The sequence below is a fragment of the Diospyros lotus genome, chromosome 6 (assembly GCF_014633365.1).
Source record: "Diospyros lotus cultivar Yz01 chromosome 6, ASM1463336v1, whole genome shotgun sequence".
In the NCBI taxonomy this organism is placed as follows: Eukaryota; Viridiplantae; Streptophyta; class Magnoliopsida; order Ericales; family Ebenaceae; genus Diospyros; species Diospyros lotus.
The window spans coordinates 20,893,735-20,964,955 of NC_068343.1; the positions used below are offsets into that span (position 1 = coordinate 20,893,735).

General features: G+C 36.4%; 1 protein-coding gene across 3 annotated transcripts; it reads right to left on the reverse strand.

Annotated features, from left to right (window-relative positions):
- Positions 1-11,238: 11,238 nt before the first annotated feature.
- Positions 11,239-29,233, reverse strand: LOC127804977 (protein HEAT INTOLERANT 4-like). 3 transcript variants are annotated; one of them, XM_052342114.1, is made up of 14 exons: positions 28,874-29,233; positions 28,350-28,388; positions 28,203-28,256; positions 27,962-28,025; positions 27,360-27,418; positions 22,754-22,878; positions 22,559-22,618; positions 19,041-19,099; positions 17,428-17,507; positions 17,151-17,189; positions 16,383-16,445; positions 16,267-16,284; positions 16,024-16,152; positions 11,239-11,709 (listed from the first exon to the last, which is right to left on the reverse strand). In XM_052342114.1, the coding sequence occupies exons 1-14, from the start codon at positions 29,057-29,059 to the stop codon at positions 11,662-11,664; spliced, it is 1,023 nt and encodes a 340-aa protein (XP_052198074.1). In that variant the 5' UTR covers positions 29,060-29,233; the 3' UTR covers positions 11,239-11,661. The 3 variants fall into 3 exon arrangements, with proteins under 3 accessions (XP_052198074.1, XP_052198073.1, XP_052198076.1); XM_052342113.1 differs by having other exon boundaries at positions 16,237-16,284; positions 28,874-29,232; XM_052342116.1 differs by lacking the exon at positions 28,203-28,256 and having other exon boundaries at positions 16,237-16,284.
- Between the last annotated feature and the right edge of the window lie 41,988 nt (positions 29,234-71,221).

Genomic DNA, 71,221 nt, shown 5'->3' on the forward strand with positions numbered 1-71,221 from the left:
GTTATAATACTAATTAGCTTTCATGATTAGCACATAAAAATAATATACCAAGGCTTAATGTCATTAGATGAGATGTAAATTCTAACTTATTGCTCAATTTTATCTACAGTCATACTTTTTGCTAAACTTTTATAAGTCACATTATAGTTAAGATTTTTTCACATAATTTTTTTACCTAAAACTCTTTTATCTCTATTTTAAAACTTAATTCATTTCTTCCATACTCTTTCTTACATAATTAAACCATATTAATCATGGATAGCACATCTTATTTTTATTATGAACCATTCTATCATGGGATAAGTAGGTAAGTTATATTCACCCACAGGGTATAGGTCGAACGGTTGGATGAGTAATATGTTGGTATCAAATTGATAAGTTACAAATTCGACCTCGTCCTGCGTAAGGATCAAAAGCCTAATTTATGATTTATCTTTCCTAACATAATCGAGAACATAAGTATCGAATGTGGCACAAAAGTGGTCATCCAAGTAAGTAAGTTATATTCTATCAAAGTGAATCTATTTAGTGGCAAAGTCTCATGGAAAGAAGGCTTAGGGCAAAGCTACATGTCCTAATATTATATTTTAAATTTTTTTTGCTATGTTCTATTCTTTGTTTTCTTTTATCAATTTATTTTTTTATTTTTTATCAATCATGTTAGTTTTTAGTATTTGAATTTGTTTAGATTTGCTATTATCTGGGATAGTGTTTATTAATCAAGATATAAGTCGAAAAAGTTAAGATATAAAAAGAATTATAAACTTTTGTCATTTATAATATGTTTGTTAAATTTATTTGGCGACTCTTAAAAAAGAAGTCACGTCACTTTTTATCAAACATTTTTCAGATATGTTTATCTCTTTCCCCTCTAGATAAATATATCTTGAACCTTACAAATAAGAAAAAATGACGCATATGACCTCTAATCATTCTAAAAAATTTAAAAACAGTTTGATAAAAATTTTAGAATACTTCCCAGCCTTATCTTAACCATTCTATATCTTGATTCGGAAAACATTCCAACATTATCTTAATACAATCTTATCTTATTCATTTTAACAAACGCCACCTCGGAAGTAGTTCTAGTTATAAGATGATGAGAGTTATTTTTCTACTTTCCTAAAAGATTCATATGCGATCCGGAGAAGAATAAATAACTATTATTTATTATATTTAAAAAAAAAAATTCTAAGTACTTTCTTACTCAAGAAGATTGTTGCGTTCTCTCTTTAACAAACCAAAATTTTTAGTCAAGATAAATTGGAAGGGAAAAAGATGACAAAAGTATTCTGCAAGATACAGAGAGATCGACTAGCCATTTCAGTCAAAGTGATGTTATGGGACAGCAAGTGGATCAGTCAAAGTGAATCCATTTAGTGACAAAGTCTCATGGAAAGAAGAAAGCTTAGGGTAGAATCAAACGTATTAATATTATGTTTAAAAATATTTTGTTATGTTACGTTTTCTTTTTCTATTTTCTTTCAATTATGTCAATTATTAATACTTGAATTTGTTTAGATCTACCATTACCAATCTCTAAGAAACAATTCCTAGTTTTAAGATCGTAATTGTTGTGTCATAAGGCAAAATTCCACTAAAAGTGCAAAAAAGTCTAAAAGTCTAAAATAACATTTTGGACAAAAATAATCTGTAAATTTCTCCTTAATTTGGGGGGAGTGAGGGGTCTAATACAACATACAAACTGAATAATTCCGATATCTGTAAATCCCCTCAAGGGTCTCATAAAAAGAATAAATATTATCCTTTAGGAATTCTAATAAAACTTTGGTACAAAATGGATAAACATTATCTATTAAAAATAATAATTCTAATAAAATATTAGAATATTGGAATAAACATCATCTATAAAAAATTCTCAAACCAAGGAGATTTAGGACTGTCCTATTCTTCTCTATAAATAAGCAGGCATTTATTCCAGAAAATGTACGTCTCTTATACTAGTGAAAACTTTACTCTATAATTTTTAACATCTTTAGTGTCTGATTTAAGCACTAAAGTATTTGTGGGGACTTCTACGTGCGCTCTAATTATTTTCTCCTTTACAATCTTGGGCAACATCAAGTCAAGATGACATCAGGTCTTGGGATGAAGGTCTCAAGACGATATCAAGTCTCAGGACAAAGGTCTCAAAACAACATCAAGTCTCAAGACAATATCAAATCTCAGGACAAAGGTCTCAAGATGACATCAGGTTTCAAGATGAAGGTCTTAGGACGACATCAGGTCTTGGGGTAAAGAAGGTCTTGGGCCGACGACAATCTTGAGCAACATTAGGTCTCTGGACGAGAGTCTTAGGATGAAGAAGGTCTCGGGTCGACAACAATCTCAGGCAACATCAGGTCTCAAGATGAAAGTCTCGGGACAAAAAAGGTCTCGGGTCAACCACAATATCAGGCAGTTTGAGGACAACGTTTCTACCCCATAAATTTATTATTGTGTTAAAGCGACAATAATTGGCACTGTACATCTGCAGGAAACGTCCAAAAAGCTTAAGAATACTACAATGGTTTTCACACAGTCTCAAGTTGCAGAAAATAGGTACAACGAGGAAAGTCCTAACGTTGACAACCTTCCTAACCTAAGACTATGAGAGATTGTTCCGATTGAAATTCTGGGAGTCTAGGATAATTCCTCATATTGTCCCACTTAGTAAGTACGAAGCACTTAAGCAATGCCATGAAAAAAGTACTAATGCCCTCCAAAAGATGGCCAAGTTTCTCCAAGGCATCTTGCCACAAACTACATTACCCTTCATACTGCAAAACTACATATCTCAACCTCAAGAAAAGAAAGCCCCGGCCCTAAGAGGTCTCAGGGAAGTTTGCGAGGAGAGAATCAAATGAGTTTCCAAGAGAACCCCCACCAAGAACCACTTCGAGAAATTACCCCCCATGAAGGCTCATGGAACCTTCTAAACCAGCTGCAAGGAGCGCCAGCCCAAAAAGAGAAAGTTCTTATACCCCATGGTGAAAAATATCACGAAGTAGTTGAAATTACAACCCCAATAGTAGCTTTTAAGCATCAAGCAAATCAATACAATCTTATTACCCGGGATGCTGAGGACATGAAAAGGATAGTGGAACAAATCCTAGAACAAAAAAAAAAAAAACTAGCGGTGATAGAAGAAGATTCAAAAGGAATGAAGACACTGTTCGCTCCAGAAATCATGGAAAAACCATTTCCTTTGAAATTCAAAATACCCCAAGTCAACTCCTACTCTGGCAAGATGGATCCTTATAACCATATGCAGAACTACGAATTTTCTATGATACTCCATGGTTGGGCAGATTCCATTATGTGTCGAGCCTTCTCATCAACCCTAACTAATCATGCTCGAGTATGGTCTAACAGTCTCAGTGAGGGATCCATCTTATCCTTCAAGCAACTACGAAAAGAATTCCTAAAGGCTTTCATCATAAACTGTTAGCGAAAGAAGGATCCCACATACTTACTTAGGATTCAACAAGGAAGCAAGGAAATATTAAAACAATACGTTGATTGGTTCAGGAATGCCACCCTAGAGAGTTGACACTTACATGTTGGCATAACAGTCACCATGATGCTCCAAGGCATTAAGTCCATACCACTACAAGAGTCACTGGCCTTAAAACATCTTACATCATTGGCCGACCTATTTTGTGTGCCAATGAATATATATTACAAGTTGAAGTAATGAGAGTGGTCACTGGCAGTGAAGAAAGAGATAAAAAGAAGGAAAGAAATCAAACCAAAAAAAGTGATGGCCTTTCGAAACTGCAGTACAAAAGTTACACTCAGCTTTCTAAACCTCAATCTCATATTTTGGCAACAATCCAAATATCCGATCTTTTGGAATTCCCAAAAAAACAAATCGGCCCATGGGAAAAGATAACACTTATTGCATATTCCACAAAACATATGGACACGACACAGATCGGTGTCAAAATTTGATGAATCAAATCGAGTCTCTAATAAGGAATTGAAGACTTCATAGGTATGTATGAATAGGTAAAAGAGATAGAAGAAACAATAGAAGATACAAAGAGGAGACAGAAAGGCAAGACAGGCCCATTAATGAAATGTGGTATGAAGTGAGAAGTAGAGATGAAACTCGGAATTCTCCACCAAAGAATGAGCTCACTAATCAAGCTATCTACGTAATATCTGGAAGAGAAACCATGGCAAGTCATACTTCGTCATCGAAAAAGGCTTACGCAAGACAAGCCTATCAAGCCAATTTTGGTTTGTCAATACAAGAAAAAAAGGGAGCCATCATCTTTACACCCGCAAATCAGGGGGAAGTTATAATGCCCTAAATGGCGGAGCCACATATGGTCAAGGGTGGGCCATTACCCACCCTGAATTTTTTATTTTTTTATTTTAATTAGTTAAAAATTAATTATTAAAAAAATAAATTTTAAAAATATATTAATAATTATTTAAAAGTCTCATAATAGACATATATATGATATAATAAAGGAAGCTTCTTAGAGAAGCTTTGAGTCTTTGACATTTAACAAAAGAGAAAAGGGAAAGGAACACGAGAAGCTTTTGAGAAAGAGAAAGTCAAACTGTCAGAGAGATGGGGTGGGGGTTTGACATTTGAAAAAGTTGTTGGCTATTGTAGTCCTTGCTTTTTCTTCATCCTCTTCATTTGTCTAAAATAACAGTAGCACCGAAATGCTCCAACTCGTCTTCTCATCAGTCGATGCTACTACAAAGGTTAGATAATAACTTATTATAAATAATATATATATATATATATATAGATTTTTGTATAGTCATCAAGCATTGATAAAATATGTTGTGTTGGACCAGCCTGCAAAATAGTATGTTTTTTTTTTTTTAAACACTATAAGAAAAGAAAAACTACTTAAAAATTTAAGCCAAAATTCAAAAGTCAACAGGTATGACTATAGCTTTGAGTTATATGGTCATTGTGTTTATGTGTGTTTTGCTTAAAACTCGTGAGGTGTGGTTCTAATAAGTTTTTTGTCTTTCAGACGATTCTCTAATTCAGCCATTTCGCATCACCAACCACCACTAGGTATGACTATAGTTGTTTATAGTCTATAGTCATATACACATAATTGTATGCATATAGAATGTTTAGTCGAACTCCTATTAACTTGTGTTTTTTTGTATTTATTGTTGCAAATTGTTCTTGAATCAATTATACTTGAGTCTTGAGTGTAAGAGCTACCATGGACCTCTTCAAACTCCTGTCCATTTTTCTTTGCTTACTCCTGTTTGATATAAATGAATTGTTAATTGGAATTGATTTTTGAAACTATGTTGATTTTTTATTCTTTATTTAAATTTAATATCAACAGTTATGGAGAAATATTTCAAAAGGACAGTTCTATTTTCTATTGAAGAGCAAAATGTTAATAGAAAGAAATCTAATGTTGTTTGGGATCAAAGTGAAATTGATGTTGTTCGACAAGAATGTGATATTTGTGTGGAAAGTAATATTGCTGAGATCAAAGTGAAATTAATGATGAAGGAGATATTCAAGTTGAAATGGATGTTTGGGATGAAGATATTCAAGATAATATTGATGTTACTCAACTTCTTATAGATCATGGACTACGAATTCCAATTATGAAATATGATGTTAATGCCCGAAATGAAATTTGAAGAGTATACATACAATTGGGTCTTTGTTAACCTTGTAAGCATAAATTTTCACAAACAAAAATTGAAAAACCATCATTGAGACGTTTCCAAGCTTCTTGGTTTAAATAATTTCTTTCTTAGTTAGAATATAGCATAAAGAAAGATGTAGCATTTTGCTTCTATTGTTATCTTTTCCAACCAAGTGTGGAATAAGGAGGTAGTGACACTTTTGTTGAGAAGGGGTTCTCAAATTGGAAAATGAAAGAAAAACTTCTGGAGCATGTCACAATAGTCCACACAATAAAGCTCGAATTAAGTTCGAAGCCTTTATGAATCAAGAGAAAAATATTCAGGCAATTTTCTTGAACCAATCATAACAAACACGAGATGACTACCGAATTTGTTTGGGTGCATCAATAGATTGTGTTCAATTTCTTTTATAATAGGGACTTGCATTTTGTAGACGTGATGAATATGAAGATTCAAATAATCAAGGGAATTTTCTCAAATTGATGCACTTTTTGACATGTCATAATGATAAGATTAAGGTTGTTACTTTCAAGAATGCTCATGAAAATCTCAAACTAACATCACCTGACATTCAAAAAGATATTGTAAGTGTTGCTGCTTTTGAAACAATAAATGTCATTATCAACTAGATTGGTCATGGGTTATTTTCTATTCTAGTTAATGAATCTCGTGACATCTCAGTTAAGGAACAAATGTCTATTGTTTTGTGTTATGTGAACAAGAAATGATGTGTTGTTGAACATTTTGTAGGTATCGAGCATGTTTCGAATACCACAACTCTCTCACTTAAAGATGTTATTGATCATTTATTTTCTAGACACAAATTGAGTATATCTAATTTTAGAGGTCAAGGTTATGATAGGACTAGCAATATACAATGTGAGTTTAATGGTCTCAAAACACTTATTTTAAAGGAGAACCCAAGTGTTTTTTATATTTATCGCTTTGCTCGCCAACTTTAATTAGCTCCTGTAACCGTGGCAAAAAAGTATGTAAAGATTGAAGCATTCTTTGATTTGGTTGATAAGCTTGTGAATGTTGTTAGAGGATCGGCTAAATGGTGTGATCTTCTTAGAGAAAAACAAAGACTCCAAATTCTTGAAGCACTCAATCATGGTGAAATATCAAGTCGACAAGGCCTTAATCAACAAACTACTCTTAAGTGTTTTGGTGATACACGTTGAGGCTCTCACTATAGTTCTTTATTGAATTTGATTCACATGTTTTCACCTACAATTGGTGTCCCTAAAATAATTGATAATGATGTTCCAAGTTCTAGAAAAAGAGGTGAAGCACGTAATTTGTTGAGCTTGATAATCACATTTGACTTTGCATTTAGTCCACATCTCATGAAAAAGATTTTAAGAATGTCAAATGAATTGTCAAAGGCACTACAAAAGAAAAATCAGGATATTGTTAATGCCATTAAATTGGTGAAAATTTGCAAAGAATAGCTTCAAGCAATGAGGGACAATGGATGAGATTCTTTTTTGGAAACAGTTTATTCTTTCAATCAAAAACACAGATTGATGTTCCTAACATGGATGATATATATATACTTCCAGGTCATTCCTGGTGTAACACTCCAGAAATGACAAATTTGCATCACTTGCGTCTAGATTTCTTTTTCTGCAATCATTGATATGCAACTTCAAGAGTTGAATGATCGTTTTTCTGAGATAAATAATGACTTGTGCCTTTGGGTAGCATGCTTGTGTCCACATGATTCATTCTTTGCTTTTAACAAGAATAAATTAATTCAACTTCGTGAGTATTATCCTAAAGATTTTTCACTAATTGATCTCTTGGCACTTGATGATATACTTGAAACATATGTTATAGATGTGTGTACTAACAAGAATTTTGAAGGACTACAGGGCCTTAGTGATCTTTCAAAAAAATTGGTAGCGATGAAGAAAAATGATGTGTATCCATTAGTTTACACCCTTGTGACACTAGCCTTAATTGTTCATGTTGCTACTACTATAGTAAAAAAAGTATTTTCTACCATAAAGTTTGTCAAGACCCGACTGCCCAATTGAATTGGAAATCAATAGTTGAATGACAATTTAATTGTGTATATATTGAAAAAAACATATTTAATGAAATTGATAATGATGTCATAATGCCACGTTATCAAAATATAAAAATGCATAAAAAATAATTGTAATAATTCATTGATATATTTTCTTTAGTATTATGTTATTTCAACTTTTTTTTTGCTATTTAATTTTTGCCCACCTAGGTAAAAACTTTTGGCTCCGCCACTATGCCCCATGATGATCATTTAGTTATTTCAGTAGTGATTGTTAAACACCTCGTCAGGAAAATACTAATAGACAATGGTAGTTCAATAAACTTGATATATTGGAATTGTTTCGAAAAAATGAATATTTCCATAGATCACCTAAAACCCATTCACTCCCATTTATTCAGTTTCACAAGAGAATTAATCCCTATAGCTAGAGAAATACAACTAGTTATCACCTTGGGTACACACGGATAAACAAAGACTTTTAAGATGCTCAAGGGTCACTTGCGTTGACGTATGAAGGACTCGCCTTGGGCACACATATGTAATAAAGACCATTAAAATGCTTAGGGGTCACAAGCGTTAAGAGACAAAGGACTTGCCTCATGCACACATGGATAAAAATAAGACCGTTAAGATGCTTGAAGGCCACTTGCGTCGACGGATGAAGGACTTGTCTCGGGCACACACAAGTAATGAAGACCATTAAGATGCTCGGGGATCACTTGTATTGATGAAAGAAGGACTCGCCTTGGGCACACGTGGATAAATAAGAATACCGTTAAGACACTCGAGGGTCACTTGCATCAACAGATGAAGGACTCACCTCAAGCACACGCGAAATAAAAAAGAGCATTAAGAAGCTTAAGGTCATTTGCGTCAACAAACAAATGACTTGCCTCGGGCACACACGAATAAAAAAAAATCATTAAGATACTCAAGAGTCACTTGCGTCAATAGATTAAAGACTCGTCTTAGGCACACGTGGATAAAATAAGACCTTTAAGATGCTCAGGGGTCACTTGTGTTGATGGATGAAGGACTAGCCTTGGGCACACCCAAATAAAAGAAGACCGTTAAGATGCTCAATGGTCGTCATTAAATGAAGGACTCACCTCGAGCACACGCAGATAAAAAAAAGATTGTTGAGATGCTTAGGGGTCACTTGCGTTGATGAACAAATAACTCGCCCCGAACACACCCAAATAATAAGAAGATTGTTTCGTCAAGCCAAAAAGAGATACTATGAGCATATACGTACAATGATGTTCAAACTTATGACAAGCTAATCCACACAAAGAACAAGGGAGCAGTGACACAATCTTAAAGCCCTATTTATAAACCAATCCACTTAAAGGATTGGGGAGCGATGACGTAATCTCCCTCGACATAAAGTCCTATCAGTAAACCAATCCATCCAAGGGAATGGGGAGCAATGAATGAATCTTCCTAAAGGCATGAACATCATCAATAAGACCCCATAACAAAACTAGTCCACTCAAATGATTAGGGAATGCCGAAGGAGTTTTCCAAATAATGTCCTTTGAAAACACCAGTTTTCCCTGAAAAGAGTTAGAGGTAATTTACATGAATGTGCAAGAAAAGAGAAGCAAGCAAAGCGAAGACATAACAATGTCATTGAACAACAAAGTTAGTACAAAAAGAAAGTCTTACTAAGAAAAAATCATTACACCAAAAGAAAAAGTGTTTGTACAATAGAAAACAAAATCGAAAGGAATAAGGATGGCTCAAGGGACAATTATATCATTGAAAAGACTTGCAATAGGGAGTGGAGAAAGAGTCAAAGATGCAGAAGAAGGAGTTGGGGCACTACTTACATCAATATCTAAACCCAAAAGGGTGTCAATTTGCTCATGAGCTCATGGCCTGCCTTCTATAGCTCCCAAAGGCCTATCAAATTCTCTTAAAGAATAAAGATTACTCGACGAAATACTTGAAGGAATACCTTATAGAGGATTAAAATGTTAAAGCAAATTAAAAACAACTCCACAAAAGAGCTATGGAGGCCAAGTTTCACGTCTAGGAGAGTTACGAACGAACTTTCGAAAAACTGCCAACAACAATGATGGATCAAGAAAAAGAAAGAAGGCCATAACACAGTCTACTTTTCCATTTGAGAAACTCAAATGAAAGTGTAGAGAGCAATTATTGTGTCATAGGTAAAAATCCAAAAAAACCTAAAAGCCCAAAATAACATTTTGGGCTAAAAAGGTGTAAATTTGGGAGATTCGCACACAATGCTCAAACTAGATAACTCCAATATTTGCAAATCCCCTCAAGAGGTCACATAAGAAGGATAGACATTGTCCTTTAGAATCCTAATAAAACATTGATATAAAAGGGATAAATACTACCTATTAAAAATCCTAATTCTAATAAGATATTAGAATATTGGAATAAATATCATCTATAAAAACTCCCAAAGCAAGGAGATTTAGAATTGCCACATTCTCCCCTATAAATAAAAAAACCTTCATTCCAAAAAACGTATGTCTCTAACACTGACGGAAACTCTACAATTTTTAACATCCTCAGTGTCTAATTTAAATATCAAAATGTTTACGTAAGGACTTTCTCACACCCTCTGATTGTTTTATCTCTTACAATCGTGGGTAGCATCAAGTCTCGAGATGAAGATCTTAGGGCGATAGCAAGTTTTGGAGTGAAGGTGTCAAGACAAAGGTTTTAATAAGACATCAAGTTTTAGGACGAAGGTTTTAAGACGACATCAAGTCTCAGGACATAGGTCTCGAGACGAAGACCTCAAGACGACATCAAGTCTCAATACATAAGTCTCAAGTCAACGACAATCTCAAGCAACATTAGATCTCGAGATGAAGATCTTGAGTCACCAACAATCTTGAACAACATCAGGTCTTGGGACGAACATCGCAAGACAAAGAAAGTCGAAAGTCTCAAGTTAACGACAATCTCACACAACTTGACGATGATATTTTTACCTTATAAATTTATTATTATATTTGAACAATAACTATAATTAATTATATTTTTTTTTGTAAGACTTATATGCAATTCAAAAATAAATAAACAACTATTATTTAATTCTTTTTTAAAAAAATTCTAAATACTTTCTTACAAAAAGAGATTATTAAATTCTCTTTTAAAAAGCCTAAATTTTCTAATGGAGAGATCAAAAGAGAAGAATATCAAAAGCATTCACAACTTTTTTTTTTTTCCAAGTACCCTATTTCGAGGCCTAAAACCAAATCTAGGGCTCAAAAACATGCCACATTCTAATTTCATAAATCTTACTTTTAATTTATATTGTCTAACAAAGTTACAAATTCATTTTAACATCTCCATCTCCCGTATACTTTGCATACATTGGCATACTTTATTGCCTAAAATTCCATGTTATACGACAAAAACAACTAGCAGGACTGTATCATAAAAATTCCTCTTGAGATTTAAGAAATTTTTTTAATCACATGAACCCTAGACGCACTTTTCTATTTTAATTATCTTGATCAACGGATAAGATCCTAGAAAGAAGAAAGAAATTCTCAAACAGATAAATTAAAATATGAGATGCACCATTTTATTCAATTGAAATGCCGGAATTACGTAAGGCCTGTTTTTCCCAAGGCAGAAAGAAGACTGACTACAAACGAGCGCAGGCGTTGCATCAACTAATACCGAGAATTTCCATCTAAGGAAGCCCATAAACAGTACCTGATCTGTGTGCCTCACAGCCTGCCTTGCTTCCTATGAACATAGCCGCCCATAGAAATAAGAAGACCTAGTTTTAGTTTTCCTGTCTCTCTTTTTTGCAAGATAACAAAACTACAAGATGGCATTCAAAAATAAGTCCGGCCAATTTCCATCGCCGAGCTAAATCTCTGATCTGAGGCCTAGCCAGCTTTCGACGAGCCCAAATGAGCATTTGAGCATGTCCTATAGCACAGCACAGGATACAACTTGTCCTAAGCCTCTGATCACAGAACTGTATGAGCCTTCCCGTAGTATCTGTTGATAAATGGAGACTGCAAAGCCAAATGCAGAAACAGAAAATTGGTCAAAAGATTAACTAGTTGTAAACCCCCACTCCAAATAAGAACGCCGAAAAAAAGATCATTTGTGCTAAGGCAAAAACACTTAGGATTCAGATCCCTACTCGGAGGGAACCCTATGTTTATAACATGCCAATATTTTTAAATCATGACATTTGAATAGAAGGAATAGGAACAAACACTTGGATCACAAATTCTTGCCCAGAAACAAAATCATTCTAACTGCTTTGCAGTAACACAGAATCTCATAGCTTATACCTAGGTGAATGATGTATTTAAAATAAAATATTTGAACTTACAAACACAAACAGTTGAAGCTTTGATGCAAACAATAGAAAGTAAATAAAGCAGGCCATGACAGATCATACACTCAATACCAAATATTGCACATAAACCTACTGGGGAAGCCAGTAGAGTTGTCTAACACCACAAGAGTATGGTTCCAATAGAAAATACCTAAAATGCGCAACTAAAAGAACACCTTACAGCTGAGATTTATCTACATATCTACTAAAAGCACCTCACCTTCAAAATGCATAATATATCATCATCAACTGCACCCTCATCCTAACTAAGTTTGGGTCGGTGGCAATGGCATTCATAATGTCAACTGAGTTCTAAAAATCATATTGACAATATAAATTCATGCAAAAGAAAAATGCATAATATATGATTCAACTTTTCCAGCCATTTTATGATCCAAACCTTTGCAGATGCACTTCTCAGTGTTGGCAAGACCTCTTCACAGATTGTTACAGTCAGATTTTCCTACTCACCCAAAGTAGGAATTGCACACCTTGCCTTCTCTAAATGCACAATTGATGTAACACTTCACTTTCTGGGCCTTTTATGTCAATCCTAACCCAGAAAACTATAATGATCGAACAAACAAGTTCTCTTAAAGTACAAAGCTAAACCAATCATCCAGTTTTTTGCTAGCTTCACCAAAAAAAAAATTACATTCATTACAAGAGTTCAATCAAACTCTGCCTATGAATTCAGTGATCTCAACTTTTCTGATGCTGAAGATGCTATTCCTATTAAAAGTTGGTTTGGTCCAACACCCAGATGAAGAAGAATGGTTGCATTAGGTTAGCCAATGTAAAAATCATCAGATCATTTAAGCATAGATTTTAGGCAATATTAGTGTTGAAGCATAACCCTCTTAGCAGTATGCTACATGGCTCATACTACAGCATCAATGCCTGAATGTGGGATGTAATTTAAGAGTTCCAAAATTTTCACATAGTGGGATAAAGGCTGAAAATGTTGTTGTTTAAATGCAAGTAAAGATGTTAAAATCTGAGAATTGGAACTCTCAACAGAAAAAATCTATCGAGGTGATGAATCTGATAATTAGGAAAAATAAATAAATATTGTTTGCTTCCAAGCAAAATGGGTTGGTAAGAAAACCAAAATACTTGTTGAGTCAGGATAAAAACTTTAGTACCTTGAGGACAGACCATACAAAAAACAGAGTGGGAATTATTGCGGAGAAAACTTTAAGGAATGTAGTGAATGTGAAGAGGTTGAGATAAAATGACCACTCTTCAAGTTGTTTCACAAGTAAAGACTCTGAATCTTGTCAATACTTATGAATCACATGTCAAATTGGAAGAAGAAATAAAGGTGAAATTTTGGAGGGATTTACAAGGGTTGTTCTAAGGAATGCCAACAGTAGAAAAAAATTATTATAGGAGGTGACTTAAATGGCAATGTAGGTAAAGGTGTGAATGGGTATGGTATGGAAATATGCATTGGAGGTTATGGTTTGGGAAAATGAAATAATGAGGACAAAGTTATTTTGGATCCCACTATAGAATATGATTTCATTATGGCTAATGTCCTACTCAAGACATGGGTACAAGTTTGGTCACATATAAAAATGATTGATCAACTCAAATAGATTTCTCTCTTATGAGAGAAAAGGATTACTTCCGTTGTAAAAACTGAAAAGTTATACCAAGAGGGAGCCTAACCACTCAATATAGGCTTATGATCATTAAAAAATGGCAAAAGGATACAAAAGTGAAGCCCAATAATGTAATAGTGGATGTGCCACCATACAAGCAAAGACAAAAATTAAAAATGAGATAATCCATAAAATGGGTGGAGTTTCACCTATTAAAGAGAAGATGTGTTTTACAAAATTAATATGATTTAGACATATAAGAAGGATAATTATCAATAGATAGAACGAAAAAAGTGTAGCCAAAAAATTAGAGGAAGGACAAAAAATCAATAAGAAACCTCTAGAAATGACATGTAACAACCGTAGAAGCCAGGGTCGAGGTACCACCCTAGGAACCACAAATTGTGGTTGAACATCCAAATTCACAAGTTGAAGACGACCTAGATCACTTTGGGTCAAGAATTGCATCACCAAAAATGGTGATCCAAGTTTTCAGATAGATTTTTGAAAGGTTTTAAACTTTTAACATGATTTGTCATCAAATAATCTCTTTTTTGTCAAAATGAAAGCATATTCACATATATTGGAGAGAGGCAAGCTTGTCAATGGTGGCCAAAGGTCCGTCAAATGTGTCATGCTGATAAACAAGTTGCACATGTCGGCACATAGGTCTTACCTCCTACCACCTGTTTTCACCAATTGCTGCCGGAGGCAGGCAAACCAACTCTGACAACTAGCCTATAATATCTTGATTCTTGCAGTTTTGTTTATTTTCAATGATTTTTAATTCATTTTCACTGTTCAGTGTTTACACGAGGAATGCTTCATTTCCTCATTCTATAACATTGTATAATATCTTGCAAGAAAATGGACCGTTTCACTGATCTTAAAACATCAACAAACATTTAATTTTTATTAAAAAAAATAAGATATATAATTTAGGTAGCATAATTCAAAACATACCACAACCCCATTTAGTATACCAACTAAGCCTGAACCCAACTACCACCTATTATACTAAGCAACATACACCATACTGAACCCCTATCATACCAAAATCTTGGCAACTATGATAATAACCTTGTAAAATTTATGGTCATGGATAGACATAATCATTTAGATAGAATCTATGTAGTTGATGGGATGATGATAATGATAACTACAAGAGGTCTATCTACCACAGCAGCAAGTTTTGCTAACCAGAAATTTCATATTTGAGTCAACCTCTACCCAGCTAGGGTTTTAGTGTTGAAGCCTTGAATTTCATGTCAAACCTAAAGCACCTCTCAATCCCTTTACCACCATATTATGTACAAGGTGAACACTTTTTTTCGGCACTCTCTTCTCAATTTCTGGTTCAAATATGGAAACTACTAAATCTCATACATTTACATAGATATAAAGGAGATCTATTGTCTGCGCTCCTTAGGGAGTTGCTATTGTACTGTGATTAAATATTACAATTCCCTGTTATAATACATCTACCACCCATATGACAACCTGCTATGCTGCTACCTAATATTTGCACCAAGTAGAAGATTCTTCAATACCCTAGGAGAACAACTTCAAATACAAAAGACACAGGAAACTCTCAACTGAAAGAAAACTTATTTTCAAGACTGAGTTTACAATCTCTTGTTCTTATTAGTTATTACCCACAGTTATAAATAATATACATACATTTATGCACATACAATTTATGCACCCAGATGCCCAAATATTTTCAACATTAAAAAAAAAAAATCCAAACGTTTGAATTTTAAGAGTATGCAAATACAGACATTAGAACATAATAAAAATACCCTGGTTGTTTCAATTGAATTAATCATTCCAAATATGTAAAAAAACAAAGGAAATAATTCCAATCCACCTAAGAGGAAATTTGTTATGATGCATCACAGTATTGATTACATCCCTTAGATTCATTAACATACTCAATGTGAAAATTCAATTAACAAATATGGTTAGCATTAGCAATCAACAAGAAAAGAAACAGACGCTTACTGTAGATATCCATGGAAACTAGGTATCAGGGTAGTTCCTTCCCATACAGGGTGGGTTTCTGCATATGTTTGATGCTTTTTCTAAAATGTCCTTTAGAATCAGCTACAGAAACCCATCCTTCTTGAATTAATAAATGCACTCTTCTAAATGCACTAATGTGAGCAGTAAATAGCAACAAAAACAACACACTAAGGATTTTAAATATCAAACAAACTCTAAAATTCCAGGCCTAGATGATTGACATGTAGGCAGACCTGGAAGTCAATGTATATATCTGCACATCAAACATATAGATTAATCATGCATGCAGAGGCCAAAACCAGTTGAATATGCCAGATTGAACAAGATAGAAATGTTGATCAAGATTTTACCTTTACATTCGACACATCAGGAGTATCAGGTGTTGCCACTGGATAGAACTTGTAAAATCTCATATTCAGAAATGCAGCTTTTGTTTCCTCATTCATTTCTTCTAATGCTTTCTTCCGAGCTTCCCTTGCCTATATCAAAATAGTTGCACCAACTAAAGGGATTCAATTACATCAATAAAAATCAAATCAACAACAGAGTTTCCCTTAATGTACCTCACGATTAGCTTTTTTCCCTTCGCGAACCTTTTCCTTCACAAAATCCTGACAAAGAAATACATGGAAAAAAAAAGAAAAAAGAGGATCACTATAAGTTATGATCTCCTAACATGAATTATATGTTGCTTCAAGTGAAAATTCACCTTAAAAGCATTCTTCTGATCTTCAGACAACTCTTCCTCCTCAATAAGCTTAACAGTAAATTCCTATAGATTAATAACATCCAATTAGTATAAGAATAGAACTTTGTTATATCAAGGTTGTACCATTTCTCAACATAATACCATATACCAACATATCATCAAGCATTGAGAGTACATCAGTTAGCATACTTCGGGAAATGCAAGTTTAAACAACAATTTCCTTGTAGGAAAAAAGAAATCTGTTAAGGATAGTCCTAGTTGTTGTTGTGTACAAATAAAAGTAGAAAAAATTAAGAGAAGATAATGTAGTTTGTTATTAGTAGTTAACAGTTTTATTCTCAATTGTCTACGAGGCTAGTTAGTTATGTTCCTTTGTAACAAACAGCAGTTACCTGCTCAGTTTGTTACTGCCAGCTGTTAGGGACAGTTTGTTAGAGATTCTGTTGAGTAGTATATAAACTCAACTAATCTCATTGTATCATTTGAGATCTCAATTCAGAATTCAAGAATACAGTTTCTTCCTTTCTGTTATCTCTCAATTTTCTTTTTCCTACTCCCTCAAAATCAACTATACCCCCATCATATTGGAATGGATCTCTTAGCTGAATAATTAAAATAAAAGTAATTGCACTGTAGCTAGCAATGTGTTGATTGCAGATACGTGTATCGATAATTGAACCACACAATTTGCAAACCAGCTATCTTCTTTTCTACTGTGAAAACTAGTATAACATAAATTAAAAGGCAACAGTAGAAAGACGGCCATACCTCTAATTCATCAAGCTCCCAATCGAACTCACAGAACACCTGCAGAGTATACAAGTAGTAGAAACTTGTTTATAGAAATTGTTTGCACATAACTGTTTAATTTAAACCATTTGAAAGGAGTTTTACATTTGCAATATTGCCAAATTTAGAATTTGTATTCAAGGATCCAAACCAATTTTCATATATGGACCCAATAAACTTATGTGATCATTCTACACAATCTGGAGACGTACTCAACCGTCAAAAGTAGATTCTCCTCAGTCAAGAAAAATCTTACCGGCTTTGGTTCAGCTGGAAATATGATTTGGACAATAGTGCTCTGTTCAAGTTCATCTTCTTGAAAGGGATGATAGAAATCTAAGAAGAGGAGGAAATTCGTCATTAAAAATTCCATGCAATTTAGCCAAAAAGAAATCAATAGTCCACATATAATCACAAGGTTAAATGTCTTGTGTAGCAGTACAAAAGAATTCAGACTGTTCAATGAATGAAAACATGTTGTCTTTACAGTTTGAAAAAAATAAAAATTAATGAATATGGTGACAAATTTCCATGGAATCACAAAAAGTAAAAAACACCAAACATTATTGCATCAAAAAATGATCTTTTAGAATAATGAATAAAAAACTAAACAAGTATGCAAAAAGAATGGTGTCTTATCCTCTGCCAGTATTAGTTTCAGTATCATTACTAAAAATTTATGGGCAATATAAAGACATCGATAAGAAATGAAATAGAATATCAACAAAGATCAAAACATTAATTAAATATCCCAAAATTCAAAAAAAAAAAAAAAAGGAACCCAAAAATAAGTAATAACTTTATTGGTCATAACTAATTGATCTAAGTGCATATGTTAACCTCAAGGTTCATGTTCCATAAAAGGGAGAAACAAACCTTTAGGAGCCTGAGAAGTTTTAACTTTAGAATTTTTATGGTTTTAGTAACAGCTCCCGAAATTTCAATGTTCAATCAGGTTGACTGTTATAAAAGATCCAAACAATCATTTACTTGGGCAGAAGGGGAGAAGAGAAAGAGAAGATCTCAATGCTGTACCAAAAATGAAACACGTGAGAACCATAAAGCCTCTTGTAATGCATTTATTATGTTCATCAAATTGAAAAGCTAAAAAACTCTAGAATATGACTTGTCTTCTCAAAGCCTGTTATGCAAAACCACACGAGTCACAGCCTTGTAATTCCAGGGGAAAAATCATATCTAACCTTCAAAAATTACAGGTCAAGAAAGCCTCATCAAAAGCAACAGGAAAAACAAGAAAAGGAAATTCATATCTAAAATAAAACACAAGACAGATGGAAGGGATCAAAGAGGATCTGTAAGCCATATCAGAGGATTTAATTATCACGCTAAAACATTTCATAAAACCGAAGGCATCTTATTTTTTATGGTCTCTTTTTGTCCCACAGCCACTACCCTTCAGCTGTCCACTAGGTAAACTCATCGAGCAAGCACAATATAAACTTGGGTTAAAATTTACTCCTCCATAAATAGGAGAAAGATCCAAATAGAAAAAAAAAACAATAAACAGAAAACTCTAGCTTTTAAAAGTGCTCACTCAGCAGGAGAGGGAAAAAACATCTTGGCATATAAAATCACAGACATAGATAATAGTGGCATATGGCCCAAAAAAGCAAGTGCATTGGATACACCAAGAATAAGATGTAGAAATAACACATAGCAGAAACACCATCAGTTGGACGTGAGCATTACAATCTACTAAGATTGGAATAAGTATCAAGCTTACAAAAAATAAAGTGATCGAGTCATTAGGTAATATGGGAAAATAATGTTTAAAAGTTAAAACTTCAGCTATATTTCTTTGACAGATATACAGATTAGGAGGCATAGGGAAATAAAATGAGTACTCACAAGGTAAGCAGTACTCAAATTTCTTGACACGTTCTATCTTCATATGCCTTAAACCAGCTCTGCAACAACAATTTCATTGGCATTAAAATCCATACAAGTTATCTCCCTCTTTTTCTCTTCAAAACAGGAATTGCAACAAGATTTGAATTATGTTCCGGAGACAAAGAGGAGAATTGACTAACACTGACCACAAATGGAGGTCAATAAGCATACTTGATCAAAAATCAGATCAGGGCATATACAAATGTATTAGGCCAAAATTTATAGTTGAAATCCCACAAACTATCTGGATAAAAAACAAATTGCCTTTGCTGGAACACGTGATATAATATATGAATAAAAAAAGAAAGAAAAATATTGAAAATCAGACAGGCACAGAGAGAGAATATGAGACCAAAGAGGCTAAAACAAATAAAGAAAGCTAAAATTTCTGATGGAAAAGCACCAGTTTAAGAAATATTTCTTGTACCCCTCTTCTATGATTTTTTTCCCTCTATTTTTGCTTTCTTACTCTCAACAAACAAAAGGGACTAATTAAGTCGGTACAAAGTCCGTCCCTGCCATCACCATACTTTTGCTTTCTAAGATACTTGATTTCCTTCCAGTTAAAATTGTCACGTTGGCATGGATGCTGACTTGGAAAAATTGTCGTATTTTTATAAATAATTTGAAAGCTGTGGTATTTTTTAAAATTAATAGTATTTTATAAAAAAAAATCACCAAAAGTACTTAAATCTTGAAGCAAAAATAACGATTAAATGTTGGAAGCCCAAAAAAAAAAGCTATTTGACCTCATTAGATCATAGTTTCAAATTGTGAAAGCGGCCTCCTTGCAAAGCAAGGATAAGGTTGCATACAAAAGCAACCTGTCCCAACCCTTGCCACTTGAGGAGCCCCATTCACTGTAGATACCATTTTTTGGGTGTTGGCTATTCCTCTTTGTGGCTAGCTAAAGCTTCTATTTGCAGGCTTCCTAGTAGAATTAAACAATCTTGATAAAAAAATGAAAAAGAAATGGCATTTGATGATTTCAGTTCAAACAAAAACAAATCAATAGAACATCACGTTTTATGAATCTCAACTAGTAAAGACTTGTCGAAATAAATGGTGAATCTCGATCACCAAATAATTAATATGACACTTCTTCAGCACTTTTGAAGGATCTAGTTGTTGTCAAAAGCTTAAAAATGGTGAAGCAACAATCACATTTTAAGAATGCTCAGGTAGGGAGAGCACTGGTATAAGCATTAGTCTTAATTACTTCTAGCTTTTTGGTCATGATTCAAAATACATAAATCACCTCCATCCTTGAGATATACTTCCTAGATGCCATTTAGAGCTAGGTTAACCTGAGAAAAGGAAAAGGATATCTAAGGGAAAACAGGCATAGATAGAAAATGTTTTTGACCAGCATCATTTCTCAACTGCCTAAACGATCCACACAGCAAAATTTGAGGGAAAACCAGATACCAGTTTATTCCTGCATTTTATTTTAACTGGGAACATTGATGGCTTCAACCAAATTATCAAGCAATATTTCACATCAAATTTTATAAATTTTGTGAGCAAAAAAGCAGTTGGCAACTAAGAATGTATTTGTTGTCTGTGGATAAAAAATGCATACATGTATATCTTTGCAAAGTGAGGTAAAACGCCGCAATTTTGGCAATTTTATGACCCATTAAGGCACAACACAGAGGAAGGTACACCTTGAGGCCTTGATGGAGGATTCACAATTTACCATTTCTCTTAAAGCTTTGATAACATGGATTAAGAAACCATGAGCAATTGTGATATTTCATTTTGTTAGTTAGGAGATAGCTCAAAATCCAATGGGCAGCTTGTGTCAACTGTACCACCTATTAGTGATATACTGGTAGGAACTAAGTGACTTTACCTAGGTTGTTGATAAGTTGGAGACTGAATATAGAGTATAGACCACCGCAAGGATCATTATAACCTCTATCTGGGCAGGGTGACCCATGGAAACAGCCACGTGAACCAAGAGTATCAGACATTTTTGTATTGTCTAGATGGTGCAGGCTTTGTTATGAGATGAGTTCCACTATCCATCTGTCACAACATGGGTGATGTGCATGTTTGGAAGTAAATGAGCTACTAATGTCATGACATACACATAATTTGTGACGTATGATAGCCTAGTCACTGTAATCCAAAGCCATGTGGTGATGGAAGATTGGTGGATTAAGGATTGAAACAGAGGATAAACCAATGCTTGTAAAACAACGGGGCCAATTCGTAGGCAGATTCTCCCAAACAGAAGTTCAGCAAATAAATATTATATGCATATATTTATATTACATATATATATATATATAGAGAGAGAGAGAGAAGGCTATTTAATATTTTTTTAACATGAGTTACACAGGTTAGCCAGGTAAATTTCATATTAGATGTGTCAACCCAAACACAATACAGTTAATTTCGCGTCAATTTTGTGGTGACCTGTTCTGACCCAAACTCATTTAACCTAAATCCAAACCTTCTAATTACATGTCGTTTTCAAATCATGTTGAGGGATCGTGTAGTTATTTGCCAGCCCCCCTCTAATGGAGCCTTACCCTTGTTTTGGCCTGTTCCTCCATAAAACCTGAATTTTGAACATGGCAAGGATTGGGAAACTACCAGATAGAAGATCATAAGAATGTGGAGCAATACTCAGATGGATAAACCTCCAGAATAATAGAGGAAGAGATAAAGAAGAGAATGTCGCAGCACTCAGGGAAGGAAGGAAGAAAATCAAAAAGGGCTTACCAATGCACTGCCAGCAACAAATATTAAGTGAGAAAAGTCCTTCACATGATTTCACCAGCTTTGCCCCGCTGGAATTTTAGAAAACCATCATCAGTGACCACATAACTCTCCGAACAGCTCCAGTGGTAACAATGATGGCCCCCCTTGGGTTGGCAACTTGGACAAAAAAGCCCCTGGCCTTGGGCAGTTGGATCCTTAGCCCTTCAAGTTTGTTGATTCAGACAGAAAGGCTCTAGTTCCATGCAATTGACAAGGTATAACTCAAAAATTCTAGCTAATATGCATGAAGTCAGAGTTCTAACACTGCCAGATTTTCACTAGCATGCTTCCAGAAAAACCTTGGTAAGTCAAACATCTATATAATGTGGAAACAAAATGCAAAGCTTTGATACTTGTAGATTTCCAGTAGCATGGTTCAGCAAAAATCAAATTTACTAAGAACATTCAACCTAATGACATAAAATACAGGAAGCAATTGAATTTGCAAAATGATCACCATGGCTTGTTGGATAGTTCAAATTGTTAACCAACTAATTCCAATTTCCATATCCATGACCACAGTTAGTCAATCAAAGCTTTTAATAAAACACATTATCTTGTGTCAGAAAATACAAAGCCAATCCAGCTCTTTGAAGATTAGTAGCATAAAATAGCAATGAAGAATGAACCCCCAAAAGACTATGGGATAAACAAAACTAAAGGCACGAAATTTGGGGGGGAGGTGGAAGAAAATATGACATTACCTTCTCTGTGTACAGCTAAGGATAAAAATTTGGGATTTAAGTCTTTCTACTTGAGAGTCCCTGAAGGAAAATGAAATTTCACAATAACATCAGGCACATGACAAGGAACATGCAATGTGAAGCATTCGTAAGAAGAATTGCAGAAAAACTAAAAGAAAGAAAAAGATGGATAAGAAATTAAATCAAAATTGGTACCTATTTTCCAATGGGATGTAAGGAACCCAGTCCATCTTCATCTGCTTCATGGGAACAATTTCCTCAGCCTCCCTCTGGACTGAGTTAATCCCAATCTTATCAGAAGGTGGAAAAGGAGAGACAACCTGTTGAGCAAGAGAAAGAGCACATAACATTGTAATGTATCATTTTAGGAATACATGCACAGGTAGTCTCCAAAGGCCTATATGTTGGAGCTTATAAAGATTCCAGATTAAATACATATATAAAAAAAGGCCAACGTCAAGACAATACAAACAATGCTGACCAATGAAAGGAATGAAAACAGAATTTAATAAAAGATTTAGAGCAATGAGGTATACAAAATCTGGCAAAGAACTAAAGAAATATAACTTCAGCAACACAAAAACATATCAAACAGCCAATTGAGAATTCTAGGTCTAACTCTAACAAGCGGACAGAGCTTATTTCTCTCAACCAAAGGCCAGCTGACTGGATATCTTTCAGATCAAGACTGACTTATTGTCAAAGAGGCGGAAAAAATAATCCAATCTTATTGATTCAAAGGCTCAAACAGCCATTATATACACACCAATCACAATAGGCAGTTTCCTAAGTCTAATTAGGAACTTTCCTAATTAGATAATTCCTAGACTACCTTAGGAAATATATACAAAAGGAAAGTATGTACAACTGTGCAATTACAAAGCAAATACAAATCAATCAAATTCAATCAAATCAGTGTGCATATGCACAATACAATTAGATCAAATTAGGAAAGGCCCAGATTAGGGAAGTAAGGCATCTTCTCGTATTTCTAACACTCCCCCTCAAGCTAGTAAGTGTATGTCATACATTCCCAGCTTACTCAAGAACTTGTGATACATGTGACTCGATAACCCCTTAGTCAAAATATCTGCCAGCTGCTCTCTTGTGAGACAAAGGGAGCACATATTAAGCCACTCTCAAGTTTCTCTTTGATGAAGTGTCGATCTACCTCCACATGTTTGGTCCAGTCATGTTGAACTAGGTTATGAGCTATGCTTATTGCGGACTTATTGTCACAATAAAGCCGCATAGGAGCTTCCACCTGACTTTCAAGTCATTCAATACAATTTTTAACCACAACAATTCACAAATACCTAGAGCCATAGCTCTAAACTTAGCCTCAGCTCTAGATCTTGCAACCACATTCTATTTTTAACTTCCCCAAGTGATAAGATTCCCCCTTAAGAATGTGCAATAACCTAAAGTGGATCTTCTATCCACAAGAGACCGACATAGTCTGCATCAGTGTAGACTATGGAGAATCATTTTCTATGGACAAGTTTTGGCATGGCTAGGTTAGTGGACTGCATCTGTTGAATTGGTTCATCATTGGAATTCCAAGGTTTTGAACTGGGTTCAAAAGATTTCGCATGTGTAGGATGAGGATTTGAAGCCTTTCTCCTTGAATAAACCTTTAGTGGACAAGGAGAAGTCTGATATTGTTCCCCATGTATCATTTCTAGAGACCCTTGTGGGATATCCTGAGGAGAGGCTAGAGAGTGATTTGAGGAAGAAGGAAGAATAAGAAGAGACAATTTTCTATTCACTTCTTCTAAGAAACCAATCTCCCCATGAGGATAAGAATCACCAAAGTAGGATTTTTCTTCCATAAAGTTCACATCCGCTGAGATAAAAAACAATTTATGTTGATCAGAGAACCTGATGAGGTCTAGCCTCTTTCAATTAGGATTTATAGTATGAATGTACAAAAGATACTCCTGAAATTAAGGCTAAAGATACTCCAAGAATTAAGGCCTAGTTGTCTACTTGTCTAGTAATCATTGCTAGTCTAATAACTAATTGACAGCTAATCAAACATTTATTCCAACAGTTTAAATAGAGGATGGAAACATTTATAGCCTTTTTAAGTGGAGGAGTATCCAATAGAAATGCATTTAAGAGCTCTAGGATCCAATTTTCCTCTATTAGGTAAGTGATTGTGAACAAAACTCACACAACCAAACACTCTAGGGCAAAGACCATTAGAGGACATGAAATCTGGAAAAACTTTAGAAAGAAGCTAAATTGGACTATTTGATTCAAGATTTCTAGAAGACAGCCTATTGATGAGATAAGTTGCTATTAAGGTTGCTTCTTCCCAACAATGTTTAGGAACATTATTGTGAAATAGCAAAGCCCTTGTGATAGCAAGAATATGCCTATTTACCTCTCAGCTACCCCATTTTGCTGAGTGGTATATACACGAGAAGATTCATGAATTATACCCATTTGATGGAGGAAATTAGATAGGGTTTGATTGAAAAATTCTTTAGCATTATCAGTTCTAACCCTCTTAAATTCAGCCCCAAATTGAGTTTTAATCATGTTGCAAAAATTGAGAAATATAATGCATATCTCTGATTTAGCCTTTAAAATATACAGCCAAACCACCCTTATGCAATTGTCCACAAATAACGCAAACCATTTAGCCCCAGATAGATTAGGAATTGGAGATGGGCCCCATATATCACTGTGAACGAGATCAAAAGGAAGAGAATTGCTCTTGTTAATAAGAGGGAATGAAGCCCTTTTATATTTACCAAGCTCACATGCATCACATCTCAAATTTCTAGCATTGAATCCCGTGAATAAAGAGGAAAACATGAACTGAAGAATTCTAAATGATGGGTGTCCTAACCGAAGGTGATGAAGCCAAATTAGGTCTTTATTAGGTTTAACTAAAAAGGAGATAAGGGAAAACTTTTCTCTTTCAAGCTATCCACTATAGTCTTCAAGATGATAGAGACCATCCTAAACCCTAGCACGCCCAATCATCTTCCTCGAGTCCTTTTCCTAAAATTCACAAAATAAGGGATAGAAGATAACTCGACAATTAGTATCCTTGGTTAACTTTTGAATCCAGATTAAATTGGTAAACAACTTATGAACATGCAAAACATCTCTTAAGGTTAGGTAGGGGTTGATGAATATATCTCCTTGTCCAGCCACTGTTGTCAAAGACCCATTAGCTAGCACTATTTTTTTGGTACTAGGGCAAGGTTTGTAGGATAAGAATTTTGTGGATACAGATATCATATGGTGTGTATCACCAAAGTCAAGGATCCAAGTTTTCCTAAGGGATAAATCTAAAACATGAAAGTCAAATGAGTTGGAAGTGATACCTGTGAATGCTAGATTAGAAGTACCTGTCCCTGGCACTCTTTCAAGGGATCCCAACAGGTTTCTCAATTTCTCTATTTCCTCTTGATTTAGCCCCATTGAATCATGTTGTTCGAGAGCCTTTTCTTCCTCACTTTGTTGGTTCCTGGTTGCTGGCCACAAACACTTGGCCTTTGGACTGTCCTCCTTTAGCTAGTTTTCCATGAAGCTTCCAGCACTTGTCCACTGTGGGTCCGAGCTTCTCATTGAGTCCAAAGTCTTCCTTTCTTCTTGTGCCATTCTCTCCTTACCAAGTCCTTTCAAAGTCAGCAATGCTAAACTTTCCATATAGCTTGTCTCCAGCATCACTCATCTTCTACCTTCTTCTGCCCAAACTATTGAGATGGCTTCATTTAATGATGGCAACTCAAAACTGCCAAGTATTTGAACCCTAACCGCATCATATTCTATATTGAGGCCTGCAAGAAAATCATTGGTTCTCTCCTTTTCCACAAACCTTTTTTGAATAGCAGCATTCGCACTGCACTTCATTTGGATACACTGATAGTGATCCAATTCTTGCCACAAGGTTTGCAAAATATTTGCATACCCAATTATAGATTAAGTACCTTGTTTAGTGGCTGCTACCTTACTCCTAATTTTATAGATTTGGACAGCATCATTTACCTTAGAATATGTCATCTTCACATAATCTCAAATCTCCTTAGTTGTGGAAAGAAACATAATTGTGTCTGGAATCATTGAGTTCCAGAGCCAAGACATCACGAGAGAGTCGGATCTCCTTTCTTTGGCCTCGTCCCCAACAAGTGGCTTAACTTCCCCTTGCCTTTCAGAAAAGTCCTGATTAATTAAGATCACTTGAGGTAGTTCTTCCCATTCAACCGGTAGGCCGCTTGGACGTTTTGCAATTCACCACTGGAAATCGCTCCCCCACTGGTATTGCCCGTGAAAAAGACCTCATTAGTACCCTCGAACTCTATGGTTTCGGACATATCTCAAGTTGAATGAAGAAGATTGGATCAATGAAAGGGTTTTGGCCTCAATCTCTCGAGAATTGAACCAAGCTCCGATACCATGTCAAAGAGGCAGAAAAAATAATCCAATCTTACTGATTCAAAGGCTCGCACAACCATTATATTCACGCCTATCACAATGGACAGTTTCCTAAGTCTAATTAGGGACTTTCCTAATTAGATGATTCCTAGACTACCTTAGGAAATATATATAGAAGGAAAGTATGTACAACTGTGAAATTACAAAGCAAATACAAATCAATCAAATCAGTGTGCATATGCACGATACAATTAGATCAGATTAGGAAAGGCCTAAATTAGGAAAGTAGGGCATCTTCTCGTATTTCTAACACTTATGACCAACATTAAAACTTTCAAGCTCAATTTGACATCCAATAGAGCTTTTCAATTAAAGTAGTATTGTTCAAAATAATTTAGCAACTTACAGCTACCACAACAGGAATGCAGGTTACTTTTCCTTCATCCTTGAAAAAGACCAACTGAGCTGCAAAAAATTAAAAGTAGCCGTAAAAACATGTAGAAAAGCAAGAAAAGGAAGTCAAAGAAGGAAAATGAGCACATCACAAATAAACTTGAACTTTATAACAAACCAAGATGATGCCAAACATGTTGATAAGCTGTTTTTTAGACCATATAATAACAACTACTAACAGTAAGTATACAAGATGAAACAACCCCAACCCTATTATATCAAGCCAGAAAATCGTTATGGTCACTCTCATGTCAATGGAAGGCTATTCTTCAACAAGAGTTACAAGAAGATAAATCTTTGACAACTATTCCACTTTACTATTCTTATACTCTGTCCAGATTTGTTGCACATAATACATAAGTTTGCCCTCCCACTCATACAAAACCAAATTGAGAAGCTCCTCATAAAGAATATTCAATAGCATGCTACTGCAACATCAGTCCCTTCATTGAATTTAACAAGTGGTTTCTTTCATATAACAAATTGAAAAAATGAGTGAAATAATATAAGAAAAATGTATTGATTTAAGATATCTGAGTTCTTGTGATCACTTACGCTCAGTACAACCAAAAAGGTAGACTTTCTTCCCATAGAGTTCTCCACCCTCTTCAAATGCACCCTATAAACATAAAGAACGAACTAGCATATTAATCTTAGATCTTTTCTTTAACTTTTTTCCTTCTTGTTTTCTAGTTTTTTACATGTCCTAATTTGATCAAACAAAAATGAAAATAAAGAAAACCGTAAATAATCATCCTTAGTGCAAGGACATTGTAACAATGTTCACTCAACATACTTCTAGGTTGGAGAAATTCCAATTGTACTGATAAACATGGTCCAACTGATCCCACTGGCACAAAAAGAGAACATATAAAAAACAAAATAAAAAACTGCAAGAACCATCACAGTGGGAAAAAAAGAGAAGGCTGTATCGCATCCAAACCTCTGTACCAACAGGAAAAACCTGCTTCCATAGGTCTTCCTGCAAAAAGTAGCACAGCAATTAGTTGCCAAAAAGCTCAAAACATGGTATAGTCGCAACAAAAGTTTCTTTATGGATAAAGGGGCAGTTCAATTAATATGCCAAATATGAACGTCAAATTAGGAAGTGACCTAATCTCTATGATAAAATACATGAACATGATTGCCAAATTGTAGCTTCGCCAAAACAACGAAATCAGATTAACAAACAACAGTATAAGCAAAGAGCACATTTTACCGTATGAACAGGAATTCGGGATTCTAAAAATTCCCTTCCAACAGATATTAAAAATGATTTAGTCAACAAGCAACTTTTCCATTAGAAGAGGCGGATACGTCACAAGCGAAAATAGAAACTTACACAATCAAGTTGAGACAAACCACATATACTTTGGAAATCAAAACTGCCACATTGTGGAAAAACCAAAACGCGACCAGAAGTTGCATTGCGAGTAAAAGTAGCAACTCAAAACTAAAGGCAGATACCAAATTACGCTTGTCCGGGAAGAACTCGGGCTCAGATTCAGGCTTTGAAGCCTTAATCCGCTTAGGCCTTCCGCCAGCTTTGCTTGTCTTCTCCTCGGTAGATTTTCTTGCATCGTTATTTGGGATCTTTTCTGTAGGCTTCTGCTCCTCCTTTTTGCTCGCCTTTCTCTTGGCTCCCTTCCTCATGGCAAAGCTAGCCTTAAATTAGCTTTAGAGTGCGGAATAGACGGAGAGAGAGAGAGAGAGAGACGAAAGAGGGGATAGGATCTTGTTGAGGTAGAAAATGGCGATATGGAAGGAAATAGAATTGAAAGCTAGGGTTCTGGAGATGAGATTGGTGTTGGGGGGGAGAGATATGGCGGAAAGTGAAATGTTTGAAATTTGAGGAGGTCCACTGAAGCGGACTGCGTACGGACAAAGCCGAGTGCCGGGCGCGGAACGGCTTAGGGTCAAGCAGGTCCTTACCCGTTATCTCTCCATCTGAATATATTTTTTTAAACATTTTTTAGAAAAAATTAGGCGCCATACCCTGATATTTTGGAATAATTATAAAAAGCATTTTTATATTTGAAAAAATACAGTACGTATCTCTAAAATTTAATATTATGTTATGATTTTTACTTATCATTAGTTAACTCTGTTAAATATTAAAAAATATCAAAAATCCTTATTTAAATTTTATTTTTATTTTTATTTCTCTTTCTTCTCAAGTATTTTCTCTATCTCTCTCTCTCTCTCTTGGCTGTCAATAATAGTCTCTCTTGGCTGTCAATAATAGTGACAAGGACAATACTCCTCTAACACTTCACTTTTTGGGTGCATTATTAAACCAAAAATTAAGGAATTTTTTTCTAAAACAAAAATTATAATTAATTCAACTTTTTTATTAAATTAATTTCCTCTCATTTATCTTGTCTAGTAGATACGTTAACCCATTTTTATTTGATTAATTAAGTTCATGACATTGATCATAAGAAAATTTTATCCTTGATCCATTTCAAAATGTAACATTTTTTTCTAAATTCATAATTAACAATGATAATTGGACATTCAACATATCTAAACGTGTTTAGATTGAACATTTGTAGCATGACAATGATAGTAGCTACAATAGCATTTCTCTTTCTCTTTAAAACTTTAATTGTATTAACTAGGTGATCATTCTAAATCTAGAACATTCTAAATGGCAAAGATGGTCACGACAATTTGACAAAGACAATGAGAATAGTAACTCTCTCTCTCTTCTAACTGTCTCTGGTGGTCGGCAGTCACATTATTTTTTTATTTATTTTTAAATCAAATAAGAGATGAATGAGAAAAATTAAATGTAAAATGGTTATTTAGTCTATTTGTTTAACAAATGGTAGTTATTACTATTTTTCAAATGTCAAAAGGGATTATTGTAATTTTGGTAGATCTTAAGGTGTTCTTTGCAACTTACCCTTTTTTATTTAAAAAATTTTGAAAAAATTACCTTTATAACACCCCCAAAATATTTTTAAAATATTTGAAAGTTTAAGAAAATAAATTCAAGTTCAATTTGGAGAAAAAAATCATTTGGTCAAGTGAATGGGTCAAATGATTTAAATATATTTATATATTAATATAATATAAACTCCACTTATGTGGAGTCTTTTTTATATGAAAGGGACCCATGACTGAGGAAAGAGCAATAAAGCAAGACAAACGGTAGACGACATGACTCAGAATTTGAGGTGAGAGATTCAGTATATCTCAAGTTATCACCCTGACATCTCACAACAAGGACGTGATAATATAAGAAAGTTAAGGTCACAATACAACTCGATCATGGAATAAATTAGGTCATTAGCATATTGTTTGACATTTCCAACGAGTTTATCAAACACTCACAATGTCCTCTACATGTCACAACTATGGAAGCACATATCAAATCTAATGTATGAGATTTATGTGGAGACAACGAAACTTATAAATAATTTCACTTATCTAGAGTCATCTGAACGAATCTTGGATCACCACAACCAAATTTTAAGAAATAAGGTGATCCCATTAATCAAGATTCAATAAAGAAACTAGTTGGAGAAATAAGTGACATGCAAACTCGAGAATGCCATTAAGAAGAAATGTCCTCAATTGTTCGAGGAAATTGAAATAGAGTGGTAAGACTTAATAAAATTAAGTGTTTCGATCGAGTAGTAATCAATTTTATTTGTTGGAGGCTATAAGTATAAGTTTAGAAAATTTTTCATGACGAAATTTCTTTAAAGAGATTTGGTTGTAACACCTCAAAATATTTTTATAGCCTTTTGTCCTTGTTCACCTTAAGAACAAAAGTCCTTTATCAAATCATCACAATTTCTCCAAAAAATACCGAATTTAGCCACTAAATTTGATGAAGAACCCTTAGCCCATCTCGACTATTTATTGTCTCTCCAGCCAACCACGGCCACACTTTGCACCGCAAGGCCTAGGCCTAGCCCATGATGGCCCTAGGCGCCTTCAAACGACCATGATTTGGCCTCCTCGCTGGCAGCTAGTGCGATTAACGGTCGTTTGCAAGTTTCACATCTGCCTTTGCTATTTTGCCCTCTTTCTTTTCATTCCTTTCACTTTGGCCCTCTTTCATCAAGCCCTCAAGTTCTTTGAATTACATTTGGTCTCCCATAACTTTGAAAAATTACATTTTAGCCCAAAAAATTTGAAAAATTTCACTTATGTCCCAAAATAATTGCACTTGAGTCCTTAAGCAATTCTCAAGTATTACATCCACATTTCTTTAAAAAAAAATTTATCCTCGAAATTTGCACCTAACTAATCATTAATTAAGAAATCGTCTCACTACTTTATTTTCGAATAGCATCGTCAGCCAAAATATTCCTGAATCGATAGGTACTACCCTAACACTAGTATCATCTCACTACAAAAAAAATGACATTTAGCGACATTTTATTTTGCATTTAGCGGCGATTTTACTGCTATGTAATTTAGCGGCGATTTTGAAAACCGCCGCTAAATCAGCCGTCGCGAAGCATTTAGCGACAATTTTTAGACACAGTTGAAGTAACTGCCACAAATTACATTTTTTGCAGTGATTTTCAAGTCGTTGCAAAATTAGTGATTTAGCGACGATTTTTAAAATATTTAGCAGCGGTTTTTGAACCGCCATTAAAATTAAAAGAAATTAAAATTTTAATTTCTCCTATGGGCCATCGCGCCCGCGCGTAGGCTCGTGAGCACGCCCAGCAACTCGTGCTCACGCTTATGCTGGCTCACGCACCCGCCTGGACTTGCGCGCCATGTGGCGATGCTGGAAATTGAATTTCCAGCTTTCTCTTCCTCGAATTCGAACACGGGACCTCCCATATGCGCGTGCGCACGCGTAACCATTTGATCTGCCAAGCCTCCTTATTATACATCTGCACATATAAATTATATATTAATCCAACAACTATTTTCTAAAACTATATGTCATATTTTTTAATATAAATTAAAAAATATTAATTAATTTATTATTTTTTAAAAGAATAAAGGAATAAATTAATTGATTTAAATTAAATAAATTAATTGATTAAGAAATAAAAAAAGATTTTATATATTTTTAAATTTATTTAAATTTTATATGTTAAAATTTTGTTAAATTACTTTTTATTTTTATTTTTTAAAATTAAATTTTTAATTAATTTTGCAATTAATTTAAATATCTTTTTAAGATTTTATATTTCCTTTTATTAATTTAATTTTAAATTATTTTCTTAAGTAAAATTAAAATTTTTAATGAATTATTTTCTTAAGTAAAATTTAAATTTTTAATGAATTAAAATTTAATTTTTAATTATTTTTCCTTTTATTAAAATAATTAAATTTTTAATTTTAATTTTGAATGAATTTTGCGGGGGTTTTTGAAATCGCCGCAAATTTTAATTTAATTTTTATTTTAAATTATTTAATTATTTTTTAATTTAGTGATAGTTTCTCAAAAATCGCTGCTAAATTCAAATTTTTAATGAATTCTGCAGCGATTTTTTAAAATCGTCACAAATGTTAATTTAATTTTAATTTTAAATCATTTAAATATTTTTTAATTTAACAGTGGTTCATCAAAAATCACCGCTAAATTCAAATTTTTAATGAATTTTGCGACGATTTCTAAAAATCGTAGCAAATGTTAATTTAATTTTTATTTTAAATTTTTTAATTATTTTTTAATTTAACGGCGATTTCTCAAAAATCGCCGCTAAATTCAATTTTATTTTTTAATTATTTATTTATTTTCTAAATTTTGCGACTATTTTTTGAAAATAGTTGCAAAATTAAATGTTTTAATGAATTTTGCGATGATTTTTTTTAATAAAATCACTACAAAAAACGTATCCCAAAATTTTTTATTTAAAATTTTTTGTTGTAACTCTTTATAGGTGGTCACACATATCCCAAAATAATCTATACCATTTCAAGAATAAATATATCCCCCATAATCATCTCTTTATACACAAGGTCTTTGGAAAAAATTTCAGAAAATTATAAAAATCTTTTATTCTACCTCCATTTATTCGAACAACTAGGGGTATTTATTCTTAATTGCATCGTCGAGCTCCCACGTTGCCTCTTCTTCGATGTGATTTCTCCACTAAATTTTTACCAAAGAAATTTCTTTATTCCTTAAAACTTGATGGTGATCATCAAAGATTCATTCGAGTGACTCTGGATAAGTTAAATTATCTTTCAACTCGATTGTCTTTACCCGAATCTCATAGGTTGGGTCAGGTATATGTCTTTGAAGTTGAGGCACGTGAGAAACATCGTGGATGTTGGACAAGTTAAGAGGAAGTTCCAGACGATAAGCTAGAGGTCCAATTCACTCTAGGATCGGATAGGGTCCTATATATCGGGATTTTAACTTACCTTTCTTTCCTCCCCGCGTTGCCAAACATTAAGGTGACACTTTCAAGTATACATGGTCTATCACCTCAAACTCCAAATCTCATCTCCTCTTATCCGCATAAGATTTTGTTCGGCTTTGCCTGGTTTTGGATCCTTTCTTGAACTTGCTGTATCTTCTTTGTAGTTTGTTGCACAAGCTCAGGCCCCAATATTTGCCTTTCTCCTACCTCAGTCCAATAGATAAGTGATTGAAACTTTCTTCAGTACAGAGCCTCGTAAGGTGCCATCTCAATGCTGTCAGTGGTAATTGTTATTATATGCAAATTCCACCAACGACATGTGTTTTTCCTAGATGCCTTCAAAATCCAGGGCGCAGGACCTCAACATATCTTCAAGCGTTTGTATGGGTCTTTTTAGATTGCCCATCGGTCTGCAAGTGATAGGCAGTACTAAGTTTCAATTGTGTTCATATGCATTCTTGTAAGCTTCCCCAAAATCTTGAGGTAAACATCGGATCTCGATCAGAGACTATGCTTACTGGTGCACTATGGAGTTTGATTATTTCTCTAAGGTATTGTTCTACAAACTTTCGTACCGACCTATCCATTCACATAGGTAAGAAGTGTAACGGCCCACTCCAGATATTCTCGCTCGCATAGGATATCCGAAAAAAAGTCATCACCAAAATGATATAGAACCATATCACTCAACATCATAATTTTCTAACTTTAGATACCATCAGCGGAAGCCAAAATAAAAGTTTACATCACCTTCATTCTACATCACCTTGGCACCATGGCCTATACAAAATGAATACAAGGGCTATTGTAATATCCCAGATTTTTAAAAGAGCTTAAGAGTAATTTTAAAGTGGGCCATAGGTGAAATTATCAAAATATTTGGGACTTAAGTATAATTTCTTACAATTATCAGTATCGAATCGACTGTAGGGAATGCCCTGGAGTGTAGTTGTCTAAGGAAAATGATATGGTCCTGACGAGCATCCCGATATAGGATTTATGGTATTAAAAGAAATCAAAATCGAGACAGTTTTCAATACACCTTCGATTCGGGCTGAAAAATCGAATCATCGTAGAGGGCTTCCGGGAAGCAGAGCCGGCCTTGGGCCAGGGCTACAGCCCAGGGCCCACAGCTGAGGGGGGCCCAATTTTTTTTTTTTAAACTTATGTATATATGTGTATAAAAAATAAAAAGAAAAACTAACAAAAGAAGTTGCCGCTTGTACCATGTCAAAAGAAGATTTCATTGCTATTTTTATTTTGTTGGTACATGTGATGATTGTTTTTGCTTCGATTAATTGTGGAGGATGAAAGTAGGGGTGTCAACGATTCGAATTGATCAGGTTCTATAAGAATCCAGTAACCTGACCATTTTTAACGATTTTAAAAAAATAAGAACCGTAACCAAATCATTACATATATAAAACTAAATTATGACCAATCCGTCACATCGGACCGGTTTCGATTCTATCCAAATAACATTTATCTTCTAAACATTTTCATAAAATATGAAATTACAAACAAAATTTGTTAATTAAAATAAACCCATAACTTCATTAATGCTTCAAGTCTTGAAGTAAAAGTAGAACAAAATAATTCATAGACTATCTCATCAAATGAGATTACATCGACCATTTAGTATAGCAATAGCGCATAAAAGCTTAGAAATAAAAGAGTTCATGAATTTCGTTAGTTTTCTAAGAAATGATACTATTTATGCATATGTATATATATATACCCAAAAAATTATAATATATATAAGTATAATATCGGTTCTGGTTTAGTTCGCACCATGGTTTGAAAAAAAAAAAAATCAGTAACCAAACCAAATATATCGGTTCTTAATTTTTTAGAACCATAATCTAACTATTGAACCATAGAACCAATCCAAAAGGCACGGTTCGGTCCAACTTGGTTCGGTTTACCAGTTTTCGGATATTTTTTGACAACCCTAGATGAAAGAAAATTGATCAAATCAAGAAATACTTACAGAGATTCGGGAGGAAGCATGTAGACTCAAATATGTAGTTTTCATTTTTTTAATGCAATATTTACAATGCAGGTACTCTTTTTATTTAGTTTGGGGTTTTGTCGCATTGGGTTTTCCCCAAATAAAGTTTTTATGAGGCCCCAAATTATTTTTCCTTATCTTTTGTAAATTCTTATAATTTTAATAAAATTAATTAGTTGATAATTTTTATTTTTTTATTTAATTTATATAAAGGGGTACACTTGAAAATTTTTTCCCTAAGCCTCAAAAAACCCAAGACCGGCTCTGCCAAGAAGTCAATAGAATCCTGAAGGCACTTCAATTTTGTGCAAGGATCAATCCTGAAGTGTTTTTGGGATGAAACAAAGGTCTCGTGAAGGTACAGAGACGAAATCATCCTTATTGAGTAAGTCTTGAGTTATTAATTTTGTATTTTCAGTATTACAATGCAAATTAATTTGAATGATAGAGGGTATATTTGTAATTAGAAAAGTTTCTAAATGAAATAAGAATGAAATATGGGGATTAAATTTGTATTTTTCCATAATTAGACTAGTGTAATACATATATATATGCATGCATGATTTCAAGGAATGGCAGACAATGGGTGTTAGATATGCACGCATGATGGGGGCAAATTTACAACATTTGAGGGACATGCTTGTGGCATTTGAGGGCAGTGGGATGAGAGATTGCAGAAAATTTGGGAGAAATGTCGAGAGAGAGAGAGAGAGAGAGAGAGAGAGAGAGTGGTGGCCAACGCTTCTGCAAGTGGGTATATATATAAGAATGGAATTGGAATTGAAGAGAGGGAGAGAAGCAGAGAGCACGTGTAACACCCTGTTTTTCTCTTACCAAGCGTGTCACTATGCTGGGCCCAAGATATACATAAATTATTTTTTTTCTTTCTCGGTACATAACTTAAACCTTAAGTACCAAATTCCATACAAAACCCCCAGCAAATAATTCACAATGCGGAAGCGATAATCGAAACCTGATATAGTACATACCTGAATTCACCTTATATTATATCATAAAGAATCCGTACCATATATTACATCATATTCTCATATATAAAATACATGGAGATTCCATAAACATTCTAACAAGTCTAATAATCAATAAAGCATAAGCTAAAACATATCCAAATCAGCTTGTTGAATCCATCGGCCACGCCATTACGTGCCGTCTCATCTCAACCTGCTCTTTGCCTAAGCTGCAAGTCTAAACTGGAACGTTGAATGTTCCAGGGGCATAACCCATTAGAAGATGGAACTTCTAGTGAGGGTCCAAAATATATATATATACGAATGCATGATACATAACATGATCAACATGTGCCCTTAATGTAACTTCCCAGGCCCACCAGCCCGGCACGGAATCCTAGGTAAATCCCGAACCTCTACAGGATAAGCCTAACGTTATTCCATCATTACCCTAAGGGAATTACGACTACACTCTAGGGGCGACATCCTATTCCCATGCACAAACATCAATATGACAATAACATCATGTCATGCAATTATCACGATTTTCCATGCAATATGACAAAATGAATATTGCATTCATAACAACATGCATATATAAAAAACATATCATGAATATAAGTTCTTGTGAGAAAACCACTCACAAAACCATCGTTAGGATAGGAAAACTCACATTTGCCCGAAGATCAAGACACCTCGAAAAGTGTGAATCGCCTCGATATGCGTGCCCGACTTTGATTCTCATGACAACTTTCAAAAGTTGCACCAATCACATAATCTCGATCACCTCAATCATAAAAATGATATTTAATCACTAAATATCTCAATATTCCATTTATTTTTTCTTCTTTTTTCATTTTCTCTTATTTTTCCTTCTAAAAATCCTAATAAATACCATTGAGGCTTTTTTCTCAAATCTAATTCCACAACAATTCATAATAGGCTATGAACTTTAAGGGAAAAATACTGAACTTACCCGGATGTTGTGTTTCTACGCAAAATGAGCCTTTTTGGTGCGAAAATTGAGACATCCAGAAGCCCAAACCAAATATTTTTGCACGGACCATGATAAAACAATTTTCCATATTTTTCCAACGTTTTTCCAGAATTTTTCCAAACCCCACGTACTCGCACGCGCCTAGGACGAGTGGCGCGCGTGAAGGACCAGCGCGTGACCGGCACGCGTCGGTCGTCTTCTCCAGCACCGGTACACCGGCTTTTCTGGTTTCTTCCACCTCTCAAAAGCCCTCCTTCAATCGATTCGAATGGCACCATTTATTGCCTGAAATGAGCACCCTAAGTGCCTCAACCAAAGGCTTAAAGCCTCGGCCATCGCTACTGCCTCCCAACTCCGGCGACATCGATTACCCCCCCCAAACCATCACCAAAACGCTTGAAAATCTCTAGAATTGATCTTTAGGCTATAGGCAACAAAAGCCCCTTAATTTGGTCTCCCAATTCGTTCGAAAATGCGACAGATTTGAAGCTCGATTTCTTACAACTTTTGACCACCTTCAACGCCTATTTATAGGCAAAATAGAGCTTCCAAAAGCCCTTGCTCGGCCAACCCATTGCCTTAGGAAGGTTTACCTACCCTAGATCGACCTAGAATCACCCTCACCCAACTGCAAAAGTGAGTTGTAGGCGTGCAACAAGTTGGCCAACTTTCGGCCGCTTTTTCTTCAAATTCCGGCCACTACGGTGGCCCTTGTCGACTGATGATCACACCCACGTGATCCCCGACCACCCCCTGAGCTAGCCCAGTGGCTTTCGGCGACCCCTCGTGGCCTAGTTGGATTCCATGGCCAAGATTTTCAATTATTTGCACTTTGGCCCCTCCATGTTTTGGCTTTCTCATTTTGGCCCATTTCACTTAGCCCTTGAACTTTTCATATTTGCTTTCAAGACCCTCAAGTCCTAAAACATCAATTTGACCCCCGAGGATTCCAAGAAATCATCGTTTTGACCTCCCTCTGGCAATTTTAGAAAACTACACTTAGGCCCGAATCTTCGTTTTGGCCCGAAACCTTTTCATTTCTTCCTGAAACCACTAAAGGGGTGTTCTTTATGAAAAATTGAAGCCCTCTCAAGCTTCCGTTGACTTCTCAAAAATCGTCTATAATAATTTGGTATTGCAGCCTAATTGGCGACTGCATTTTAGCTATACTGAAAATCGTGCCTCGAAATACTCATCACGACCATATCATTTTCCTTTGGCATCTCAGCTCCAGGGCCCTCCCTGCAGTTGATTCGGTCATATATAAGGTAATAAATTACCGTTATACCTTTCATTTATCCTTAAATTTCATTTTTGCCCCCAAGATAATTTACCCTTGAGTCCTTTAGAATTTCTTAGGTATTACAACATGGAGGCTTGTTGAGGCATATGCGATGGCGGCCATGGAAGTAGTTGTGAGGGTGGTCGAAGTTGGCCACCACAGCAAGTGGCCATAGTCACAAGCTCATAAGCGGTCATGGTCGCGAGGCAGGGGTACGGTTATGACGACTGTTCCAATGTCCTGAAGGAGCTTTAGCGGGGGCGTTAGACGCCACAGTGGCTAGCAATGGCCGCTGGTGTTAATGGTGGCTGATTGCACGCAGGTTGGTTGATGGCCGCAGTGTGGCGGCCGATGGCAACGGTAGAGGTGATTGACCAATGGTCGGAGATGAGCGATGGCGGTGGAAGCTAGACCGTGGCCTGCGGCGACGCTGGTGTGCAGGTGCGTTGCAGGAATAAGGGAGGAAGAAGAATGAGAAGAAGAAAGGAAAAAAAAAAGGAAAAAGAAAAGAAGAAAAATAGGAAAAAAATCTTCAAAATTTTGGGCACGTATTTTGAGGTCATAGCACACATACCGAAGAAGCCTGTGAGGCTAAGTTAAGGTGAGTAAAATTTACTAGAAAATTTTAGAAAATCTGGAAAAAAAATTTGTGAATTGTTATAGAGAAATATTTAGTTTGGATTTATTGAGCAAAAATGGGAAGAAACCGAGGAAAATTATGAGAAATTTAGGAAAAATAAGATATTGATATCCTTGAATAAATATGATAGGCAAGGTACGTTGAGATTCCGAATTGAGTATGTTACAAGCCAGGCGCAAGAATTAAGATATACGTTTGAGGAAAGTGGTATTATTCAATTGGATTTAGTTTATGAAAATGACTTGTAAGTGCATATGTACATGATGATATTATTGATCATGCATTCACATAAAGGTTGGAGATTATGGTTCAGGACCGCTGCTCTTCCAAGGGTGCACCCATACACCTCGGCATGTTGCAAGAAGCCGTAAAAATGAGGAGTAGAATTAAGGTACGGTCGGCTCAAACCGAAATGGAAATGAAAAAGACATTTTGCATTCATGCACGAAATATGTTTATTGTTCACTTACTTAGATGATTCATCATCTAACTTGGGTTTTGCCCTTGGAATATTCAAACGATTGTAGTAGAAACGAGGATGAATGAGACATGAAATAACATCTAGCAAAATGCATGATGAATTGAATGCATGTTATGTAGTGCATGTATTTAAGTTCCATTACTTTGAATTCTGAACGTTTTGAGGAATGATGATGTATAACCTTATTTTTGGTTAATGTTAAAGTTAAGGTTCGATTATAACTTCCGCATTTGATATTTATGATGATTCTCTTTCGAGATAGATGAAAATTTTGGGATGGATATGAGCAATTATATGGTTTAGTCGTAGTTTTAAATAGAAAAAAAAATTATTATCCCAGAATTGTCCTAAGGTATAACATGCGTGAGAAAGTGGGGTGTTATAGCTATAATGTAAATAATAAACTCCTCACACTACATGCCTCACTATAAATACTCTTAAGGATGTTCTGGTTTGTGACGCCTCTATACACCTCTAAACATGGGCTCTAGCCCCACTGGACTCACCCTCAACAATTATTTTTTCCTTACTTCGAATGACATGAGAGTAAACAAGGTGAGCCATAAGGCTCAGTAAGTATATATATAGAAATGATGGAAATATAGGATCAAAGGCATGGATAACTAAGATAGAGTAAATAATGATTGTATGACAATGTACAAGTAGGACACAACTCATAAGTTTTCCATTCGTAATAATTTCCATGCCATGATCATCATGTATGTCATGCATCCCATCTAAACTCATGCTCATTGCATCAAAAGACATGAAAACCACCTGACACCCAAGGCCACCACATCTTTGCATGTGCACATGTATCACGAAAATAAATCAACAATCAATTTAAATACAAGCCTCACCTACTGAGCTTATGACCACCTTAACTCGTGTCAGACGCGCATAGGATATCCTTTCTCACCCACGAACAAGTCGCCACACAAAATAATAGGCGCACTAAGATAATAATAATGACGTGCATTACTCATACAAATCCAACATCATGCTCATGTTAGTGTAAGTGCTCTAAACCCAATCAGATTGGGCATGTTGTACATTGACAATTGTAATCATGTTTATTATTTGAATAAGGAGTTGTTCAAATTCACAAGAAGTCATTTTATTAGTTTCTTATTATTATTGTAATAACCGAATGAAACTAGATAGCAGTCCATATGATGTATACTGTGATTAATCTATAAAGATGTGAGATGATGCATCACAATTTCTAGACATCATTAAACGTCCCAAATCGTAGCAATGTCAAGAATGGACATTGACATTTGCGGTAAGACTTGTATGTGCTACGTTTTTGCTATGTGATAGCAATGGGGGTTTCACACCCATAGGCATGGGGATGCTTAGACAAGTACATAGGTGACCAATGTTGGAGAACGTGTCACTCGACATGACTCACCATGAGAATCCATTTTGGTTATATGTTGATGGTATTCTCATACGAGATGGGTGTGTTGTTTTACTTTTGTATACTTAGTTTTGATGATGAAAAATAATATTTTATTTAATCCCTAAGTCATGAATCAAGGTTGTGGTTTTCAACATAAATCAATTTCAATATCAAGTATTACTTTGTGAGAATGAAAACCAAATAAATTTTCAAGTATCGAAATTTCAAGGTCATATTTTTCTAAGTAGGAAGGTTAGCACCTTATAAGGAGACATATATGAAAATATTTTCTTTTTAGAAAACTAATTCCCGATAATTCAATAGCTAACATTCATTAGTGATAAAATGATTTTTAACGAATTTTTCAAGAAATAGAAAATGAATATCTTAGAGGTGGTAAAATTATAAAATCTTAAGTTTGTACTGAAACTCAAATTCTACTTTCTTATTCTTATGGATTTTGATTTTTTAGATATTTTTATTGAATCCAAATGAGAGGTACTTTCTTATTTACATTTATGTATTAAAGTAAATGGAAGGTAAAATATAAATTAAATAAGTGTAAATATGTTGTGATGTTTAAAGTAAATGTAAATATGTTGTGATGTTTTGTATCAATCAAGTGTGCTTCTACATGTTATCAGTTGAGTTTTCAATTTTTCATAATGGATAGTCGACTATGTGGTTTTGTGCTGTCGACTATACCCTAGGATAGTCGACTATGCTTGAATGATCTGTCGACTATGTGTGGCTTCTGTCGACTATATTTCATTCTGTTGACTATTGTGTAAGGATAGTCGACTATGCTATTTATTCTGTCGACTATGTATACACATGATATTCAAAATTGTCTTCATATTTTTGTATCTGTCGATTATGTGAATGTGATAGTTGACTATCAGTAGATTTTATTAGACAATAATCGACTATGCTTTCTTGTCTATCGACTATGGCTTGTTTTATTTGAAAATATATAGTCGACTAACCAATTTTGTTTATCGACTGTTTATTTCTCAAAAGTCAATAATGGCTAGTTTTTTAATCTCCAACGGCTAGTTTCTCATTCTCCAACGGTTCAATAACGACTAGTTTTGGGCAAAACTCTTGGGATGCTTATATATACATATTAAGGAGATCAAGAGAAGGCTAAGGACGGAATGAAATAATTTAAGCTTACTATTACTCTCGTTTGTATTTACAGTGATTGAGCTTCAATTTTTTCTCTCTTCAAGGCTTTGATTTTAACTTGTATTAATTCATTCAAGCCTTGTTTTCATTGTGAGAGAACTTGTAACTAAGAGTGTCAACTCTTAGCATCTCGTTTACATTTGTATCACTCTTATTTTCCTAACTTTGTGCTAGAGAACTTGCTTGTTGAAGCAAGGGGCTGTAATTCCTAGCTAGGTGTTAGAGGGCTTGCTTGTATAAGCAAGAGGTTGTAATTCCTAGTCTTGAACTAGAGGACCTACTTGATTTAAGTAGGGGGTTTTAGTGGATTATTTGCAAAATCCTTAGTGAGGAGCTAAGGTAGTGGATTAGGCTTGGGTTAAGCCGAACCACTATAAATCCTTTTGTTTTTTGTGCTTGTGCCCTTTAATCTATTTATCTTTCCAAGCATTTCATTATTCCTCACTTGGTTCACATATTTATCTTTGTAAACTTACATCTGTCATTTTATATGCTTCACGTTTTAAATCCTAAAACCTCAATTCGTATTAAAAAGTTTTTCAAGTTTAATTAAGTTTTTAAAATAACCAATTCACCCCCCTCTTGGTGTGTGCCATAGCACCTCCCGGTCCAACAGGGTGTAACTAATTCTTGGACCTGAGGTTGTCATGATTATCTCATAAGAAGATCGGTATGCTTTAACATCATTTCGATGGGCCTAAATAAAGGCTACATGTGGGCAATCGTTGGACATATCGTGAGGCTTATGGAGATGGGTGTATAACCAAGATGGGACTCGTCTATCCCTTGATAGAGGATGATGTATCTAAGGCGCCTTCGGTGGATATTCATTTTAAATCCATGGCTATGGTGAAAGAGATCAATAAGGAGATATTGATTCACTTTCTATTAAGTGAAGATATCCGAATGATCGAAGAAAAACTCATGTGATCATAATCAAGCAACACATTGCCAGACTTGAGATCACATAAGATACATTAACGAGAGGATCGAATTACACGGTAACTATGCTCGTGAAAGGTTATTTGCGGATTATGAATCCTTTTGAATAATTGGGTAGGCATGATGCCTTGCTAGAGGCCAATCTTGTCTTATGTGTTCGTACCGACACATTGCCAACATATTTGGAAGCCTAATGAATCATGCGCAATAGGCACGGTCTCTGGCTTAAACCAGGAGAGCAGACGTATGGTTAAATGAGACACTTCGGCAAGAAGTTATGCCATCATAGGTTCTCACGAAAAAAGAACAAATAGACGTAATGACGTCGATATGACGAGGGGTCGTCATAATGGAAGGAGTTTCCTAAAATGACAATTAATTAATTTAGGAAGGATTTTCTAATTTAATAATTTTCTATTTGTTAGAATGACAAATAGAAAATAAAATATATTTGGGGTTAAGTTAATATTTGGACTAAATTGGATTTGTGCCAAATATTAAATTAAATATTATATTTGAACTAAATTAGATTTGAGCCAAATATTAAATATTATATTTAGGCTAAATTAGATTTGGGCCAAATATTAAATATTATATTTGAGCTAAATTAGATTTAGACCAAATATTAAATAATAAATATTTAAGCTTGAATTAGATTTGGGCTAAATTTTTTATTAATGGATTTGGACCACTTAATTATATTTCTAGTTGGACTAGGATAAGCCCAATTAAGATTCTAGTTTAATTAGGATTAATGGGCTAGCTCAATCCATTAGGATTTAAGAAACCCTAGGATGTTTTCTCTATAAATATCCCTTTATGGGTTGCCCAAAATTAATGGTTGGTTGTTTAGTTTTTCAAGAGTTGAAAAACGAATGCCATTAACTTTTCTCGTTTCTTTTTGGCATCGATTTGAAATGTGAGAGTTCTTTTCTGTCCATACACAAGCTGCAAAAAGGAGAAGGAGCTGGCACTCCTATTTCGCTCTATTTGCTAACGGACTGCGTGCTGCGCATCACGAGTTAGAGGCTGGACGCTTGGACGGCTCGAATCCGCGAATGAGTCGAAAATCTAAAGGTTAGATTTATTTTATTTGTATATGAATGATTTAATTTCGACGTTGATCCAATCGCCGAGATCGGGATAAGGTTCAAAATTTTTAAACTACGCTGTTTGCACTGTAGCGATCTTACTTTACTTTTAGCTCATAATAGATAACTTATGGAAATTCCCACATCATGACTATCGTGGATGCATAATCAACTCAATTGTATGATACCATATGATAACATTTTAGGTTTAACGTCACAATTTACATGCATTGGCAACGCTTCACTTATTTATTAGTTTAAGACTCAAAAGAGATGACCAAACCATTTATGATTTATTTCTAACTCAATTTCCAACATTTTGGGCAAAAAGACAATTCTAGGTCGACTTTTTGAAGAGCAAACACAAAAAGATTTACAGACAGACAGAATCCTAAACAAGCGACCAAAACTCATTTTGCTTCAATCTAACCAATAAAAATGCCATTCCTTGAGGAAGTTTTTGGGGGTGATTTAAACCCCAATGAGATAACAAGAAGACCCCACCATTTTACAAGAAAAATTTACAATATTTACCATTAAAAAGAAGAAACCCTTTTTTTAACCAAAAATGATTTTTTTTTCAAGCAATGAAGGAAAGCAAGAGTGCTCAAAATGAAGGGAAGAAATCAAGAAAAACTTCATATACAATTAAAGACTTACCTCCAAAATAAAGTAAGGAGGAAAGAGAACTTGCATATTAATAAGAAAGTTTAGATCTTGCCTCTTAAATGAAACAAATAGGAAGACGTACTTGCCTTGAGATACTACCCGAAGAACAGAAAAGCCCCTTGAAATTCCTTAGCTTGAAGCTCCAATGATGGTTAACAATGGAGGAAGAAGAGGAGAATGGAGAAGAAAATGAAGGGAAGAAGAATATAAAGTCATAGACTTGAAATCCCATCCAAAACTAAATTGAATGAGACTTGAGATCACATCCAAAACTAAATTGAATAAGATTTGAGATCACATCAAAAATTAAATTAAATAAAATTTGAAATCCAAAGCTTAATTTAATTGAAATTTGAAATCCAAAGCTTAATTTAATTGAGATTTGAAATCCCAAGTTAAATTGAAATGTGATTTAAAATCCAAAATTTAATTGAAATGAGATTTGAAGTCCAAAACTAAGTTGAAATGAAAACATCACATCCACAACCATTAGACCCCATATTTAATTTTTACTAAATAAATGTCCATTTTCTAACTCACATTTAAATCCAATAAATTCTAGCAACTCTCAATTATTCCCTTCACTCACAAAGATAATGAATTTAACATTTTCCATTAATTCCTCAAGGCCATGGATCACTTTAACTCCATATATTATTTTCCAAAAGTCCAAGTCATTACAAGAAGTATGTTAACTTTGTCAGTCTATCTACGATGACCCAAATAGCATTGTTGCCTCTCTGACTCTTTGGAAACCCCGTAACAAAATCCATCGTGATGTGTTCCACTTCCATTTAGGGATGTCTAGGGGTTTCATTAACCTTGCCGGTCTTTGATGCTCAATCTTGACTCTTTGGCACGTGTCACATTAGGCTACTTTCCTTGCCACACTCGTCTGCATTCCTAGCCACCAGTAGATCTCCCGAAGATCCCTATACATTTTTATGGCTCCTAAGTGAACTATATATCGAGCTCTGTGGGCCTCATCTAAAATCCTTTGCTTAAAAGTCCTTGAAGTTTGGCACATATATTCTTCTCTAAAATCTGAGAATTCCATCCCACATCTCAAAATCAGGATTCTTGGGTTGACCATACTCATCTACCCATAGATGTATGCACTTGTCATCCACATATGCCTCTCGTATCTCGTTCATCAAATCCAGCTAAACTGATATGCCAGCAATAAGGATGAACAAACCTCTTTGACACTATACTCATTGTCAGTTGGCTAAAAGCCTCAAATAGATGCCACTCACGGGCCATCAACCCAGCCATAACTGTAGGCACATTCCTACTTAAAGCATCAACCACTACATTGGCACACCCCAAGTGATATTGAAGGGTGAAGTTGTAGTCATTAAGGAACTCCATCCATAGTCATTGCCTAAGGTCAACTCCTTTTGTGAGAACACGTACTTCAGGCTCTTGTGGTCCGTGAACACTTTAAATGTTTCACCATGCAAGTAGTGTCTCCATAGTTTTAGAGCATATACCACAACCACCAACTCCATGTCATGTGTCGGGTAGTTTACTTCATGCCTTTTCAACTAACGTGACCCATATGCGATCACTCGACTATGTTGCATTAATACGCAACCTAAGCCTATCTTCGAGGCATTTGTATACATGACATATCCTTTGGGCCTACCTAGCATAGCTAAGACTGGTGTTGAAGTCAGTATAGTCTTAAGCTCTTGAAAGCCTTTCTCGCATTCAACAATCCATTCATATTTGACTCCCTTCTGCTTATGTTTTGTCAGGGGTGTGGCTATCTTTGAAAATCCCTCCATGAATCTTCGATAATAGCCTGCTAACCCTATGAAACTTCGTATCTCAGTTATATTATTCGACTGGTTCCATCCTTGAACAACCTCAATCTTCGGCAAATCAACCATGATTCCTTGGGTCGATATCACATGTCCTAAAAATGCCACTTGGGAAAACCAAAACTCACATTTAGAGAATTTGGCGTACAACTGGTGTTCTCTAAGGGTTTCCAACAATATCCTCAAGTGTTTCTCATGTTCATCCTCATCTAATGAGTATATTAGTATGTCATTAATGAATATGATCACGAACTTATCCAGATAAGGCCTAAATACCTGATTTATGAGATCCATAAATTCAATTGGTGCATTGGTAAGACCAAATGACGTCACTACGTACTCATAATGCCCATATCGAGATTAGAATGCCATCTTTGGTACATCGTCGGGCTTAATCCTCAATTGATAATATCTAGACCTTAAATCAATTTTTAAAAACAACTTCATGTAGCTGATCAAATAATTCATTGATTTGCGAGAATTTGTACTTATTCTTCACCGTGGCATTATTTAATTCATGGTAGTCAATGCACATTCTTAGATTTCCATCCTTTTTCTTCACGGATAATATTGGTGCACCCCACGGTGACATACTCGGCCTAATGAATCCTTTATTAGTAAGCTCCTTCAACTGGCTCTTTAATTCTCCCAACTTGGCTAGGGTCATACGATATGGTGGTATAGATATAGGTCGCGTCTCGAGCATCAGCTTGATAGAAAACTCAACCTCCCTGGGAGGTGGAACTCCTGGTAAATCTTTCGAAAATACGTCTCCGAATTCTTGAACAATTTGCACCTCCTTGACCTTATGAGTCTCCTGATCCACTAATTGAGCACTAGCTAGGTACCCATATGCTCCTTTACTCATTAGTCTGATCTTTTTATGTGCCAAAATTATTCTCCTTTCCACGAGATTATTCTATTGCCTAAATTTAACAAGTTCTTCCCCGGACTTCCTTATGGTCACCGTTTTCCTCTAGCAATCCACGTTAGCATCATACTTGCACAAAAAATCCATTTCTAGGATGACATTGAAGTCATTCACATCAAGCAATATTAAATTAGCTTGAAATCCATTATCAGCTATGCCAATCTCACAATCTTCGATTAGCTTTGATGTCTCTATGGTTTTTCCCATAGGGGTTGAAATAATCGTCGAGTACCTTAAAGGCTTAGCTTCCATCCCCAAACTCCGGCCAATGCATGCGAAATAAATGAATGTATAGACCCTAGGTCTATTAATGCATGTATAGAGGTTTCCAACATAAGAAGCATACTTTGTGTGACTGCAAGATCTGCCCTTACATCCTCATTCGTCAGGTTGAAGACGCGTCCCTAGTTGGCCCCATCAACTTCTCCCATCTTCTCAGCTTGCTTGCCCACCTGTCCGACTTTCAGCCTTGTTGGACAGTTTCGTGCGATGTGCCCTAGCTACTCGCACTGGAAGCATACAATCTTCCTCAGGCTTCCTACGAGAGGCGTTTCCTTCCTCTTGGGATAGTTTCTTCCTATGTGGCCCTTTTCTCCACACGCAAAGCAATGAGTCAGCCTTGCCAAGCATTTTCTCCTCGAGTGGTTTTTCTTGCATCGGGGGCACCATTTGCCGCCCTGAAAATTTATGTTCCCCAATTTAGGCTCTATGTTCTCTTTCATCTCACTTAAACCTTATCAATCTCACCCGTAAGAGATTTCTTTTCATTGTTAGAGCTCGATTCAAGGCTTCCTCATAGGTGTCAATGGACTAAGTACTCAGAGCTTGTTGTAGCTCCACTCGCAATTCAAACAAGAACTTCTATGCCTTCTGCCACTCGTCTGCCCCATACATTGGCACATAGTTTATAAGTTGGGTGAATTTTGTGTCGTACTAGGTTACCGACATCTCCTTAGTTTGCCTTAAGTTCATAAACTCCCAACTTTTCTCATGTCTCCAACTCTAAGGGAAGTATTTTGCATTGAAGGCTTCCTTGAACGCCTCCCATGTCACCACCTGAGCCTGGCTAGACCTCGACCTTTGTCCCGAATTGGAATGGGACTACTGCATAGCTCGCCCTATGGTTTGCCACCATCTCTCAGCTTCCTCTTCCAGTATAAAGGTGGCATAGTTTACTTTCTCCGCATCATCGTATCGTAAGTGTTGGAGAAATTTCTCTGTCTACTCTAGCCAATATTCGACTATGCTGGGGTCACCGTTGGGTCTTCCCTTAAACATAAGCGATCGTTGCCTTCGGTACTGCTCTAACATGTTTTTTGTACACCTAGTTGGTTCTTCTCTGGTCATATAGGTTATGAGATTTTCCATGACTCTCTCCATCCTATCCAACCGTCCTTCTGGGACCACAGATTCCCTTACCTGTTCCTCACTCCTTATATTGCTACTGTCGCGGTGATTGCAGTGATGTGTTTCATTATCATTGTTATCCTCGTTTCTTCGGTTTGGTTTCATTATCATTATCATTGTCATCTCATTCCAAGAAAAGTCTTTACTCAAAAGGAATTTTTTTTTTATTTCATCACAATCCTTCTACCTTGTATAACCTACGATAACCTCAAAAAAAAGAAAACAAAAGAAAAAGAACACGACTATAACCATCAAACAACTAGGAGGAAATTTACTCGCGACTTCTTTTAGGGACTAGCCGACTTCCAGACCCATGCACTGTTACCAGCTGCATTATCCTCAAACTTTACTTTTAGCCTATCAAGGTCGTCGTGCTTGATCATCTCCTCATCTTCGTTTGAACTTATTTCAACGACCTCAACATCGTTTCCCTCTTTTGAATTCCCCTAATTACCCGAATTTGCCTCTTCCTCTAGGACTTCCTCAACTATTTGCACAACATGCTCGCGGAGTTATTCGTAGCAGAAGTAGAATGACTCATAGTCCCTAATTGTTCGATCCACTCTACGATAGCCCTCCAATCTCCCTCTAGGTGGTGTATCGGGAAATCAATTTGAACCTGCATCAAGTTAGGTTATAGGTAGCTGCTCGGGGGTACATCCTCGACAATAACTTCTAGTACATTCAGATACCCAAAGAAGTTAGCGACCACCGATCCTCTTGCTTCCAATTGTTGTGTTTAGTGTGTTACCCAAAACTATTTGAGGTAGTTTCCCGCCATTCTGATATTCTAATAATTCTCTCGATTAGTATCCGTAACTAAAATTTTCTAAACTTTGAAATCATAGATCTCCTATCAACATCTCCTAAGTCTCCAAGTAGAGTGCACTCTGATACCAACTATAACAACAAGCCCTCCCCAGGCGTGTTACTATGCTAGGATTTTTTTTTCCTTAAGTCATTTCCTCTTCCCATAATACTGTCTCTTAATGCCAGAAGTAAAAAAAAACCTAACATACATATATATTCAACACTCCAAATGAAAAATTAAGGAATAATAAACTAACCACTTGCAGAAGTGGAATTGAAATCTAAGGGAATATTGTAATAAAAAAGGAAGTAAATCCATACAAAATCGTCACCATATTACAACATCCGGCAAACCAATTTAACATAAAATAGCTAAAACATGCCACCTATCATCATTCCCACAATTTGTCCTAGCATGGGCGTAGGACTTATTATGCGACTATCAACACAATCATATTTCAGTGATCTCATTCCCTTTTCTCTTACTCGTCCCACCTGGAACATTGAATATCCCAGGGACAAAAATCCAAATGGGAAGATGAAACTTCTAAATGAGGGTTTAAAATAGTTTTCACGAATGTATGATGCATGGACATAAAAATCAACCAACACCCTAGAGTAGCTTTGATAGCTTTCTAGCCCCGGCATGAAAACTAAGGAAGTCATCTTGACAAACACACGGCATGGGAAACCCTTATGGTTATTCCAGCAATCACCCTTGGAGAAATGCAGATAAACCTATTAGAGGAACATCCCACCCTATCATATCCAACATGGCTGACACAAATACGATATGCCAATAATATAAAATGAAAAATCACGTTTATCGAGGCAATATAAAATGATTATGTATGTGTATGACAAGATACACATATGTAAACATAAATTTGACGTAATCCTCGCATTTTCATGCTCACTTAAGCAAATAATATCGCATATAAAGTTTTCAGGTGAACCACTCACCTTAACCTAGCTCCTTAAGCTTTTTCAGTATGTGTACCCTGACCTCAAAACACAAGCCCTAGCAAATTTTATGTCCAAAATTTCTAGAATATTAATAAAAACATATTTTCTTATTTTTCTAGAATTTTTTAATTTTTTTTCCAATTTTTCTCTAATTTTTTTCCCTTTTTTTTTTCTCACCTTTATGTGCCTGCACCCACGTGCCTTGCTCCGATCGTCTTCTTCGGTGAGCCTCTGGCTGCTGGTGACCCGATTTTGGTTGGTTTCTTCGATTTTTCTTCCCTTTTTGGATCGATTTTTCCTCTTGAACACGATGGAATCGCACTTAGCTTGAAATTTTGGCTGAAACACTCAATTTTCCCATTTAATGCTCAGCTTCGGCGATGCTTGATTTTCCTGCCAAGCCTCGAAACCCCCACAAAACACCTCCAAAATTCTTCAAACTTTCTAAAATTGATCCTTATCACCTCAAGAACAAAAACCATCTATCAAATCCTCACAATTTCTCCAAAAAATACTAGGTTTAGCCACTGAATTTGAAGAATAACGCTTGGCCTATCTTGGCTATTTATAGCCCCTCTGGCTAACCACAGCCACACCTTGCACTGCAAGGTTTAGGCCTAGGCTATGATTGTAACGCCCCACTTTTTAGATATACAATGAAACTAAATGCAGGCTAATATCGCACAAGGGCATTATGGAAATCCTTACCAACGGAAGCGAATGATCAAACCTGATAGCTAGCTAAAGCTAGATAAAAAGGATTTCCAACAATAAAACCTCTAATATGAGTACATCGTAATGCGTGACTTCCAAAAATCATCAAATATCTCTTACCACGATCACAGTACATAGCAATCATGACTTATAACTTTAACATCATAATAAGTAAATCCAACCCCTACGTAATCCCTATTTATAAAATTGTGATACACAACTCTCAAAACAACCCAAATATTACATAAGATCCATAGTACATGAGTAACAAGAAGTTAAACTAAACTTCAGCCTCCTCATAGCCCTTTTCTCTTGCTTATCTCCGGGTACCTGACATGCTGAGATACCTGGGACATTGAATATCCCAGGGGTATGAAACACCCGAATTAGATTATTACATCTAAGTGAGTGGTACAAGGAAAGAAACTATGCATGCAAGAGTAATATGCAGCTTTGACAGGAGACATGCAGAAATAAGAATGAAATCTCCCAAGATTACGACTCACCACAAGAGCACGAGATCCCCTGTGATGTCCAACAACTAACTAGAAATACAAATACTAAGATGCATATAAAATAAGCAAGATTTTCTCAAAATCAATAAAACATGAGATGTAACCCCTCGGTGAAAGTAAAGCAAGATCGCTACGGGGCAAGCAGCGTAGTTCAAAAATTTTGAACCTTACCCCGATCCCTGCGATTGGATCAACGTCGAAATCGAATCATTCACAAACAAATAAATAAATCTAACCTTTAGATTATCGAGTCGTTCGCGGATTCGAGCCGTCCAAGCGTCAGGCCTCTAACTCGTGATACGCGGCACGCGTCCGTTGGCAAGGAGAGCGGAATAGGAGTGCTAGCTCCTTCTCCTTTGCGCGGCTTGTGTATGGACGGTAAAAGAACACCCACGTTTCAAATCGATGCCAAAAGAAACGGGGAAGAGTGAACGGCAATGCGTTTTTCAACTCTTGAAAAACGACACCAAAAATCACCACAATAATGGGCAACCTATAAAAGGATATTTATAATGAAATATCCTAGGGTTTCTAAAACCCTAATGGATTGGGCTAGCCCATTAATTCTAATTTAATTAGAATCATAAGTGGGCTTATTCTAGTCCAACTAGAAATATAATTAAATGGCCCAATCCTTTTATAGGTTAAATAAAATATTATGGCCCAAATCTAATTCAAGCCCAAATATATTTTATTTAATATTTGGCCCAAATCTAATTTGGTCCAAATATAATATTTAATATTTGGCCCAAATCTAATTTAGTCCAAATATAATATTTATTTTAATATTTGGCCCAAATCCAATTTAGTCCAAATATAATATTTAATTTAATATTTGGCCCAAATCTAATTTAGTCTAAATATTAACTTAAGCCCAAAAATATTTTATTTCCTATTTGCCACTCCAACAAATAGAAAATCATTAAATTAGAAACTCCTTCCTAATTTAATCAAATGCCATTTTTAGGAAACTCTTTCCATTACGACGACTCCTCGTCATATCGACGTCATTACGTCTATCTGTTCTTTTTCCGTGAGAACCTACGACGGCACAACTTCTTGCCGAAGTGTCCCACTTAACCATACGTCCACTCTCCTGGTTTAAGCCAGGGACCGTGCCTATTGCGTATGACTCATTAGGCTTCCGAATATGTTGGCAATGTGTCGGTACGAACACATAAGACAAGATTGGCCTCTAGCAAGGCGTCATGCCTACCCAATTATTCAGAAGGATTCATAATCCGCAAATAACCTTTCACGAGCATGGTTACCGTGTAATACGATCCTCTCGTCAATGCATCTTATGTGATCTCAAGTATGGCGATGTGTTGCTTGATAATGATCACATGAGTTTTCTTCGGTCTTTCGGATATCTTCACTTAATAGAAAGTGAATCAATAACTCCTTATTGATCTCTTTCACCATGGCCATGGATTTAAAGTGAATATCCACCGAATGCGCCTTAGATACATCATCCTCTATCAAGGGATAGACGAGTCCCATCTTGGCTATGCACCCATCTCCATAAGCCTCATGATATACCCAACGATCGCCCACGTGCAGCCTTTGTCTAGGCCCATCGAAACGATGTCAAAGCATATCGGTCTTCTTATGAGATGACCGTGACAACCTCAGGTCCAAGGATTAGTTACACCCATCTCGTATGAGAATTCCATCAACATTTAACCAAAATGGATTCTCATGGCGAGTCATGTCCAGTGACACGTTCTCCAACATTGGTCACCTATGTACTTGTCTAGGCATCCCCATGCCTATGGGTGTGAGACCCCCATTGCTATCACATAGCAAAAACATAGCACATACAAGTCTTACCGCAATTGTCAATGTCCATTCTTGACATTGCTACGACTTGGGACGTTTAATGATGTCTATAAACTGTGATGCATCATCTCACATCTTTATAGATTATTCACAGTATACATCATATGGACTTCTATCTAGTTTCATTCGGTTATTACAATAATAACAAGAAACTAATAGAATGACTTCTTGTGAATTTGAATAACTCCTTATTCAAATAATAACATGATTACAATTGTCAGTGTACAACATGCCCAATCTGATTGGGTCTAGAGCACCTACACTAACAATCTCCCACTTGCACTAGAGCCAATCATTCATGTATCTTATACCTGATGATCGAACATGACTTTCATGTTTCTCCTGGGACAGAGCTTTAGTCAAGGGATTTACGACATTGTCATCCGTCGATACTTTCTCTACATATGTCACCTCAGCTAATAATCTCCATTATCATATGGTGATGCCGCAATACAAGTTTGGTCCGTTGATGAGACCGTGGTTCCTTCGCTTACACGATGGCTCCATTATTGTCCCAATAACTATTATTGGATCAACAATGCTGGACACCACTTTAAGTTCATCAATGAACTTATGGATCCATACAACCTCCTTAGCTGCTTCGAAGGTTGTTATGTATTCGACTTCAGTTGTTGAATCTGCCACTATCTCTTGTTGGAACTCTTCCAACTCATGGCCCAGCCATATAGGCAGAATATGAATTTCGACTGTACGTGATTTAAAATCATCATGGTCAAATTGGAAACTGGCATCCATGAACCCCTTCATGGTATGCTCTTATTCTCCATATGGCAAAAAACATCTCTTTAGTGCTTCACAAGTACTTAAGAATGTTTTTCACAGCAATCCAGTGTTTCTAACCTGGATCAACTTGATATCTACTACATATGCTCAAAGTATATGCGATATCAGGCCTCGTACATAACATGGCATACATGATCGAGCCAATAGCCAAGGCATATTGCGCTCGACTCATCCTATCTCTCTCATCTTGTGTCTTCAAACACATAGCCTTGGAGAGATGTATTCCATGTGACATGGGAAGACTTCTCCTCCTAGAATCTTCCATGCTAAACCTCTTTAGCACCCTGTCAATGTACGCACTATGGGAGAGTGCTAGCAACCTCCTGGATCTATCTCTATAGATCCTTATTCCCAGAATATAGGCTGCTTCTCCCAAATTCTTCATGGAGAAAATATTTTGAAAGCCATATTTTAACTAATTGCATCATGGGAACACCATTCCCTATGAGCAATATATTGTCCACATATAGGACTAAAAGGACTACCACGCTCCCACTAACCTTCTTGTAAACACAAGGATCAACTTCCTTTTTGTGAAAAATCAAACTTTTTGATCTTTTCATCAAAACATTGATTCTAACTCCGGGATGCTTGCCTTAGTCCATAAATGGACCTTTGCAAGTTACAAATCTTATTTGCATGTTTATGAGTAACAAAACCGTCAGACTGTGTCATATACACATCCTCGACCAGGTTTCCTTTAAGGAAAGCTATTTTGTCATTCATCTGTCATAACCCAGAGTCAATGTCAGACATTGCCTCATCATAGGTAGTAGGCTCATCGTTCACAACCAGAAGCACATCTCCATGCGCCGAGATGAGAAATCCATATCTCTCTTGCTCGCAACGAACCCTCATCGACCTATGAGGTTCTTGTGTAGAAGGTTGGGGAGTTGACACAACTTCTTGTGTGTGATCTTTCTCGGGTTCCTGGAGGGGAGTATTTGTTTGTGGTTCGCCTCGAATCTTATTCGAGCTTAACATTCCTCCCACTAGCCACAGCATCTAAGAATTCCTTCTCAAGGAATACCACATGCTTGGCAACAAAACACCTTTTGTTCACATGGGTGGTAAAAGTAATATCCACTTAGATATCCCACAAATAGATATCTCGTCGATTTGGGTTGTAGCTTATTACTGTCAACACGTTTAACATAAATTTGACAACCCCAAATCTTAAGGAAAGACAAATTTGGCTTCTTTCCTTTCCATATCTTATATGGAGTCTGAGTAACTGATTTACTTGGAACCCTGTTCAAAACAAAGATCGCGGTGAGGAGTGCGTATCCCCAAAATGAAATAGGGAGTTCAGCGCGACTCATCATGGACCAGACCATGTCCAACAAGGTCCTATTCCTCCTTTAGACACACCATTCATCTCTGATGTTCTAGGTGGAGTCCATTGTGAGAGAATCACATTCTACTTCAGATGATCAAGAAACTCACTGTTCAAGTATTCACCACCTCGATCTGATCGAAGTACTTTGATACTTTTCTCAGTTTGTTTCTCTACTTCAAATCTGAATTCTTTGAACTTTTCAAAAGTCTCAGATTTGTGTCTTAAAAGATACACATAACCAAAACATGATCTATCATCAGTAAAGGTTATGAAGTAGATATACCCACCTCGAGCCTGGATGGATATGGGCCCACACACATCAATGTGCACAAGCCCTAGCACTTATGTAGCCTCCCTTTACTTTAAAAAGAGACTTAGTCATCTTACCAAGTAAACAAGATTCGCAAGCACCATATGATTCATAATCAAATGTGCCGAAATATCCATCTCTATACAAGTTGGATGTGCGAGTCTCATTTATATGGCTAAGGAAACAATGCCATAAATAAGTGCTATTTAAATCATCTGATTTAAGTCGCTTAATATTTATGTTATTGATAGGAGTATCAACATCAAGGACATATAAACTGTTACGTACTGTTGTTTTACCATAAAACAACTCATTTTTATCAAATGAACAACTATTGTCCTTTAAATAAAAAAATGAATATCCATCATTGTCAAACAAGAATTAGAAATTATATTCCTAGTCAAACTAGGATTGTAGTAACAGTTATGTAACTCTAATACAAGTCCTGTGGGCAATGTCAATAAATAGGTCCCTACAACTAATGGAACAACTTTTGATCCATTTACCACGTGTAGGTACACTTCTCCTATTATTAATCTCCTCGTACTCCTAAGCCCATACACGAAGGTGTAAGTATGAGCATTAGATCTAGTATCTAATACTCATGTGGACTGATCAGAAGTAAATAGATTAATTCCAATAACATAAATACCTGAAGTGCCTTGAGTAGAACTCTTCTTACTCTACACTTCTCGGTTTATCACAGTGGAGATATATTGCATCCTTTTTGCCTTTTGGGTTTTAGTCTTCTGGACTCTTCCAGATTGCGCTTGGAAGAACTCTTCTTCCTTTTTGGCTTTCTTACTCTTGGGCTTACCCTTGTGCGCCTTGGGCCCTCCAACTAAGAGAACACTTCCCTTAACCTATAATCAATTTTAGGTTCGGTCTCCCTTAGTATGGACAACCACTCTCCAAGAGTCTTTTCCATAACTTTTAGGGAGAGACTATAGCAGCGAATCTAAGGTAAGTTTCAGCATCCATACCCAAGTTCAGCTCTAGCAACCTATTGATAAAACATATCATCTCCATGACATGCTTCTCAACAGATGATCCTTGAGCCTAGCCATGATCTCATAGGCATCATAACTCTTATGTGGCGACCTATGTTTCGGGGTCATGGCAGCCAAGACGATATATCAAGCGATGATCATATCACCCATGTGCATCGTCCAGGCCTAATGTGCTATTATTTCTTTAACTGGTGGCTTCGTAAGAAGATAGCTCTTTATCACATAAAGAATCTTATCATACATGAGGACTATCCTCAAGATGATCTCCCAGTCAGAGAAATTAGTCCGTTGAAGGTATTATTGCCCTCGAGTATCGATCTTATCGACATGTTTCCAGACATTCTGGATCAACAACTGAATAGAGATATTATTATAATCATATTGAATTACGAAATCATAAATTGCAAGAAGTAACATTTTATGATTGCTCCCACTATTTTCTACGAGTTTGCCACCCTCTAGACATAACTCGGGAAATCCCGTTGGAAGATTTCCTAGTGAGCTAGGATCCCATCTCCCCTCGCACAACCTTGAGTGACTCAACAAATTGTGTTAGGATCGATTAGGTAGGTACTTGCTACCAATTGCATCTCCATGCAACTCCTAGATTCATTGGGTTGACAACTCCTTGTCAAGCACATCTTATGTGACTCCCAATCTTTGCCTCTATACTCAGTAAGGCCTTGAGTGACTCAACAAACCCCACCTTTCTAGTTAAGTCGAACCCATCATTCAGGGACATCTCATGGCCCATGAAGCATATGAATCATAGGTGACACATGACCTTGAGTGACTCAACAAATCAAGTGCCAGCTAGAAACCTAATGCTTCATAATGATGGAAGGCAAGTTGGCTTAATATTAATGAGGGATTTATTATTTATTTATTTAGGTCTCATCACATGCAATTAATCAAATTAATAATGCATAATAAACGACTCAAACCGGTGTATGGTATGGATAACTACGGCTAGTCCCCTCGAGCCATAGAAGGGAAGCTAGCGGGTCAAACCTAGGTGAAGAATCACATCTTGCTTCATAAGCACATTCTTCAAGCCTTCATTGGTCTTCGAATCTTGTCTTCAATTTGGCTCCATCTCTTGCTCTTTATACAAACTACAACTATCGATGCTCTATTCTATTCTACATATATTACATAGAATCAGAAACCCCGAGTTACATTCGGGGGGAGTGAGATGAGAAGAGAATGTACATCAGAGTATAAGAGAGGCAGGACACGCAGGCCCTATTTCAAAAACCAAATTTACAAGCATTCATTCCCAACATAAAATAAATGGTCGACTCGATCCATACCATACACCCATGCAATCAATCACATTGATTCATTTAGATTATGTTAATTAATTGTCGCATTTATTTCAAACTTAATGAAACGCTTTCAATAAATTGAAAAATTTGTATGATTTTGGAAAAACAAAATTGTTTTAATTGTGTTGGGCTTGGGCTCCATCCATTAGTCTAACTAACAAGGCTCAACAGGCCTTGGATCAACCAATGTATGTCAAACATACATTAGCAGCCCAATAATTAATAAATAACCCAATTAATGGCCTTGACCCATTTTTAATCACGGCCCATAAGTGTCATACACTCATGGATCGGATAAAAATAATAAAAATAGCCAAACAATTTGGCCGGGCCCCACCAAAGAGAACGGAACGCACTGGGCCACCGAAGGGTCGGCCCGGATGCTTCACGGGGACCCCCGGGAAGGGTCAAACCGAAGCCCGAGGGAGCGGGAGGGGCCGGGAGGCGGTTGGGCAGCATGTCAAACATGCTGCCAGGCCTGGGCGCGCATGGGCCGCGCCTGGGCGCGCTGGGCGCGCCCGGCCGCGCGGCAGGGGCCGCTGGGGGCGAGCGCGGCCCACTGGGGCCGCGCGGGGCGCGCAAAGGCCGTGCGCGGGCAGCTGGGGGCCGCGCGGGCCGCGCAAGGCCGCGCGCGGGTCGCACCCGCGGGCCGCGCGCTGCTCGCGGGTCGAACCCGCGGACCGCGCGCGGGTCGCGGGTCGCGCCCGCGCCCGGCCGCGCCTTGCGCGCGCGCGCGGCCGCGCCTGGGGGCGCATACGCGCGCGCGCGGCTGCACCTGGGCGCGCCATGCGCGCGCACGGCCGCGCCTCAGCGCGCACGGCCGCGCCTGGCCGGGCCCTGCGCGCGCCCAGGCCGCCCCACGCCATGCCCAGCGCACGCGGGCCCCGCTCGGCCGCGTCTTTCGACGCCCCGGTGCATCCGTATGCACCCCGAACCCCGTTTTGCCCTTCTTCATGTCATACACGATCTTTTGCCCTTCACCCAAAAACGTTTTGCAATCCAAAATATACAAACGCAACAATCATTTAATTATTTCACAAATAACAACATAACCGAATCCGTACGTAAGGAATTGAAATATTTCGACGATGGCTCTGATACCACTGAAAGTAAAGCAAGATCGCTACGGGGCAAGCAGCGTAGTTCAAAAATTTTGAACCTTACCCCGATCCCTGCGATTGGATCAACGTCGAAATCGAATCATTCACAAACAAATAAATAAATCTAACCTTTAGATTATCGAGTCGTTCGCGGATTCGAGCCGTCCAAGCGTCAGGCCTCTAACTCGTGATACGCGGCACGCGTCCGTTGGCAAGGAGAGCGGAATAGGAGTGCTAGCTCCTTCTCCTTTGCGCGGCTTGTGTATGGACGGTAAAAGAACACCCACGTTTCAAATCGATGCCAAAAGAAACGGGGAAGAGTGAACGGCAATGCGTTTTTCAACTCTTGAAAAACGACATCAAAAATCACCACAATAATGGGCAACCTATAAAAGGATATTTATAATGAAATATCCTAGGGTTTCTAAAACCCTAATGGATTGGGCTAGCCCATTAATTCTAATTTAATTAGAATCATAAGTGGGCTTATTCTAGTCCAACTAGAAATATAATTAAATGGCCCAATCCTTTTATAGGTTAAATAAAATATTATGGCCCAAATCTAATTCAAGCCCAAATATATTTTATTTAATATTTGGCCCAAATCTAATTTGGTCCAAATATAATATTTAATATTTGGCCCAAATCTAATTTAGTCCAAATATAATATTTATTTTAATATTTGGCCCAAATCCAATTTAGTCCAAATATAATATTTAATTTAATATTTGGCCCAAATCTAATTTAGTCCAAATATTAACTTAAGCCCAAAAATATTTTATTTCCTATTTGCCACTCCAACAAATAGAAAATCATTAAATTAGAAACTCCTTCCTAATTTAATCAAATGCCATTTTTAGGAAACTCTTTCCATTACGACGACTCCTCGTCATATCGACGTCATTACGTCTATCTGTTCTTTTTCCGTGAGAACCTACGACGGCACAACTTCTTGCCGAAGTGTCCCACTTAACCATACGTCCACTCTCCTGGTTTAAGCCAGGGACCGTGCCTATTGCGTATGACTCATTAGGCTTCCGAATATGTTGGCAATGTGTCGGTACGAACACATAAGACAAGATTGGCCTCTAGCAAGGCGTCATGCCTACCCAATTATTCAGAAGGATTCATAATCCGCAAATAACCTTTCACGAGCATGGTTACCGTGTAATACGATCCTCTCGTCAATGCATCTTATGTGATCTCAAGTATGGCGATGTGTTGCTTGATAATGATCACATGAGTTTTCTTCGGTCTTTCAGATATCTTCACTTAATAGAAAGTGAATCAATAACTCCTTATTGATCTCTTTGACCATGGCCATGGATTTAAAGTGAATATCCACCGAATGCGCCTTAGATACATCATCCTCTATCAAGGGATAGACGAGTCCCATCTTGGCTATGCACTCATCTCCATAAGCCTCATGATATACCCAACGATCGCCCACGTGCAGCCTTTGTCTAGGCCCATCGAAACGATGTCAAAGCATATCGGTCTTCTTATGAGATGACCGTGACAACCTCAGGTCCAAGGATTAGTTACACCCATCTCGTATGAGAATTCCATCAACATTTAACCAAAATGGATTCTCATGGCGAGTCATGTCCAGTGACACGTTCTCCAACATTGGTCACCTATGTACTTGTCTAGGCATCCCCATGCCTATGGGTGTGAGACCCCCATTGCTATCACATAGCAAAAACATAGCACATACAAGTCTTACCGCAATTGTCAATGTCCATTCTTGACATTGCTACGACTTGGGACGTTTAATGATGTCTATAAACTGTGATGCATCATCTCACATCTTTATAGATTATTCACAGTATACATCATATGGACTTCTATCTAGTTTCATTCGGTTATTACAATAATAACAAGAAACTAATAGAATGACTTCTTGTGAAATTGAATAACTCCTTATTCAAATAATAACATGATTACAATTGTCAGTGTACAACATGCCCAATCTGATTGGGTCTAGAGCACCTACACTAACACTCGGCCCCTTACATAGGCACGAGATATTCTCCTTACTTGCCATGTATGAACCCCTCGGCCCCCTTACACAAGCTCGAGGTAGCCCCCTTACACAGGCCCACATGGTCAGCCCCTTTACACAGGCCCCCATGGTAGTTCACCCATGACAAGCCACCAACTAGCCACAGTCACCAAACGACAAGATGTATGACAAAGCGAAAGGAATATAATCACAAGCCACGCAGGAAAGCTGTCATGGTCAAACTCGATGCAACAAAGTAGAAAGGATATCCTCAAAACAAAGGGAACATAAGACGTAAGCAACAAACCATCCACAAATGAAACCAAGAGTGATCAAAAGGAAGCAAGAGGCATGCACAAGAACCACTCACCTTTGGGTTTACGAGAAAGTACCGTTTACACATAAACCAAAGCTATTTACTACCAAAACACGAGTTTTTGTAAGGTAAATGCCAAATATTTTTATATAGAGTTGTAGGGCATTAAAAAAGAAGTATGTCATAAATATTTCATGGAAAAATAAGGCCCCACATGCTGCCACGTGCAGCCCCTCCCGACGTGTGAAGCTCACGTGCTGCCCTCTATTTTGGGACAGCTTCCGATCTCCTTCATACTTTGGCCATAACTCGGCTGTTTTAACTCCAATTCGACCCCCATTTTTTCTCACATGCTCTTCTTTCATCCCTCTACCTGATTATGGAAAGAAATCAAACTTATCTTTCAGTTTCGATGTCGTTTGATACGCTTTACGGTGGTGGCCAGAATTTACTAATAAGGCATTTTTTTCCTCGTTCTTCGGCAAATTTTTACTTTCTTTTGGTAGCATTTCCTCTCTCAAAATCCCTTCATTTTCCTCCTTGCTCGGTGCCCAAAACAATGCCTCTAAAGGCCCTATATTTATAGACTTGCCGTGCCAATCACACGTCGCCACCTCGCGAGGTCATCATAAGGCTTCAAATGCTATCTCCAAGTTACCAATGAATGTTTTCCACATGTCATTAAGGATAAGTTTTGAAGACTTTACCAAACTTGGAGGCTAAGTAAGCTTTTTCTGGCCAATCAGGCGATGCCACCTCAGAGGGTCATTATTAACCATCATATGACCTTATCTTATCTTCCAAGTGCCCAATAGTTGCTTGCCATGTGTCCTTGAGGATAAGGTTTGGAGACTTTGGAGGCTTAAGTCTTGGATTTCAAAATGATCCAATCGCGAAGTTTCAAAAATTACATCTTGGCCCAAACTTTTCGAGTAATTGCACTTAGACCCCTTACAACTTGGTCCCCGGGCCATTTTTAATTGCAATTTTATGTCTCCAAAAAATGGACTTATTACACCAATACCCCAAGGTTTTGGGTAAATTACACTTTTACTCGAACTTTAATATTTATGATTTTGCCCCTAGTTTAGAAATTGAACCTTTGTCTCAAGGCTTCTATAATCCCTTGAAAGGACCTATTTCCTCAAGTATTAGAACCTAATAATGTCAAGTATTGCATCGTATTTGAGTTAAAAAATCTAGTGTATTACAATGATGGCCCTAGGTGCCCACAAACGACCGTGATTTGGCCTCATTGCCGGCGACCAGTGCAGTTAACTACCATTTTTCAAGTTTCACACCATCATTTGCTATTCTACCTTTCTTCTTTCCATTCCTTTCACTTTGGCCCTCTTTCCTCAAGCACTCAAGTTCTTTGAATTACACTTGGTCTCCCATAACATTGAGAAATTACATTTTAGCCCCCAAAATTTAGAAAATTCTACTTATGCCCTAAAATAATTACACTTGAGTCCTTAAGCAATTCTTAGGTATTACACTTATATATAATCAAATTCACCTTGAGGTCTAATAGGCCCTTAATGTGTCAATTGTTCAACAAGATAAAGTTACAGCAAGTTTTATAACCCCTAGTTTTTAACTCATAATTATATCATCAAGTCTCTAGTTCAATTATGTTCAAGTGTATGGGCTAATAAAGCCCATACCTACTCTTTACACATGCATACCTTATTACACACATCATAAGCTCTACAATATCCCTTCACTTTAAAAAGGCTACACACTCACACTTTAACACATGCATAGCTGTTGAATTTTTTAGAAAAGTCTGCATAACCAATACTAACATCAAAAGACAAATCCTATTTTCTCTCTTATGAAAATTAATTGTATGTTCAATACAAAAGTAGTTGTTTGGTATTACTATTACCTATTGCCAGAAGGAACCCTTGTTTAGTATAACCTAAGAATGAAGAGTTGCTTTGCCTAAGCTTGATTAGCCCATTAGGGTGGGACAAACCCCTTCCTCATTCCCTTGGGTTAACTTAAAACAATACTCTTGTCTCTCTATCAAGGTGGCATGGACGTGCTACAAAAAGGGAGAATGCAGTGTCCGTGCTATGTTGGACATGAACAATGGTTGCCCTGTATGATGGTGGAATGGCTTCGGTGGGGTTACTGAAGATGATAAAAATAAATCGTTACTGCTGTTCTGATTCATCAAAATAATGACAGATTTCAAAACAAGACCTTTTGATTACATTGCCAAAAAATGATGATAGAGTCAGAATATATCTAACAAAATCATCAAAGGTTCGAGATAACCTATGCTTTGATACCACTGTTAGGAAACCACCCGACCGCGTAGATTCGATTCTGCCCGGTTATGATCCGTAGAGTCGTAAACACGAACATCTCCAAGTTGGTCCACACGATCGACCATATCCACGAACGCCTTGAGTATTGCTAGCAACCTTAGGAGCCTCTTGAGAGATCCGAAATTTCTCCAACTTTTCCAACTTCTTAAGTGGCATATTTATAGAGTTAAAAACCCTAATAGTGCCTTGAAAAAGCCCCAAACAATTTAGGCCTGACCTTTAATCACATTGGGCCGAATCTCTCTTTTAAATTGTGGAACGGGCTCAACCTAAGTGTGTGACCCCTTAGGTCCATCATTGGGCTAGATGTAGAGCTAATTCCATTGGACTATATGAAGGCCCAACTTATTAGATTAATTAAACATATGGGCCTTTTAATTAACACATCTCATGGGCTTCTTAATTAAACTCTTTAATTAATAGTTTTAGAATTAATCAAATTAATTCTAAAACCCTACATATCATGGTTAATGTCTAGCAACATGCCATTAATACCTAGCCAACGATGAAAAAACACAGACCTTTTCAATTACAATTACCGTGCAGTAAAATCCTTTCATCAATCTATGTCCCGATTGAATTTAGGGTATGGTTTTATGACAAAACCCTAATCATTCAATAACTATGTATCTATTCCAAATTTATGACTTGATAGGTGAAATCAAAACACCTTTTGATTTCCACCTCACCTTGGCTAAGGATTTTCTCAGTCATGAAATCATCGGAATACATAGGACATCTTCTCATCTTATCGATAAGTGATTAATCCTATTTCGACATTCACAAGCCTTCATATGTGATAAGGTTACGCCCAGTGATAATTTGTTAATGACTCCATTAGAATCCAAAAAAGAACCAACGCGTAACCAGTCAAATATAAGACTACCATGATGTCTCAAGTCTAAGGATCAATCTGCACTATTGTAATACAGAAATTCTAATTCGACATTAAATAATAACCATTAGGAATTTTGTAGCGGGTCAGTTCAGTGTACTTATTCTTATAATAAGCACCCACACATACGCACTAGTGTCCTCACACCAATATTCATGAAACGAGACATTCTCCTAATTAAGCATGCATCGTATGTGCTAGTCTATCTGAGTTATTAGTGTCTAATCCTTATAACTCTATGACTATGAACATTTAAGATCAAGGCTTGAAAGGAATATGTTTCATGATTGTCATCTCTATACACGACCATATTCCATGAGCCTATTTGATCTATGAACTTTGTCAAGTATGGATTACAATAAATAATGATGACAACCATCAATGACAAATAAAAATATAATGCCTTGCAATAACAATTGATTGAAGATAAAGAATCAAAATGTAAAGTATGATCAATTACATGTAAATATAATTGGCTTGTGGGGCATAACTCTAACAATCTTTCACTTGCCCTAAAGCCAATTTTCCATGTATCTGAAGCCCATCTTCTCAAGATGACGTTCAAACACTTGTTGTGAGAATGGTTTTGTTAGGGGATCTACTACATTCTCCGCTGATGCAACCTTCTCCATTTTGATGTCACCTCGACCAATTATCTCACGAATTAAATGATATCTCCGCAATATATGTTTGGATCTTTGATGGGACCTCGGTTCCTTTGCTTGAGCAATTGCACCATTGTTATCATAGTATACTAAAACTGGATCAGCAATAGTAGGAATCACTCCCAATGCTGAGATAAAATTTCTCATCCAAACTGATTCCTTTGCAGCATCTGATGCTGCAATATATTCAGCTTCAGTGGTAGAATCTGCAGTAGTTTCTTATTTGGAACTCTTCCAACAAACTGCTCCACCATTAAGTGTGAATACATAACCAGACACAGATTTTGAGTCATCTACATCAGACTGAAAACTTGAATCCGTAAAGCATTCCAGTTTCAATTCTCCTCCTCTATAAACCATGAAAGTGTCTTTTGTCCTTCTCAAGTACTTAAGAACCCCTTTCACTACTTTCCAATGCTCCTCACCTGGATTAGACTGATATTTGCTCGTGACACTCAGAGCATGTGCGACATCAGGTCTAGTACATAGCATAACATACATTATGCTACCTATGGTAGAAGCATAGGGTATAGATGCCATTTTTTTCCTCTCCTCGGAGTCTTTGGAGATATAGACTTGGAGAGTGAAATCCCATGGTGCATTAGAAGAAATCCTCTTTTGGATCCTTCCATGTTAAACCTTTTTAACATTTTATCTCTATATACATTGATTGGGACAAACCAAGCATCATTTTTGATCTATCTCTATAGATCTTAATCCCCAAAATATAAGATGCTTTGCCCAAATTTTTCATGGAGAAATTTGTAGATAACCAGGCTTTTGTTGCTTGTAACATACCTACATCATTCCCAATGAGTAGTATGTCATCAACATATAGTACCAAAAAAGTGACTGCACTCCCACTGACCTTCTTGTACACACATGGTTCATCCAAGTTTCTGATGAAATCAAACAATTTGATTGTCTCATCAAAACGTATGTTCTAACTACGGGAAGCTTGTTTTAGTCCATAAATGGACCTTTGAAGCTTGCAAACTTTATGCTCATTTCCATTAGATATGAATCCTTCTGGCTGTTCCATATAAATATCCTTCTTAATGTCACCATTAAGGAAGGTTATTTTCACATCCATTTGCCATATCTCGTAGTCATAATATGTGGTTATGGCAAGTAAAATCCGAATGGACTTAAGCATTGCAACTAGTGAAAAAGTTTCCTCAAAATCAATACCTTGAGTTTGAGTGTAACCCTTTGCCACTAAACGAGCTTGATAAGTCTCTACCTTTCCATCAACTCCAAGCTTTCGCTTGTAGATCCATTTACAACCAATAGGTACAATACCTTTAGGAGGATCCACCAAAGTCCAAACTTTGTTAGAGTACATGGAATCCATTTCAGATTTCATAGCTTCTTTCCAATTTCCCGAGTCGATATCAGATATCGCTTCCTTGTATGTTCTTGGATCCTCATCCAATGGAAGGTTATCCTCATTACCCTCAACTAAGAAACCATACCTATCAGGAGATCTTGAGATCCTTTGGGATCTACGTGGAGATTGTGTACTTTGAGGTTCAAAGTTATTTTCTGCTTTCATTTGTTGTGGGATAGTAGTTTGTGCTTCTTGAATTTCTTTAAGATCTATAATATTGCCATTATTCCCATCCAATAGGAACTCCTTTTATAGAAAAGTGGCATTCCTTGAAACAAATACCTTTTGTTCAAGGGGATGATAGAAATAATATCCAATTGATTCCTTTGGATACCCACAAACATACACTTAGTGGATCTAGTATCCAACTTATCTCCCACTACTTTCTTGACATAGGCAGGACACCCCCATATTCTTAAATATTTGTAACTAGGTGTCTTACTAAAGCACATCTCATATGGTGTCTTAGGCACTGATTTAGAGGGAACTCTATTCAGTAAATGGGCAACTGTATTAAGAGCATAGCCCCAAAAGGATAAAGGGAGCTTAACGAAACTCATCATGGATCTAACCATATCTAATAAGGTTCGATTCCTTCGTTCAGAAACCCCATTTAGTTGTGGTGTTCCTAGTGGAGTCCACTAGGAGAGAATCTCATTCTCTTTAAGATGATCAATGAATACTGTACTCAAGTATTCTCCTCCTCGATCAGATCGAAGGATCTTAATACTTTTCCTGTTTGTTTTTCTACTTCATTCCTGAATTCCTTGAACTTTTCAAAGGCTTCTGACTTGTTCTTCATAAGGTATACATAGCCATACCGTGAGAAAATCATCGATGAAGGTAATGAAGTATGAAAAACCACCTCTTGCACTAACATTTAGTAGCCCACAGACATCTGAATGGATCAAATTCAACAGGTTAGATGCACGCTCCACTTGTCCAACAAATGGTGATTTTGTTATCTTTCCTTTAAGACATGATTCACAAGTTGGAATTGACTATAAGTCAAACAAGTTCAACAACCCATTTTTAACCAACTCATTTATCCTGTCTTTGGATATATAACCTAACCTTAGATGCCACATGTAAGCATAATTTTGATCATCAGCCTTTCTTTTGTTACTTTGTTGTAGACAAATCATGGAATCATTAGTTTGAACAGAATACAAATTATTTGATAATGCACCAGTACCATATAAAAAACCATTTTTGAAAATAGAACAAACTCCATTAGAAATTGTAAAACTAAAACCTTCCTTGTCCAAAATAGGAATAGAAATAATGTTCTTGATAATGTCTGGCACATAAAAACAATCATTCAAAACTAACTTTATTCCAGATTCTAAAACTAAATAAACTGTCCCTATGGCTATAGCAACAACTCTTGATGCATTCCCAAGCCATAGAGAAGCCTGATCTTTATTTAGTCTCCTGCTTGTTGTCATCAACTGCAAATCATTGCAAATATGACTACCACATCTGGTATCTAATACCTAAGAAGCATCATTAACTGAAAAGTTAATTTCAACAAAGTAAATACCTGAATCAGAACGTTTATGTTTCAGTTCTGCAAGATAAGTCTTGCAATCCCTTTTCCAATGCCCAAGCTTTCCACAATGGAAGCAATTTCCTTTCTCTGATTGACTTGGCTTTGCTTTCTTGACTCCACCCTTAGGCTTTGTCTTCTTCTTTTGAGAACTCTTCTCTTTCCCTTGCTTTGACCAATTCTTCTTTGGTTTTGAGGAATGTGAGGAACCAATAAGCATGACAGGTTTATCCTTCTTTATTGTCATTTCAGCAATTTTCAACATGTTAAGCAGCTTAGGAAAAGTAGTCTGAAGCTTATACATATTGAAATTCATGACAAAATGATCAAATGAATCAGGAAGAGATTGTAAAATAAGATCTACATATAGATCATTATCCATGACAACACTTAAAGACTCAAGCTTTTCTATTAGGTTTATTATTTTCAATACATGAGTATTGACTGATTCACCATCCGTCATACGGGCCCTAAAAAGCTCCTTTGAGATCTGATATCTCACATATCTAGTCTGCTCACCATACAACTCTTGTAGGTGCAAATGAATCTTTGCTGCATGCTCCATGTTCTCGTGCTGCTTTTGCAGCTCATTGGACATTGATGCCATCATATAGCAACGAGCCTGAAGATCATCATCTTTCCACTTCTACCAAGTGGTCACTTCCTCTGGGGTGGATGCCTCTGAAACTTTTTCAGGTGGGGCTTTATCCATCACATATGTTATTTTTTCGGAATCCAAAACAATTTTAAGATTCCTTAGCCAATCCAGATAATTGAGACCTGTCAACTTGTTAGTGTCTAGCAAACCTGCAAGGGGATTCTTGGCCATTTTTCATTTCACAAATCTACAAAGATAAACATGATCATACATTTAAACATTCAATCAATTACATGCACATATGATTAAGGACTTTTTGTCATAAGTGATACTCCCACTATTTTAATTAAATCTTAGCACCCTCAAAATAAGATTTGGAAAGCTTAAATACATAGGCTTTCTAGTGGGCTTGAGACCCAATTAAAATTACCATAAACTCGAATAATATCGTAGCTCTTATAGTAATTTTAAAAGGTAGGTGACTCTTACCAATTACATCTCATGTAACCCTCAAACTATTTTGCCTAATATTTGCATAAACTCAAATATTATTGACGCTCTTATGCAAAACATGTTAAGTCAGACGATCATTAAACACAAGAGTGACAAATAGAGATACCCCCAAATAATATTGACGATAGTATTTCTACATATCACCTAATATACATCAACATGCATAACATATAATATAGATTGCCATACTTAGTATGCCCCAAATAATATTGGCGATGCATATCAAACATGAAAACCTTATATTATATGCCAATGATGGAAGGCCATGGAGAAATTAAACTCTTTTGATTTCCCCTTGCACGACTTAATATTCATACTTAAAACAATTTTAAGCGAGGGGTTTTTAATCTTTCGTTTAGATGATAATACATGCATTTAACACATTGCATAATTAATTCATCATAAGCATGCATCTAATACACAATGATATTAACATGTTATTAGCATGTATCTTAGAAATAATAAAATCATCTCATGCAATGAAGATAACATTTGAATACAAGTTAAATGGACATGTAAACAAAACAGATTTTCAGCCTTTGCATATCTAATACACATAACAGATTATGTGCCTTTTCAACACGGGGGTTCGGGGGCAGCAATAGATTGTTGCACGGATTAG

Coding starts and splice junctions, on each gene's coding strand:
- LOC127804977 (XM_052342113.1), bottom strand. CDS start 29,059: ATGAGGAAGGGAGCCAAGAGAAAGGCGAGCAAAAAGGAGGAGCAGAAG. Junction 28,389..28,873: donor TCCCGGACAAGCGTAATTTG/GTATCTGCCTTT, acceptor TACTTTTTGCAG/GAAGACCTATGGAAGCAGGT. Junction 22,619..22,753: donor TACATCCCATTGGAAAATAG/GTACCAATTTTG, acceptor ATTTTCCTTCAG/GGACTCTCAAGTAGAAAGAC.